Here is a 72089-nt window from a genome sequence, read left to right on the forward strand (position 1 = left end):
TGGGGTGCTACATGTCTCCTTTATCTTGAGCCAAAATTGGTTGTTTTAGGTTGATGGTTGATGAAATTTCATTGCCAAAATTGCCCATACACGAGCCTTGTGTTATTGGTGTGTATGGTGGACAAAGACTACCCTTTTGTCAAACTTTGTCCCCTCACGATATCTGTATCACGATACTTAAGAAGAGGATATTACGATACCCCATTCAATTTCGAACTTGGGTGTATTCTTGGAGGTTGTATATCGCAATACCCAAATTGGATATCGTGATACCATTGAAGGGTGGTCTTCAATCTTCAAATCTATTGGAGGTATCATGATTCAAAGGTTTGGATATCATAATACCCTTTCCTTTAGTGTTGTTTTCACTCGTTTTCAACCTCCAACACGTCTCTACACCACTCAATCGCACGTTAGGTCCCCTAATGACACTATTGGCTAAACTGGGTCACAAAATGAGTAAAAATGACACATTTGCACTTATTAAATTACAGTTTAATAATTACGAAAAACTATGAAAAATGTGATACTTTGTTTAAGAATAAGCTCCTTAAGTATACCGAGAAAGCCTCATTTTTCATATCACTCCTCTAGTTACCCTTGGCAGAATGGTGGTACAATACCACTTATCACTCAACTATCAAGTGCACACCTTATGAAGTCTTTATGGTCAAGACCCTTCTTTCCGTTTACCATATTTGGCTAGTTTTTTTTTGTTATAGCCATAGTGGATCGCAACCTCCAACATCAAGAGACAACTAGATAGGTCCTTAAGTTTCATTTGAAGATATCTTAGGATAAAATGAAACAAGTAGCGAATAGGAGGAGGTCTAAGAAGGTTTTAGGTGGGAGATATGGTGTATTTGAAGATCCAACTTTACAAACAACACTCAATGAGAAGGACTTGAACCAAAAGTTGTCTCCCAAGTACTTTTGGCCCCTATCTTGTTGAAGCCAAGGTTGGAAAGGTAGCTTACGAACTATCTTAGTTAGAAGGATCTAGAATCCACACCATGTTTCATGTGTCTCAACTTAAAAAACACACACACACACACACACACACACACATTGGATAGGTTCCCTACAATTCTGAGTTTCCATTTGTAGTAATAGATGGAGCTATTCTTAAGGTGCCAGTTCGAGTGCTTCAAAGGCATATGGTAAGAAAACGGCACCAGGCTACCATAGAGGTGTTGGTAGAATGGGCAAACACCTTCCTTGAATATTCCATATGGGAAAGCTTGCAAGACCTTTAAAAAAGGTATTTAGAATTTGATCTTTAAGGACAATGATCGTGTTCGAGAGAGGAATAATTGTTATTGGAAGCAGCAATAATGGTCCAATTATTTAAATTTTTGTTACTTTCTGTTTAAAATGTAATTGGAAAATACAATGTTTTACTATAGTAAACATTAATGAAAATGGTACATTAAGTGTGGGTCAAGGTAGCGCTCAAAACGGTTTGTTTTAGTTGGAAACTATTTAATGAAATGAAGAGTATTGTTGAAGCAGTTATTTTTCAACTGCTTGGTTGTCACACGAGTAGTTTCCTTTCCCCTTTTAGCAACAGTCATGGCCAAAGGAAGTTCGTTATGGGATGATAGCCATAATTTGAGTCTCTCTCTTTTTGTCTCTTTCTCTCTACTTCTCTCTTCTTTCTCCCTTTTCTTCTGTACTTTTTCTCATGAACTTCTTCTTCCATATCATACAACAATGGAATCTGATTTATGTGGCTTATCTCCTTAAAAAAATCTCTTTTGCTACTAGTTGTTAGTTTATCGTCCATATAAAAAAAGGAAAATAATAACTAAAATTAATTTTTAATTATGTTTAAATAAATTTATCTTTATTTATTTATAAGTCCTTTAATAGTTGTTTATTTTATTAAATGATGATGTAACTTGCTATGATTAATTAATGGTACATAATATGTATGCATTGGCAGTGCATCAAATATTAACCCAAGAATAAACTTTTCATATCTTTCATGACAATTAGAATGGCCCAAGTTTGAATATTTTGTTAGCTTGTGTTTCATTTAAGATATTTAAGTAGTGGTGAAATGATAATATTGGTGGTTAAAAGAAAATGGAAACTTGGGGTGTAATACCCAAAGGAGCTTAAAAATCATCTTAATCTATCTCGAAGAGTTAAAAACTATGTTGGGTTTTATAATTTTAGATGGCAGTTAGTTGGTTTCTGAGGGCAGTTGTTTCACTTCAAGAGTGCAGGAAACCGTGTATTGTTTGTTCTTTTTTCACCCTTTTATTATTGTCTATTTTCCTTGGCTATAATTAATTCTATTTTTTTATCTATTATCTTTCAGCTTGATTGAGGTAACTTGGAGGGCTAAAGTGTTTTTTTTCAGACCCTTGTCCATTACACTATTTATAGTCCCTAGTTAGATTTCAACACTTTATCAACTTGATTCTTTTCCTATGATTTGGCAATGACTTGTTGTGTGAAAACTTCTTATATCCAAAGAAACATAATATTTTCATGTTTGTTCTATTTTTGTTTGTTGTCTACAAGCCTCTATTTTGCTGTCTTAGTTATATTCATTACTAGTTACCAGAAAAAGAAAAAGAGTGAGCACTTATAAAGTTGGAAGAGCGTGACTTTGCTGGATGTTTATTCAACTCAACCAATTTCATTAAACCTTGCCCAAAAGATAGGGAAAAAAGAAAATCACTAAACCTACCATTTTTTGCAAACAATGGGAGTAAACATGACAAATTAAGAAAGACTTGACTTCTCATTTCGAAGATGGCAACAAAAAAGATAAGCACACCGGAGACAAGACAAATAATACCTTAAAAATTCTAACATATGAAATTCAAAATGACTTGGGGGTTTGAACTAGTTATAGGGTTTGGTCTTTGGAACAAGGGACTAGCCGAATGGAAAAGTGTTTTGGAATAATTACAGAAAGGTTCTTAAGTTTTAGTCAAAAGTAAAAAAAAATTTACCATGTGTCGTCATTCAATTGCATAATGTACTACGTTAGCATTCCGTTAGTGTATAATGAAAGATTTTAATGGGAATGACTAGCTTGATCAATTATTTGATTTAAAATGATTGAATTGAGAAAAAAGAGTGACCAAAATAAAACAAACCCTATTTTAGAGTGACCTCGGTTTAAGTTTAATATTTATTGAAATGAAATTGTAAAGTAAAACCAAGTTAATTTAAATGATATTCAAATTTGTTAATATTAAATATATGAAATCTAAATTTTAAATACTTTTAAACAATTAATATATTTTATTTGTAAAATTTAATTTGAATATATAAATAATATTTTAAATATTAAATTGCATATAAATACAACTCATATAAATTTAAAAAGATTTCATCAGTGATGAGATATGTAATACCCAGTTTTGGGCGAGTTTTGAATTTGGAGAGTAACCAAAAGTAACCTGAGTGGCATAGTGCTATTCTGATATATAGATCGGTCGTATAGTAGATATTGGATTGCTAAGCTAGGATTGTTCTCAAATGTATTAAGTTATAAAGAATAAGAGATTTGGTAAGAGTGTTGAGGATTTCTGCCAAATGTATTGTATGTCCAGTTTATTTCGTTGTTGTGCTAGTAACGTTCTAACGAAGTAGTTAGAAAGGAGCAAAGGGATGAACCAAGAATATAAAAATAGCTTATTTCTATTTATAGATGTAAACCATTTATAAAAGGTAGCTTTGAAGGTGTGTGACACATGGTAGGTTCCAATAAGAGCTTGAGTTCTATATATAGACATTTAGGTCTAAAAATAGGGAGTCTTCTTCCTTCTTCAAGAAGTATTTCTTTCTAGATCTAAAGGAACCCAAAGTATTTCTTTCTCTCTCTTGAGCTAAAGTTGAAAATTTGGATCTTTACTAGTGATTACGCTATGTTGAGGTGAGGTTTATGACTTTGCATATTGTGTTGTGAAGAGTAAATCTGTTAGATTTGGTATATCAATAAGATAAAGGATAAAAAGACTCTACTTGGGGATTTTTAGTGTTAAAAATGATGGGAAAAGGAGTATCTGAATAGACCTTGATGGGCTTCATTGTTTTGTAGCAAGAGTTGCCGCTGATTGCACAATAGAAGTCTGGATTTGAAGCTTTGAACTGCAGTAGGAGAGAATCAAGTGAGTTCCTATGCTGGCTCATGTTTATATGAAGATAGCACTTGTAAATATGTAAGAGAGTGGTTGATAGATAATGCTATGATACTGGAGGTTACAATATGCTATGTATGTGACCCTCTGTATGGTTATTGATGTATGTATATGATTGTGATAATGTTTGTTGAGGATGATATGCATATTTGGTATAGATTTATGGAGTTCAGGTAAGTCGGTGTGAAGTATGGTTGGCTCTATATGTCTGGTTTATGTATATGGGTCTTACTTGTATGCTATTTGAAATATTCTGATGAGAGTGGGTCTAAAGAGGTCCATCAGGACTAAAAACACAATCTCTTATATGAATATGTGAAAGAGAGTCCATGGGCATGGCACCATATCATGTAAGACAATAGTTGTGTTATGGCATCATATAGAAAGAACTTAAGGAAGGTGATTACCCAAAGGGTTCTGTGCGTGTCCCAATACGATGATGGGTAAACCTCACAAAGTGTGAATCTAAGCGAACCCATATAGTAAAACACGTTATGAAAAAAGTAGCCTTCGTGGTGAAATATGAAAGGAATGCCTTTATTACAAACTTCATAAGGACCGCCTTTGTGGCATATTTTGCATGGAAAGCCTTTGCGATGATCTATGAAAAAAGGAGCCATTGTGGCAACCATTTGAAGGAAACGCCTTTGTGGCGGACCCTAAGAGAAGGAAATGGTATCCATGGCGAAATTTGAAGGAACGATAGTTGTAATGAACTTAAAAGGAAAAGCCACTATTGCATATCATGTTACACCTTCGATGATATATTCTAATAAGCTTCCTTTGTGGCGAGCTTCGTACGAAATGTTTTGGCATATCCTGCATGTTCTTAAGACAAGAACAGAGAAAATGGAATGCGCCAGAACATGTGGTGACTTCCAAGTATGGGTTAAGTCAAATTAAAGAACAAACCTGAGTAAAGGCTACATCTGATCGTTTGATGAAGGGCATCTATCAGTTAACAGTAAGAAGAAAGGGCAGTGAAAGAAAGATAAGGTAAAGAAAGCAAATTTAAACTTGGTTTTACAAAGAGCATTGAGTAAAAGAATCATGATTAAGATTAGTATGAAAGGAAGAAGTTCTAAAAGGATGAAGCCACTAATGAAACAATGTTAAGGAAAATTGACCATGGTATAATAGACAAAAGGAATTATTATATTTCGTTAATAGTAAATTGTTCTTGGTGACAAGCAGCTAAAGATTTTAAGAAAATGATCTGATGGTGATGCGAGCGCGCCCAACGGTTCAGCTAGTTCGAGTAAAGATCATCTGACGCTACCACAAGGCCCTATCACCCAAGCTTAAGCTAAGGCTTTCAAAGATTCTATTTCAGCTCTTGTTGCTCGAATTTGGGATGAAACTCAGCCCAGCTGCAGTGAAGAAGCTTATATTAACTCTTCTAGTTCACCTTGCAACTTGCTACTACTTCAGATTCAGCTCATGTCCAGCTCCCCAGCTCGAGTCCAGCTTACGAGTCCGAACCTAGCTCAGATTTAGCTCACGAGCTTACCCCCAGCTCATCACTAGCTCATACACCTATATCTCGTTTCAGCTCAATTGAGCTCCTTTTTATTTTTCCAGCTTTGCATTTTTAATTAATTAAATAAATTGCACGTTACTTTTAGCTCAACAAATATTAAAGTATTTAATTTGTCCAAAAATCAGAACATGAAATTAATGTGTTATGCTACAGCAATTTAAAGTGTCTAAATTAGGACGAAATTATTTCTTGTTATTTAGTGCAGCCGAATTTAATGTGTCTTAGTTCCAACATGTTTTTAATTTGTCCTAGCTTATTACATGATTTAAATGTGTCTTTGAGCTACTGGAATTAATGTGTCTAAGTTGAATTAATGAGCTGAATTAATTTAGGTGTAGGTACATTGTAGGGTTGACATTAAAGCTAGACAACTGCTGTTTCTCTTCTCCAAGAGGCATGATGGTTCGGTTATTGCAACAGCCACCTCAACCTGCTGTTTGTTCTTTTCAAAGTGTTTGATCAGCTCTCCAAAACAATTTGAATGTTTTCACATTTGCTGAACATTCCTTTCACACCTATAGGCTATTCGGTTTAGTGTGTTCATACAAGGGAGGCTGCTCACATTCGGTTTCACACTTAAAGGTCTATTGAGGTGCTCCAAGTTGCCTTTAATAAGCTCAACACTTTTCAGCTAACCAAGGCTGTCCAATTAATGAAGTACACCCCCTTGGCTGAATTCAAGCTTGCCCATTTAACTCATTTTAGCTCCTCTATAATTGTTCAGCTACTAGAAGCTTCAAAAGGCTATCCATTGACTTTTTCCATGGCTGAGAAGTTTCAAGGAATTTTCCTAAATATATTCTGGAATTTTCTAACTTAATTAGGTTTAAAACAAAGGCTGTTCAGCTAGCTTAAGTTAGCTATTCGGCTAGCCTTCTAAATGCTATAAATAGCTAGTTCATTTCTTTGTTTAAAGACTTTTGACTCTTTGTTAATGTTAATGCTACCAAAATTGTGAGGCAACTTTTTCTCCATTTCATTCAAAGATTCGATTGCCTTTCCTAGCGATCTAGCTGCGTCAACCGTTTCCTTTGTCGAACCTGAACTTATCACTACCCGTAGTGTGGCGTTCGAACAATACCGAGGTTCCTATCTTGTTAGATAGTGGGTCGAGGTTTCCTTCACCAAGCTTAAACCGAACTCAAAGGGCCTATAAACAACGGGTCGATACCATATCGGTATTGGTTCTTGTTTGCACTTTTTGTTCAATTCATATTTCTTTTAAACCCATTTCTTCTTTACCAAATCGAACCTAAACCGACCAATTTGTTCATATCCCTTCGTTCATACCATTTCATTCCTACCAATTCGTTCGTACCCCTCTTTCTTCTTCGGCCATTCCTTCAACTCAATTAAACCTAACGTAACTTCTTGTCGATGATCGGGCAATCACTAATACGACTCGACTCACCCGAGGCGGATCGTATCATCTGGTGATGGACTATTCGCCCAATTATGGGAATCAATGACTAAGGTATAAATGATTATTTCTCACTAAGTTCTCATGAACTTACATGGATTGTGTTTTCTATTTCAGGTTGAATGTGAGGTTGTGCCTGGGGGAAACGATCTTAGGACTATGTCCAAGGAGCAGCGTATCAAATTGTTATACATATAGAGCAAGCTTTGATGGCGTGATCGAGTCAATTTGGAACATAAAAACCCTTGAATCGGGACAACTACGTTAGACCAAGACATCATTTTAGTAATACTTGTAATCAAATTCCCTAATATTATAACTGAAATTATTCAATGTTTATACTTACGTATTATACTATGAAGTCTTGTAATTAAGTAGTTCAAATCAATTGTAATTTGTCTAAGTAGAGTTAAGTTACATCTATATTAGAGTGGTAACACCCAAGGTTCAGATCTGGTTCATCGGATCGGATTTGAGGTGTTACAAGATAATTTATTCAAATGTAAAATACCGTTCTTTCCTTGTGTCTTTACGATTATTATTACAATGATGCCGTGTTGTCATGTTTGAATTATTTTGGTTTTAACATATATTCAAATAAGATTATCATGAAAATATATAAAAAAAATATTATAATAAATTACTGCTAATATTATGATATACGAAATATAAATTTTAAATACTTTTATGTAAATAATATAAATTTTTTAAATATTTTTTATATTATATATGTCTGTTTTACGGTTCATTTTTTATATTCGTAGTTGCCCCATTCAACAATGTTATCTCTAAAGTTTGAACCTAGGTTCATCCTTTAGGGATGCAATGTCACTTACCATTACACCCAACCAATTATTAGTATTTTTTGTAAAATTTAATTTGAATATAAATTATATTTACATATTATTATTATAAATGAAGGACAAATTTAAAAAAAAATGATTTGACTTGAAACGTGGTTTTGGAACACAATACTTAACAAACCTTGATAGCTACAATTTAGATTATAAAAATTAAAATAAAAAAATTTAATTAGGTATTTTTCTACTTTGTGTTTTTCCAATGCAAGCCAAAAAGGATTAAACAGATTTGGTCAAAGTGAAAGCAAAAAATATTCAAGTTAAAAGCATGCCACAAGTCTCGATATTCTTCGTAAATTAAAAAGTATAAAGACTAAATTTTTAAAAATAAAAGTATAAAAGTTAAATTTTAAATTTATGAAAAATATAAAAACTTATGAAATATTTTAACTAAATAAATAAACAGAGCAAAGTCTTTGATTACTACAAAATTATTTTTATCTTGTTTTTTTATTCTTCTTTTGTCTCTTTCTTCTTATTTTTTAGTTCCATTGGATCTTCTTACCTTTTTTTTTCTTTCCTACCATCATTGATCCTTATACTTCACTTGCCCCTCTTTAATTCTTAGTGTTATAGACTTATAGTTATTTTCTATTCTTATGTACTCTAATATTTTTCTTGTCAATCTTCTAGTGCGAAAACAAGTTGTTGTAAGTTTCAAGAATAATAAAACAAGTCAAGAGAAGAAGTTAAATTACTAGCAACGCATGAATGATTTATTGCATTTTCAAACAAATTCTTATTTACTCTTGGTGTATAAATGCAGACAATAACTTAACTAATGCAATGTGTTAGAAAATTCAATTATCTAATAAAAAATTAATTATATTACCACAAAAAGTTTGATTATATTTATTTGATTTTGAGAGATTTTATTAGGTGTGATGTGTTGTCAATATATATTGCGACAAAGAATAAAATGCATACCATTTTCAAAATGCCCCAACTTTATTATACCGATACATCCTGTTATATCACAATACAAATATTATCTTGAAATTTGCATTTCTACATGCGATAAATAGGCTTGGCACAGAGATTATTCTTTCTTGGAAACGTGGAACTAAATTTCTCAGTCATGCCCAATTCATTTGGTGACTAAACGTTCACAATGACCCTTGACCTTTTCGGTATGTAACAACCATCAATAACTATGTCCTCCATTGACTCACGAGGAATTAGCATAGGTGCAACAAGATAAAGCCTTAAAGTTTCTTTCACAACCATGTCTAGGTACTCCAATTTTGGTAAATCATTTTCCTCCACCATTCTCATTCTGATAATTCTTTCTAACTCTTTTTGGAGTTTTGACATTACCCTTGGATGCTTAATGAGCGCTAATAAAGCCCATTCCAATAGAGCAGTTGAGGTGTCCAAGGAAGCCACAATCATATCTACTGTTATGGCTTTGATGCAATTTCGGTCCATTATATCACCGTTAGGATTTATTTGCTCTGTAAGCATCGTACTGATGAAATCATCCTGTTTTTGTTGTTGATGGTCATTAATGATCGTCTTGAGGGCTTTGTCAAGTTTTTCACCAAGAATCCTTGTATGGGCTTTGAGTCCCTACATGGTTGACAATAATTAACATCATTCATTCAGTAGTTGTTCATAATGTGTATGGTTAATTTGTTTTGATATAGTATATTAAAATACACAGAAACACAATACCTGTAGGTCAAAAGCACCCAAAAAAGGCACAAAATCTACAAGATTGAAAACTCCTACCATGTAAAGAAGCTCTTCAATAAGCTCTTTAAGGTTAAATTCCTTATACTTCTTCACAGGCCCTAAAATCTTATTAAGAATAATTTCTGCATTAAGATTCCCCACCTTCTTACTAATGTTAACCACTTCCTTTTCTGCTGCTGCTTCCTTCAAAGATTCAATGAAATATGTTAGCACATTTTTCCTCGATGATGCAAATGATTCAATTTTCGATGTAGTAAAAAGTTGTTGATTACAAAACTTCCTCAAACTGAAAAATATGGTCCATATTCTGTGAATGCTATGCCCATTTTACCATTGTAAATTGATTGTAGCACTTGAAATTTTGGTCTACTTGCGAAAACAATGTCATGTGTCTTAAGAAATATCTCGGCGACTTAAGGGGATGAAACAACAATAGCTGGGACAGAGCCTAGCCTTATAGACATTATAGCACCATGTTTTTTGGCCAACTGGGATTGGTGTGGAAGCATGCCTAACATATGGAGGTTCCCAATGATTGGCAAGGGTTGGGGACCAGGAAGGGCTTTCCCTTTTCCTTTTCCATGTTTCGAGATGTAAAATAGAATGTAAAATTAGCAAAAAATTGCAAGAATTGTAAGAAGATTTTCGCTAAAGGATCCATTCTTGGTAATCAATTAACCTAATGGATATGTCTCTCCTATTTATCCCCCTTTCTATTTATAGATTTATATATTTACACTATTTGGCAATTGGTTGATAGTTGATTGTTGATTGCAGTGGCCGGGTTGACCAACTAGTTCTATTAACTAATTTGACCAACTGGTTCTATTAACTATTTATTTAAAAGTGTTTGGTAAAACTTAGTTGATAGCTGAAAGTTGATATGGGTAAAATGACAAATAAGGGCATGACACATTTTATTGTTAAGCCTTTATTTGTTTATAATACTTTAGTCTTTATTGAGTGAAATTATTGAAATAAAACACTATTACTAAGGAATTAAAACATCCATTATGAAAATTAATTAGTGAATATTTTTGAAAAATTAAATAAACAAATTTCTTAAGTTCCTTATTTGCAAATATTAACCATGTGAAAATTGATAAATCTTAATAGTGTATCAATATAATTATAAACTATATTTTTAGTGATAATTATGTCATGTTCCTAGTCTGTAAATTAGTGATAATTATATCACACTCTAAATAAATTTGTCAAGTAGCATATTTCAATTAATATAAAATTGCATAAGAAATCATTTTACATAAATAAATTGAAAATAAATTAAGAGCATGTGGCAAAGGAAGTAATTTTTTAGTAAACATGATCAGATATGTCATTCTACTCATTTCATTCCCAATCAACTGTGAAAAAAGCTACCCATCCCTGTGTTTTTTGTTTTCGAGGTTTTAATTTAACAAGTTCTTATAAACTTCCATTCACTAAGCACTGCAAATTAGAGGGTTTGACTACCCAATCCTCTATTTGTGCCCAAATTAGCTAAAAAAGTTTTAAAACTCTATTTACCAAACACCTTCATCGACTATAACATATTATTTTATTCTTTTCTATATGTTTTAATATAAATGGATACAAAATGACACAGCTCTCTCGCCACCATATTTGATTTTTTATCATATTTGGGCCCATTTATAATTTATAAAATTTTAAATTAGTAATAGTAAAATTACACTTTAGCCCCCAATGATAAAAAATTTGATTTAATTTTTTAAAAATTATAAAAATATAAATTATTAAAATGATAAAATTGTATTTTTACTATTGTAAAATAATACAATTAAATTCTCCCCTAAAAAAATTGTTCATTTGCCCTACTTAAGGCATACCCCTAACCAAATAAAATAATTTAAGACTATTTATTTTTAGGTTATACTTTCCTCTCAACACACCCAATGGTTTTTTAACATATCAATGTTTTTGGCGATATTAGTAAAGAAATTGAAAAAAGTTCTGATAAAGATAATAAAAAAAAAAACCCCAAAGTAGAATCTCTTTATATGACCCATAATCAATGACCCATGTATATATTTATTAAAATTATTCAGGTCATGCAAGAAGAGTTGCATTAATAAGAAAGAAATGAAGTATGGGAACTGGTTCCTTGACCATCTGGTTGCAACATTATTAACACCAAATGAGTTTTCAAATATAAGACAAATGATTAGGGAAACATCACAAGGAATAAATCCAAATTTGTTTCTTAGGGATACACTCAAGTAGAGGGCATTGGTTTTGAAGAAGCATTTACCCCAGTAGCAAGGCCTAGGCAATTCTATTGTTACTTGCAGTGGTTGCACATTTTAGCATCAAATTATTTCAAATGTTAAGAGAGTTTTCTTGAATGATTTCTTGAAGGAAAAGGTATATGTTGCACAACCAAAGGGGTAAGAAGATCTTTCACATCCAGAACTGACAATAATTTAAATTATTACGATCTAATAAAAAAATAAAAAGAAAATTGAGAAACGAAACAACTAGTTAAAATGGAAAATCATGGTTTTTGAGAACCCACTTGGAATGGATTATATGTGTGGCTGATTGAACCAATTGGAATCAGTTCATTCAACATCTTGATTTTTATATATGTGGTTTTTTGAATATCCACTTGTAACAATTGGCAAAAGTAAAGGTCATAGGTTTTGAATACTGTGGTTCAAGACTCACCGTACGTAATTATATGTATCGGTCAACTAGTTTTACATTCTGTTGTTGTCATGTGTGTATTTCTTCCGATTAGTTAATTTTATTCTAGATTATTTCAATTCTTAGTCCATATGTACCATAATAGTTTGATTCTATTTTGTGGTTACTCAAATATGTAATTACAATTGTATATTAATTGTACTATACTTGTAAAGTTTTTTTAAAAAAAATCAATATATTGATTAATGAAAGATTGAATGTTCAATCAAATCCAACTCAATTTTAACTGCAATATAAAAGAAAGACCATAAGAGGTCTAATGTCATAATATGTGTCAAGTTCTTTTATTCATTTATAATTATTACAAGATAATGGTTAAATTTCAATTTTGATCTCTCTGCTTATATATGTGACTTAATTTTTACATTTTAATTTCATTTAATCTAATATTCTACTTTTACAATGAAATTAATTTAGTTTAAATAATTAATTATTAAAATTATTTCGATTAAAATGTTAGACATAATTAATTTTTAAAATATAATATTTTTCACACCTACACACAAAAACTAGAAATGATTATTTTTAAGAAAATAAATTAACATCAATATTTAAATTAAAATAATAAATTAAATAATCACTTAAATTAATTAATAATATTACGAAAATAGAAGAATCAAATTATATTAAATTGCGAAGGTTAATAGGCTTTGTTCGTGTGATCACCTTCTAAAAGCTTGGGACATCACTAGAACCTTTTCTTCTATTTCATTTTCTTTTATTAATAGAACTACTAATCTTGTTACGCATCATTTCGCCAAATGAGCGGATAATTGCGATGATATGATTTATTTTGATTTTGATTATCCTTTACTTATTAGTGGTTTTTTTAATAAGGGTGCTATTTATGATTAATGAAAAACATTTTTACTTTTTTTATTCACGTATTCTCACTTGTAAAATAAATCATATATTTAAACATAATAAAATGATAATAATTATAAAATGATTTAAAATATTTTATATCTAATGAGAACATTTTTCATTTAATTTACTAAAAAATTAATATTTTTAAAAGGATTTTTTGAATTAAACTTTTTAATTAATGAAACAATATTTTCAATTATTATAACTATTTAATAAATATACATTAAATTTTTTTTTTGGCAAATAGCTTAAGCAAGTACTGAAAGACCCCGTGGAAGAACCTGCAAAAAGATAAAAGAGAAGGAAGCATCTTGCTTAACAGCTGTTTTTCTAAACCGTCGGATAGCAATAATTTCCTTGATTATATTCCTAATTATATTAAAATTTTAAAATAAAAACTCTTAAATTTAGTCACTAAAGGCCAAGTGCTTATGAAAGGGAAGCCCAAATTTCCATTTTGGAGGGTTGACTAAATATGTCGTATAAGTAAAACGAGTAAAACTAATAAATGAAAATCGTATGTATTTAAATTAAATGCCAAAGATAGGGGGATAACACTGTAGTTCTTAAAGTTTGACCACACTTTTGTATTGTAAATATATAACTACTTAAATGTTTCTATCTTTTGCTCCGAATCGCGTCCGGATTAATGGTCAACACTGTTTAAGTAGACAAGTTTGAGGCTATTTTACTAAATTTGCCCAAAACAATTAAATAATTACAAGAATATTCAAATTTAATAACATTTACTGAAATGACTCGGAAGGAACAGTATCTAAGGATTATGCTATCCCCTAATCGGTACCCATGTCCATGTTCCTAATCTCCAAAAAACCATATGATGATTGGAACTGCGATTAAAAAATATTTTTTTTGTGCTGAGAGTACAATGACTAATACACATCTATATTTTTTTCATCTGTAGTTTCTAAATTACATGTTATATTGGTATAAAAAATAATTTATTTTAGGGTGCTGTGTACCAGGTGACTCAATTTTTTACGGTGCCCTGACTCCCCTGGCTGGCACCACTTTTTAGTAAAAGAACTATCTTTTGGGGTGTCATTACTCCCATGGCCGGCACACCTTTATTCACCATGAATGAACACCTTCAACAGTTTATCAAAATCTTCAAAGAATTAAGCCTTTTAGCCGAGAAACAAGAGGAATATGCTGGTCAATCAGAAGAAAGCACTGCAATCAACGATAGCTTTCATCTTTATTACCAAACAAGCTTATTATTCTTCATCTGGTCATTGCTATAACTTGTGGCTGCCTTTTGCTTTTTCCATGTCATCGTCTTTAATGTATTTTTGGTTTTGCTTAGTACACTTGCGGGTTCCTACCGGGTTGGGTATTAGCTGGACTTGAATTTAATGGAGCAGGAGATTGTAAGTAAATACGTGAACTCGAGAGATGCATGAAGTAATAACGCACTGTGATGATGATATTATGAGGTTTCTTTCAAGTTTCTGCATAGCAAGGTCTGCATGATGGGGTCTTCATGAAGAAAGAATAATGCCCATTATATTCTTTTGTTTCTTGGCTAAAAAGCTTAATTCTTTGAAGATTTTGGTAAGCTGTTTAAGGTGTTAGGATGCCCTCCATGAGAGTGACAGTATCTTAAAAAAATTCAAAAATTTTGAAAATCGATGTCGATCACTTGGTACACGGCATCTGAAAAAATATATATATTTTATACCAATAGGACATGTATTTTAAAAAATATGGATGATAAAAAGTACATATGGGTATTGACTATTACACTGTCGGTACCGAAACAATATTTTTTTTTAATCACAGCTCCAGTCATCAAGTGATTTTTTTGGGGATTGAGGACATGAGTGCTGATCATGAGGTGGCCATATCCCAACTGTTCTTTTCATGTCATTCTAGTAAATGTTTTTAAATTTAAGTTATTTTTATAATTATTTAATTGTTTTGAGTTAGTTTGGTAAAATAGCTCAAGTTTAAAATAGGGTTGAGTAAAATTTAATTCAATTATAAAAAATAAAAAAAATTGAATTTTAAGTTAATCGAATTGAATTATTTGAGTCACCTTGATAAAATAATTTGAGTTTCGAGTCTAGTTGAACTTTATAATTTGAATAACTAGAATAATTCAAATAACAGGTTGGTGTAAATAATTTTTTGATTTTTGTCAATTTTGAAAATGAGTAAATTGATTTATCTGTTAACAAAAATTACAAAAAAAATTTAAAATAATTTGAAAAAATTAAAAATAATTTTTAAAATTTAAAATATTTATAAAAATCAAAATTTTATATTTTTAAAAAAATTATAAAATTTTTCAAAAAATTCTAAAGAATATATAAAGAAAGTTAAAAATTTAAAAATTTTCTAAAATAATAATTTGGAGATCTAAATAAATAAATAAATAAATTATTCAAGTTTATCATAGTAAAGTATCTTTTTCTTTTTTTTTTTTTACTTTAAAAATGTTTTCAAATATATATGGTTTCAAATTTATGTGCTTTAACATTGAAATAGTTATATCGTAACAATATTTTAGTTTGACATGTTTATTTTTATTTTTTTAATTTAACTTGAACAATTTCACTTAATTCAACTTGATTCGAATTTCATTTCACTCGACTCAATTAGAATAAAAAAAATTTAAATCGAGTTAAGATGATAAAATAGGGCTCGTCAACTCGATTAACGCAAAATTTTTTCACTCGATTCGGTCGAACATTCACTTCTAGTTTAAAATTAGGGAAGGATTTTGGGTAATATTATAATTTTGTATTTAATTTGTAATTTTATTATTTGTTATTAATGATTTTGATACCTGAATGAATCAAAGATTTTACGTAATTTTCAAACGACATTATTTTTTTAAAAAAATACCATGGAATAAAGGTTAATTTATATAAATATGTTGAAAAAATTCATTTGAGAAACTAGAATGAATTTCTAGAAAATTACAGATTTACGTTGTTTTTTGAAAGAGAAAGGAAAACGCGCTCTGCAGGACACGTTTTTATTCTCTCCTGAAAACGTGTTTTACAGGGTGCATTTTCACTGATGTGACAGTGAAAACGTGCCTTGTAGGATGTGTTTTCACTTAGCTAAAAGTTAATTTTTTTTTCTTATGGTTGGAAATTAAAAGCTTGTAGATTATTTTTATCTGTGTTTGAGATTGACACGGTTATAGTTTTAAGGAATGCTTGAATTTACAATGCTGCCATGGAGCTGAGTGACCTACAAATTTCATCCATCATGTAAGTATGGAGCCATCACTCAGGAAGTCGAATTGCATTGCAACTTAAAGTACAGATTGACAGTGATTATACAGTCTGGGGTTGAACTATAACTAGGGCTTCAAGCTTACAAATGTTATGTTGTTAAAGGATGGAGCATAAATAGGGCCCCAATTGGAAGTGGTTATCCGAGCACGACAATTAGTTTTTCTCATCAGAGAAGGATACTTTATAAAACCAAAACAGAAGTAAGAGGAAGAAAAATGCAATGGCATTACAGTATAACCAAGTAATGCATCTTATCCATCACCACCGAAGGTGGTGACCCCTTTATTATAATCGCTGACATAATTGGGGTGTAACATGTTTTACTAGCAGGGTCACTACCTTTGGTGGACATGGACAATATGAATTACTTGATTATATTGGAAGGCCTTCCGTTTTTCTTCTTCGCACTTCCATGTGGGTTTTATAAAGCATGTTCCTTTGACGAGGAGAAACTGGTTGTCATGCCCGTATAACCACCATTAACTAGGGCTCTGGTTATGCTCCATCTTTTGACAGCATAACCTTTGTAACCTCGATGCTCTAGCTACACTTCAACTTGAAATAGTATAAATCTTGCCAACTTGGACCTGGAGTTGCAAAGTGATATCGATTTTTCGCGTGATGGCATCATACTCACATGACAACTGTAATTTGTAGGTTATCGAGCTCCATCACATCATCGTGAACCCAAACACAACTTAAAATTATGGCTATGTCTCCCTCAAAGTGAGAGAGAAATAAATCTTTAAACCTGAAAATATCAACATGCAATAAAAAAGAAAAACCAATTTATGATACTGAATTAGGAAGACGGGAACATGCATTTATATAAGGGATGAGGTGGGATAAAAAGGAATTTTTTTATCTTGGGAATCCTGAGTTGTTGGGGCTTAGAGGAAGAAGTAATCGAGTTGGTTGGGAGGCTAAAATGACTAGAGAGAAAACGCTCACTGTAGGAGGCGTTTCCATTTGACATGTTAAATGAAAATGCTTCTTGCAAGATGCGCTTTCCTACCAGATGTTAATGGGAAACACATTTTGTAGGAAGTGTTTTCACTCCATATCAACCTCCCGCCAACTCGGTTGCTTCTACCTTTGAGCTCTTGCGACCCAGGATTCCCAGGATAAAAAAAATGCCCTTTTCCCGCTCCATACCTATGCGGGGGAGCGTTTTCTCCCCCCAGGCCGCAAAAGAGCTCTATAGAAAGAACTCAATACAAGCCTTTGATTTTACATATCGACCTTCGAAGCAGATTTTTGATTTGAAGGATACTTGGCACTAGGAGTAATCGACATTGTCATGAAAACTTGAATTTTGCTCTTACATTATTCTTGAAGCAAAAGTAATTCATTAATTTACGTTTAAGTTTAGGGCTTAAGGTGATGATTACTATATTTTTACCATTTTCTAAGTTTTAAACATGTTGAATAGCTATGTAACACCCCTTACCTGTACCCGAGACTGAGACAAGGTACGGGGCATTACAGAACATAAACAAGGTATTTACGAAAAATACGGGTCATAAAATTTCATTCCAAATTAAAATCGACCAAAAAAAATCATTTTGTCCTTATCATGGACCTATGAGGTCCAAAACATACATTAGAAGTAACCTGGAACTAAACCGAGAACTTAAGGAAATTCTAAGAAAGTTTCTAGGTTTAAGCCTCACACGTCCGTGGAGGCAATGCACACGCCCGTGGAGGCAATGCACACGTCCGTGTGCTTTGGGACAAGCCCGTATCCTTTATCTGTGTGGAATTTTTAAAATTTATTTTTCATTTTGAACCTACAGGGGTTTTCACACAGCCGAGCACACACCCATGTCCTTGGCCTGTGTCCCTCACACGGCCTAGACATGCTCGTGGCATCGCCCGTGTCCAAAAACCTGCACATTCTGTTTATGACATCATCATTCATTTAGGGGCACACGGCTAAGGCACACGCCCGTTCGCTAGGCCGTGTCCTCCACACGGCTGAGACACACGGCCATGTCTCTGTCCGTGTGTTTACTACGATACATACTGACTTAGAAATTTTCAGTGCAGGGGACACATGACCATTCAACACGCCTATGGGGCAGACTGTGTGTCATACACGGCCTAGACACATGCCCGTGTGTCTACCCGTGTGGACCTTTTTGGATGCTATTTTCCAAGCCAGTGGTCACCCTCAATCACTTATACATTCAAACACACTTTATAACATGCAACATGACATATTTGTGTACTCAAACATTCCACACCATGGCACTCTCACATATTCATAATGTCATTTTATTGCACACTCATTTGCTACACCATTTAGAGGCATTCCACACCAATTTCATGCATTATTAAACTTGTTACCATAAATTCAATTTGTGTATTCATGCACATAGTCATTTTAAGATATTAGGTCATCCCTTATCCTTTAGCACTAGATTTATACTTTTCCATACATTCATCGATCAACCACACATCACATCATTTTCATGCATTCACTAAGCAATAACATGTCCTAACATCAAAACACTAGCACATGCATGCATGGGTAATTAGATTACAACCCAAATGATCAAGTATGAGCCATATCACATGGCCATTACAAAATGAATCATCATTATCATAGGCCTTCAAAATTTGGCCAAATAGCACGACACATATCACAAAATGACCAAGTTTCCTATACATGCCATACTTAAAATAATAATTTCACTATACCCAATAGTCTTTTGATAGTGTGATTGAGTACTCCGACAGCTTCCGATCCCCGAACTAGCTTGGCAAAACTACAAAGGATGGAAAAAGATAGGGGAGTAAGCATTAAAGCTTAATAAGTCCACATGCAAATAATATGCAATAGTGGGAAACAATCAACATGCAAAAACATGATAATATATACATAAAGATTATTCTTTCATTCAAACCTCTTTGCTTACTCATCATATGCACATATATATACTTGCTCATCGTAAACCAATCTTTATTAAGGCATTACTCATGGGTTTAATATACATACCTGTACTCATCGTAAGTATCCATAACTATACCTCTTTCACATGTCCTTCTCGGGACTCTCATTACATTCTTTACAATACCCATTGAACATTCGGAATACTGTTGGATATACAGAAACCTTGCACATAAGTGCCTTATATACAAACGTAGCCGAAGCTACCACATAACATGTAACACATCCATAATGAACTTGGACCTCTCAACTAGTTCGGATGTTACATGAATCGCATCCACCATGAACTCAGACCTCTCAACGAGCTTGGATGCTTCATCCATAATGAACTCAGACCTCTCAACGAGCTCAGATGCCACATATCTCACGAACCTGGACCACTCAACGAGTTCAGACTCCTTAGTTCCTAGTGACATGTCACTTATATCCTCAACTATTACTAAGGTTCAAACGAGATTTTTTTCTCACTTGCATATAGTATCTCCATCGTACTTGCTCGTAATGTCGTAAATCACAACCATAATAACATTCATGCTTTCATAACAATCAATAAGCATATAATTCAAAATTACAATAAAGCATTTATCACATTATATTAAAGCATTTAAAACATACTACCATATCACATTATTTGCATATGTACTTACCTCGGTACAAAACGGTGGTAATTGAGCCTAGTCGTCGTATACTTTATTCTTTCCTCGATCAAGTCCCGATTCACATTTTTCTTGATCTATAATGCCCAATTTAACTTATTTATTATTAAAATTATTCAAACGGGTCCATAAATTATACTTTTGCAAATTTACATTTTGACCCCTAAACTTTTACATATTTATGATTTAGCCCCTAAGCTCGTAAAATGAAATGTATGCATTTTCTTGATTGCCCAAGCTTAGCTGAACCTTTACTATGCTCATATCAGCTCATATTTTCTTTTATTTCATATTATTACTACTCACTTTTACACTTTTACAAACAAGTCCATTATTTAGGTGTTTTCACTAAAAATTACCTAATAAAAGATGTTCACCATGCATCAAACATTCATATTCCTCCATAAATCATCAAAATAAAAACATGTCATGCATGGGTCAATTTTCATACATGAACCCTAGCTCAAAATATAGCTAGAAACGAGTAGGTCATGTTATTGGGACTTCAAAAATACAAAGAACACTAAAAACGTGGCTAGAGAACACTTGCTATTGAGCTTGGAAATGTTGAACAAAACCCTAGCTATGGTGTTTTGTGATTTTCGGCAGCCAAGGAGGAAAATGGACACATTTTTTGTTTGATTTTCCCTTTTTATTCTTTTAATTACCTAATAACCAAAATGATCTTAGGGTTTCTTTTTCCAATTTTTTCTATGCATGTCCATTTTTGTCCAAAATTTTAGAAATTGGTCAAACTGTGAATTAGGACATTCTACTTCATAATCTAAAGCAATTTCATGCTAAAAGCTTCTAGAATGCAAGTTTTTCACTTTATTCAATTTGGTCACTAAAATGCAATTGAACATTTTATTCTTAGAATTTCTTCATGAAACTTTCACGCAAGCATGCATTCATAACATAAACCTCATAAGAATCATATAATAATTATTTCTATCTTGAATTTGTGGTCTTGAAACCACTGTTCTGAATAAGCCCTAATTTAGGATGTTACAGGCTTAGTTGAATATAAGAAGACAAGTCAGAGCTCTTATCCATTACAACAGTCAAATTTGTGAGACTGAAATTGGCTTTGTTTTGTATCAACACATTTTAAAGATCTGACATTCAATAGAACTTTGATGTTAAAAGAGCTTCGGACAAGGATTAGGCTTAAAGTGGTGATCCGAAGAAGAATTTTGAGCCTCAAATGTAGATACATTTCGTCATTGGAACCCGCTAGATATGTCATTTTTGAGATCAATAAGAATAACAATCTGAAGCAGGTGATCGAATCTCATTGCTTTAGTGGGAATGCTATACTAGAGTTGTATACCGACTTTATCGATAAGGATAAAGGTGGCCCGAGCTTGGTTACATCATATCCACCAAATCTCAAGTTCGATCAAGAAGCTGAAAATCCCACCACATGGTTCTGAGGTCGATTCACATCATTGTTGCAAAGTGCAACCAAGACTTGCCAGGATCTTCATCAATGACAAGGTATTCATTAGTTTTGCCCCTTGATTACAGGGGTGGGGGGGTAGTTGATCTACCGTAATTAAGTGTAGCAGATTAAACTAATTTTTGCACTTTAGGAGCTCAAAATTAAGTTTTAATTATATTTTCTTGAGTTTCTTTTAAGTTAATAAAATGTACAAATTGAGTCTTTTATTGACCTTAGGGGCTGAATGAGGCCTAAGGGTGAGCTGATGAACTTTATAAGTGTGCAAGAGACCATTAGAAGATGTAATAAACTAATACTAGTCACTATGTCGCCACACAGAGTGTTTAATTTCGCAACAGAGGGTGTAAAATGGAGAAATCACGAGACTGCCTTTTATGTCACGAAATAGAATAGTGGTGTCGTGACATACCCCTGAAGATGCCCAGGAGGAGTACACTGACTGATATGTCGCCAAACAGGTCCTGGTGTGTCGTGACATCGACTCTGGACAGAATTAAACATGAGCCAAAAGCATTTTAGTCTGCATAATCAAACTTAAAGCTTGGGAATGTCAGTTAACCTAGGTTTTAGGAAAACGCCACCTGAAATCTATAATTAGGTTCCTTTATCACATGTAAAAGAAACCAATTACTTAGCATAAAATTTCACTCTTAATTTCAGTTTAGTTTTTCTTCTTCTTAGTTTTAGGTTCAATTTTTTGAGTTTGTTTTTACTTGATCTCCAGAGATTTAATTTATGGAGACCGTCAAACCCTGTGGATTCGTCTTCATCTGTAATACAAATAGGTGTTTTCTTAAACTCTACACTCAAATTCATTCATCATGTTCTCTCTTTACATTAATCCCATATTGTTTATGAAAGCCATGAGAAACTAATCCTTCTATGGGGGATTAGTAAGTAAAAGTATGATGTATTAAATGTTTTGTAGGGTTATTGAACGTATCAGTTGTTTGGGAAAGGAATAACTTAAAACCCTAGACTCGACAATCCTAGGAAGTCATTAAGGTGGGAATTAACCTAAAATTGGTATGACCTATCTGTAAACACGTTCACCCCAAACTGCTTAGACTGTAAGGTCGAAAGATGAGTAGTTCTTGTTGACTCGTTATTCAAGTGGAAAATCAAAAGATCCTACTAGGATAGTGGCTAGTTGATTAAGAAAGAACCCGAAGCAAAAATTGATGAGAATTATTGAAGTAAGCTAATCACCTATAATCAGATTTGATTTGTTCTATCTTTTGATCTTGTGAATTTTATTTCTTTATGTTATTTTCTTTTATTATTATAAAAACCATAAAAGCTCCTTTTATTTTACCTTCATACTATAACTTAGTTAAAGTACTAATTAGATCTTTTTGTGTTTAGGTTAGAATTGATCTAGTATTTGCCTCCCTTGGGTACGATCCTTAGAGTACTCACCTACTCTGTTGTAACTATATTACAACTAGACATGTATACTTGCGGAAACTGCCTCACATATCTATATCTTTTATTGTAGTATTCACACTCTAGACGTTAGTACGTCTAGAGGTGGTCAAGTTGTTGGCGCCGTTGTCGGGGAGGCAACGTCACTAGTTTGATTTTAACTTTTGCACTCTAAAAAGAATAATTAGGAAATCTTTAGGTGATAGATACGATTTTATTTTTTTTATTATTAAATTTCTATTTTTGGGTTTAGTGCATTACTTGTAGTAGGGGAACACCCATAGTAATAGCCATAAACCCAAAAAGAACAATTTGGAGAAATCGCTGACAGCAACAACAATAATAACAGATGCAAGATCCACCACCACATGTTGCAGGTAACGTACCACGTGAGAATATGCTGTTTGGCGACACTAACGATAACATTTTTGGAGATTCACCAACACCATAACTACCCAGGAATGAACACATGGCTTGTAATGAGTGAACCTTAAAAGACTACGCATTACCAAGTTTGGACATGGTTCAGGAGAGCATAACATGGCCGATTATCATAGCTAATAATTTTAAGATCAAGTGTAACACCTTTAACCCATTTTCATCATTGGATTGGGGTCATGGAGTATTACGATAATATTCTAAACATTTAAAAGTTCATACCATAATTATTCAATCATGATTACAATTATTCAATCACATTTCATTCATAAGCTAATATATATATACAGACTTTAAAACAAGTCTCTGAGGCCCTAAGAATAGATTGGAAACATTTTGGGGTCAAATCGCAACAAAATGAGAAAGTTGGGAAAAATCTAAAAGTCTTAAAAACAAGGGACACAAGGTCGTGTGGCCAGGCTGTGTGTCACAACCCAGGCTGTATGGACATTTGAAGTCTAGACATATGGCCGTGTCCCAGCCCGTGTGTCCGTTCGTGTGAGAATCAATGTTGGGTCACACGGCCGTCTTGCTAGCCATGTCTCAGACTGTGTAACTAATTGTTTTAAGATACATGGATGTGTCGCAGATCGTGTGTCAGACCGTGTGAAACCTACACCTAAAGACAATAAGACACACATCGTATGGATAAATCGTGTGAGTCACAAATTGCTTCAAAAACAAGGTAAATTTTTCACCTAACTTGTTAACCAAACCATGTCTAAAACCATACCAAATTCATGACCAAAAATACTTTCACACAAGTCCAAACATACCAAATACCTACAATTTAAGTGCCTAACCAATGTGCCCTCATTGACACCACAATTCAATAATCATTCAATTAGGACAAATCTTACTCTTTTATACATCTAATCCATACAATTCATGAACCAAAACTCAACTCAATAAGTTATGCCATAAATTTCTCAAAAGCCAATTTCATTAAAACTTATAACATTCAACATATACGCAAGCAGTTTCAGCCATTGCAAAACATGTTCCAAACACATATCTACCATATCTATATATGTATACTTACCTATAATCACATGTTTAAAAGACTCAACTTCTATGACATATTACACCCATTCATAATTATACACAAAAGGTCTAAGACCCTAAAATATCATCCTAGGTACATGCCAAATTATAAAGAGAGCATCACCGATATTGAGTCCGAGATTTGATTGTTGGATGCTGAGTCATCAATCACAAAAATAGTACCTAACCTGCATATAAGGGAACAATCTTATATTAAGTAATCTCATCATCCTAAGAGCCTCAGATAAATCTGATGATCCATATTTTCATAATCCATAGCATATTTAGTTATATTTATAGAATTTACCACTCAATTCATCTAGGTATTTCATACATCTTCTGTAATTTTCATACACCAACCTTCTATGGTGAATTACTTTTACCTTGTCAATTTAAGTCGTTCAATGAATGGCACCCCATGCCTTAACAGTTAAACCGTATTTAACTTTGCACCTAGCACTAGTCAGATAAACCGAAAGGTATAAAGAGTGTGCCTAGCACTAGTCAAATAAGCTGACAGAAGTTGCGCCTACTGCTAGTCGGATAACTAACGATAGTTGTGTCTAGTTGTAGCAGTCTGATTTCGACCCTAGTAGGAATAGTGGTTTCAAGACCATGAACCCGAGTCTGAAAAATATTTTAATATTAATTTTTTGTGTTCGTGATATGTGAATTCATATCTGTGAAATTTCTGTGATTTAATTTGTCTGTTTCTGTGTTTAATACGAAAAAGGACTTAATCGCGTAAAGTATAAAAGTTGAGTGCTAAATGTTAAAGCACCTATTTGGCTTGGCTTTTAAAATAAGGGTCTTTGCATGTCAAATATACCATTGATATAGTAAGTGGACAATGTTGGACATAGGTTAGGTGAATGGATAATTTTATAACAAAGGGCAAAATGGGAAAAATGATTATTTAAGTTATAATAATAAAACGAAAACATGAAAGTGGCCATACTTCCACCTTGTTCAGCCAAAAATTAAGAGAAGAAGAAGCCATAGAAGCTTTAAGGTATTCGGCCATTGCATGGGTGAATAGGTTAGTCCATTTTGTTCAGTTTTTGATAATTTCTACGTTTCTGTGATCGTTGCTTCGTGTTCTTCAAAACCCGTGTGTAAATTTCTATTTTTTTTTGAAGATTATGAAATGTGCCATTGATGATTATATGAGCTTTGTGATGTTTTATATGGATTATGGAAGATATATGTGAGAATATTAAGCTTTGTCTTTGAATTTTTATGAAATAGAGTTAATTGAGCTAAGTTGTGAAAATGAGGTTTTGAAGGACTAAATTATGAATTAAATATGTTATTTGGCCTTGTATAGAAGCCATGTATATTCGGCCAAACTATAGTCTTGGTAAATTTTGCATAATTGTGATTTTGTGAAAAATGGACTAAATTGTCAAAGTGTGAAAATGTAAAGGCTATAATGTAAAGTGCCCTAAATATGTGTTCATGGATTATTTTGAATGAAATGAATTATTTAATGGTTGAATTTGAATTGGATAGATCAAGAACAAAGAAAATCGGATTTAGATCGAGGGAAGTCTAAAGTAGTTGAATAGTTGACTCGATTCGTCCGAAATCTGTACGAGGTAAGTCAAATTACAATTACTTGTTAATTGAATAAATTCTATGTATATAAATTGTAATCTGTATTGGACGGCCTTGAGAGCCTGATGAATAGATTTTGAGTAAACTTTGATAATATGCTAGTATTTGAAAAGTCCTGTATGCCTTTAAAAGAACGTTAGTATTGATCTGAATTATCATGTAAGACTGTGTCTGGGACACAAGCATCGAATTGAAATTTACGTGTAAGACCATGTTCGGGACATCGGCATCGTATTTGATTTCTTATAAGACCCTGTCTGGGACAGAGGCATCGATACTGAATTACATGTAAGACCACGTCCGAGACGTTGGAATTATACCTGTTTATGAGTATCTGTATCGTTTCTAAACCGTCTGATGACAAAGTATGAGATATGGAAAGAAATATATGAAATGTATAATTTATACAGGTACGTTTGTATCGTACTTAATTTCTGAATATGAAAGACTCTATTTCTGTGAAATAGCAAATGCAAAGTAGGTTCGAGATCATGGAAATGAATATGATATGAATACAAATAAACGAGCATAGTTAAGCTTATGAACTACTTTGAGAAATGGCTATGAATTCTTATTGTTGTTTTGTACTATATATGCTTTAGTAATTAGATCCATTGAATTTGGCTTACTAAGCTCTTTGTAGCTTACTTTGTGTAATTTCTGTCTGTTTTACAGTTATCGTAGCTACTGAAGGCTTGGGGATAGTCGAGGATTGTCACCATACTATCGAGCTCAATTTGGTACTTTTGAAAGTTTAAATATTGTTAAGTATGGCATGTATAGGCTAGAATGTCTAAGTTTGTAATCTTTATATGTATATAAGTTATGCCATATAAATTGGCTAGCAAATGATAAGTTTGTGCATAGTTGTGGTGTATTTTTTTTTTGTAAGGTGCCATGTTCTAATATGAATTGGTCATCTTTAAGTATGAAATTGGTAGAAAATTGTTGTATGAATGTTTTATATTGTTGCTTGTAGGATTGGACCTAAAAAAGGTTGGCAAATTGGCTTAAACCAAGCCTGCATTGTGCCACATGGTTAGGGAACACGGGCGCGCCTTGTGGCCGTGTGAAAAAGTCAATAGCTAGCTAAATTTTACACGATCATGGCACACGGCCGTGTTAAAAAGTCAGTATAGGACCTATTTTTGGCATGGTTGGACCACATGGGCGTGTCTTTTACCCGTGTGAGTCACATGGCCTAGTCACACGGGCGTGTGAGTTTATCAGTTTTGAAAAGTTTGTTCAAGCTCTGAAAATTTTGAATAGGTTCGGTTTAGTCCAGATCCCTCCCTAAGGTATGTTGTTGCTTTCGTAGACCATTTTAATGGATAAGTTATTGGTGAATGCTTATGTACTAAGGTATTATGATATATGTGATTTGGTAATGTTCTAGTATGCTCTATCTGTCTGGTGATGCCCCTTACTTATTCCGGCAATGGTTACATGATAGGGGTGTTACACTAGTACTAGTCAAATAAATTGACAGAAATTGCACCCAGTGTTAGTCAAATGAACCGACAATATCAATTACTTATTCGCAAGTCCATAAAATCACATTTCATAATCTCAATATCACATTTCATAACTCAATATCACATTCACTTCAATTATCTATTAATCATTCATTAATTTATTCCATAATACCACATTTTATCTATTATGATTTTGTCAATATCCATTCAATAGAGCTTAACCAAACACAAATAAAAACATAGTTAAATAGTAATTAACAATTAACTAATTAAATTAAGTAAATAACGTTCGAGTTCCAAAACTATGAACTTACCTAGCATGTAAACACGAGATTTTATTTAACTCCATACATTAATCAACATTATTCAACCTCAATCTCATCATTCAGCAATATATCTTCATATATAACATTTCCATACTATCACTTTAAATTCTAATCATTTATTGATTCATTTCATAATGTCACATTTCATGTATATAATTCACAATTTTTCATTTCATAATTTAATCATTTGCATATATATATAAAAATATAATTAAGATATCAAAGTAATAATTAAGTATTTAAATTAAATAAATAGAGTTTGAGTTCAAAGACTACAAACTTACTGACTAAATTGTAGAAATAACAAAAGTTTAGGGACTATTCTGCTATCTTCCTTTTTCCTTGATTATCAGTTTGTTCTTAATCTATAATATAATTTATTTCAATTATTAATCTCAATTTCATATACCATTCAATTCAATACATTTAGCTACTTATTTACAGTTTTACACATTTGCCCCAAAACATTTACATCCTATACAATTTAATACATCATATAAAACAAGTTAATTCCATAATCAACACATAACCCAATATTTCCGAATACTTAACCCTTAATATATAGCCTATATATATCTTTAATTTATAATAAAATTATTTCAATTTACAATTTACTCAATTAAATCCTTAATTTTTAAATGTATTAAAAATTTACTCTATAAAAAAACACAAATTTAACATCAAGCACCCAAACATAACTCTTTCAAATAAAAGACTTCAAAATATCTCAATGACATATATATATATATATATATATTATACTTTGACAATTTCACATAAATAAACAATTTAACCCCATATTTTCAAAATTTTCCATAATAATCCTCAATATTTTCAAAATTTTCCTTAATAATCCTCAATGTACAATTTCATGAATTGACTTTACAAATCATTTCACTTCACTTCTAACTTTAAAAATCTACCAAAATAATATCAAGAACTTAGATTTTTCTTCCATAGTAACTTCTATTAATATAAAAAGTTCTAAAATTTTCAACATGAGTAATTTAACTCATGATCTTGAGGTTCCAAAAACACAAAATTCATGTAAGGAGGACCAAAAACTACTAACCAAAATCAGCTTCAAAGCATGAAAGTAAATGGCAGGATGCTTTTCCCCTTTCTTTCTCAAATTCGGCATGAAAGGGTTAAAGGAAAAGAAAGAATGATCTCCTTTCTATTTCTCACTATACTACTTTTATTTATTTATTATTATTTCATTCTTATTTTAATTTAACAAAATCTATTAACTTAAAATTTTTAATTACATAATAAACTTAAACATAAATCATGACCGGTCACTTACTACCCACTTAAATATATTGGTCTATTTATTATACAAGTCCCTAAATTTCCTATATTATAATTCCATAGTAATTTGTATTTTATTTTATATATATATTATAACATAATTTGTTAACTCAAGTATTATAATATACTATATCTATATAGTACGTATAATACTAACCATAACTATCGACCAACAAAAACATATATATAATGGCATATTTATTTAATAAGTCCTTTAATCTAGTTCTACCTTGTAATTTGATATTAATTCTTACTTTTATCATTTACTTGATTTAGTCCTTGTACTTAAATTAAACACTTAATACTTAAAATTATCTAACTATTATTCAATTCCCTCATTAGGCAACTCTAAAAATATTTAATTAAAATATTTATAAACTCGATTCACTGAAAAGGGGTCCCGAAAGTGCATTTCCCGATACCCTTGATTTCATGTAATTACATCAAGCCAAAAATGAATCAGATCAGAATAATTTGCAATTGAGGGGCACAATGACAGATGATCCAAATTAACACTTAAAACGGTTTCTCTAACTTTGTGATACTTTTAAGTACAACGAGTCACTGATGACGCTATCCATCTTCGGTTGTTTCCCTTTTATTTAATTGATAACGCCTTTTCTTGGTTAGACTCGCAAGCACCAGGGTCTATCACGACATGAGATGAACTTGATTGAAAGTTCTTACAAAAGTTTTTCCCTATTAGTATAGCAGTTCAACTAAGAAGAGAGATTGTTGTCTTTAGACAGATGAAAGGAGAAAGCTTTCATGAGGCGTCGGAACGTTTCAAAATGTTGATTCAGAAATGTTCGCACCATGAATTCCCTGAGTGGATGTGGTTGTATGTATTTTACAATGGGTTGGATACGAATGCAAGATTAGGACTAGATGGAGCAGCAAGAGGAGCACTTATGAAAAAGGACGTAAGAGGATGCATACAAAATAATTGAAAATATGATATTAAAATCCTGTTAGTGGCCTATTGAATGATTCACGTATGGTTATAAATCCGCTATGGTAAAAGTGATCTCAGAAGATTATAGGTATCAACAATTAGTGTATAGACTTAACCGTATTGAATCAACTAATAAACTATCATCGTATTGAATCAACTAATAGACTATCTATGTGTGGAAAAGACGAACCACTTTTCCACTACACCAATAATCCTACTGAGGACGTAAACTACTGACACTCCCCCTCCGACGTACTAATGTCCAGAGTGTGAATACTGCAATAAATATAGAATTACGAGGTGATTTTATACGGGTCTAGTTGTAATATAGTTTTACAATGGAGTGGGTGAGTACTCCGAGGATGGTACCCAAAAATGTGAGTACTAAATGTTAGAATTAAGTGAACCGAATTCTTATTTAAATAAAATACGATGGAAAATAAAATAAAAGTAAAATCCATATAGAACTAGACTTCTTTTATTTTATTTTAGAATAAGGTTTTTTAAACCTTATTAAACTCCATCTATTTTATATTTATTAGGATAAGGTGTTTCAATCCTACTAGAATATGGCTTTACAAGCTTATAAATAGACATATTCTATTCCTATTGTATTGATTCAAATTTTTTGACATATGAATTTTCTTCTCCTCTGCCATTGGTTTGTTCCCGAAAGGGTTTCCACGTAAAATTTGTGTTCTTTATTTTATTTATTTATTTTATTTTATTTTTCACAAATTGGTATCAGAGCTTCCGGGTTGTTCATCTCAATCACAGTAATGGCATCTTTGAAGTATGAAATTTCGCTGTTGGATCGCAACACCAGATTTGCATTGTGGCAGATTAAGATGCAAGCAGTTCTTGCGCAGATGGATCTGGAGGATTCCCTGCTAGGGATAGACTTCGACATTAACAGATGAAGAGAAGAAGCGTAAGGATCGAAAGGCGTTAACACAATTACATCTGCATTTGTCAAACGAAATTTTGCAAGATGTGATGAAAGAGAAGACTGCTGCTGCATTATGGAAGAGGCTAGAACAAATATGTATGTCGAAAAATCTTACAAGCAAGTTGCATATGAAGCAGCGTCTTTATGCTCATCGTTTGGAGGAATGTGCGTTTGTACACGAAAGCTTAACAGTGTTTAAATAAATTCTCTCAAACTTGGAGGCCATAGAGGTTCAGTATGAGAAGGAAGATCTAAGGTTGATTCTACTTTGTTCGTTGCCCCCGTCATATTCAACCTTTAGAGACATGATTTTATATAGCCGCGAGTCTCTCACAGTTGATGAGGTTTATGATCCTTTAACCTCGTATGATAATATAAAACATCTTGTGCTTAAACCCAACTCTCAAGGAGAGGGTCTCATTGTTCGTGGGAGACAAGATCGGAATGCTGATGATGATCGTGGTAGGACACAGGAACAGAATCCTCATGGTAAATATAATGGTAGATCGAAGTCTTCAAATAGAGGTAAAACTTGTAACTTCTGCAAGAAGAAAGGGCACATTAAATCTGAGTGTTATAAGCTACAATATAAGATTAAAAGGGAGGCTGCGAATCAAAAGGGAAAACAACCAGAAAATTTTGTTGAAGCTGATGTTGTAGAAGACTACAGCGATGGTGAACTTCTAGTCGCTTCTGTCAATGATTCTAAAGTAAGTAAGGAGTGGATACTTGATTCAGGCTGCACCTTCCACATGAGTCCCAATTGGGATTGGATTACAACTTACGAAACAATGTCTGAAGGTGTTGTTTTGATGGGAAATAATACTTCGTGTAAAATCGCAGGTGTTGGAACAATTAAAGTTACGATGTTTGATGGAGTTGTCAGAACACTTAGTGACGTACGACATGTTCCAGAATTGAAAAGAAATTTAATTTCGTCGAGTACTCTTGATTCAAAAGGGTATAGATATACAGCTGAAAGTGGGGTTTTAAAGATTTCCAAAGGGTCCCTTGTTGTGATGAAAGGGCAGAGAAAAATTGCCAAGTTATATGTTTTGTAGGGTTCTACTGTTACTGGTGATACAACTGTCACTTCCTCTTCCTTGTCAGATGATGATATTACTAAAATTTGGCATATGCGCCTAGGGCATATGAGTGAGAATGGCATGGCAGAATTGAGAAAAAGAGGACTTCTTGATGGGCAAGGAATTTGTAAATTGAATTTCTGTGAGCACTGAATTTTTGGGAAGCAAAAGAGAGTTCGATTCACTAGAGGAATCCATAACACGAAGGGAACGTTGGAGTATATTCATTCTGATCTGTGGGGGCCATCCAGAGTGCCTTCGAGAGGTGGAGTTAATTATATGCTAACCTTTATTGATGAATTTTCCAGAAAAGTTTGGGCGTCTTCCTGAAGCAGAAAAGCAATGTGTTTTCTGCATTTAAGTCTTGGAAAATTATGATTGAAAAACAGACGGGAAAATAGATAAAATACCTCTATACAGACAATGGCTTAGAGTTCTGTACTGATGAGTTTAATAGATTGTGCAAGTCAGAAGGGATCATGATACACTTGACAGTTCATCATACTCCACAGCAAAACGGCATTGCAGAACGAATGAACAAAATGATCATGGAGAAGGTTCGATGTATGTTGTCAAATGCAAACTTACCAAAGTCATTTTGGGCAGAACCAGCCTCTACTGCATGTTTTTTGATCAACCGATCTCCATCCGTTGCCATTGAGAAAAAGACTCCACAAGAGGTATGGTCTGGTCATCCTGCTAATTATTCTGATTTAAAGATTTTTGGGTGTCCTGCGTATGCTTATGTTGATAATGGAAAATTGGAACCGAGATCCATTAAATGCGTTTTTCTTGGTTATAAAGCTAGTGTAAAAGGGTATAAGTTATGGTGTCCTGAAAATAGAAAAGTTGTGATTAGCAGAGATGTTGTTTTTGATTAAATTGCTATGCTACCTAACTTATCTCTTAAAGACTCTTCCAATAAAGAAAACCAAAAGCAAGTGGAGCATCAGATTAATACAGAGTCAACTCCTCAAGCCATAACAAAAATTGAGAATAGAGTTGCTTCTTCACCACAATACTCTATCGCCAAAAACAGAACTAGAAGAGAAATTAAACCTCTAAAGAAGTATGCCAAAGCTGATTTAGTTGCTTATGCTTTAAATGTGGCTAAAGATATAGATGCGAATTAAGAGCCGTTTAATTATTCTGAGGTGGTTAGCTGTGAAGACTCAGAAAAGTGGATGTTTGCTATGCAAGAAGAGATGGAATCACTCCACAAAAATAGAACATGGGACCTTGTGAAACTTCCTAAAGGTAAAAAGGTTGTTCGTTGTAAATGGGTGTTTAAAAAGAAAGAAGGGACTCCAGGAGTTGAAGAACCCAAATATAAAGCAAGGCTTGTTGCAAAGGGTTATAGTCAAATTCCAGGAGTGGACTTCACAGATGTGTTCTCTCCAGTTGCTAAGCATAGTTTGATTCGAGCTTTGCTTAGTATTGTGGCCATGCATGATTTGGAGCTTGAGCAATTACATGCAAAAACTTCATTTCTGCATGGAGAACTTGAGGAGGATATTTACATGCAACAACTAGAGGGTTGAAAAAAGAGGGCTATGTTTGCTTGCTAAGAAAGTCCCATTATGGTTTGAAACAGTCATCGAGACAGTGGTACAAGAGGTTTGATTCCTTTATGACTTCTCATGATTTCAAAAGAAGTAGTTTAGACATATGTGTTTACTTTAAGAAAAATAGTGATGGTTCTTTTGTGTATCTATTTCTTTATGTTGATGACATGTTGATAGCAGCAAAAGATAAAGGAGAGATAAGAAAGGTCAAAGCCCAACTAGATGAAGAATTTGATATGAAAGATTTAGGACCAGCAAAGAAGATACTTGGTATGGAGATTCTCAGAGATAGAAAAACAAGTAAATTATACCTAAGTCAGAAGGGGTATATTGAGAAAGTTCTTTGTATGTTCAATATGCAGAGTGCTAAGCCTGTTAGTACTCCTTTAGCAGCCCATTTCAGACTTTCATCAGCTTTGTCTCCACAATCAGATGATGAGATTGAGTACATGTCACATGTTCCATACTCTAGTGCAGTGGGATCTCTCATGTATGCTATGGTTTGCTCACGTCCAGATTTATCATATGCAGTCAGTGCAGTTAGTAGATACATGGAAAATCCTGGTAAAGAACATTGGAAAGTAGTTCAGTGGATTTTAAGATACTTACGAGGCACTACTGATGTTTGCTTACAGTTTGGAAGAACTAAAGATGGAGTCATAGGGTATGTTGATGCTGATTTTGCTGGAGACCTTGATAGAAGAAGATCTCTCACTGGTTACGTCTTTACAATCGGAAGTTGTGCAATTAGTTGGAAAGCCACTTTGCAAACTACAGTCGCTTTGTCTACCACTGAAGCTGAGTACATGGCGATTACTGAGGCTTGTAAAGAAGCTATTTGGTTGAAGGGACTATTTAGTGAACTCAATGAAGACCTTCAAATCAGTACAGTATTTTGTGACAGTTAGAGTGCCATATTCCTTACAAAAGATCAAATGTTTCATGAGAGAACAAAACATATATATGTTTGGTATCATTTTGTTCGTGATATTATTGCTCGTGGTGATATTGTTGTGAGCAAAATTAGTACTCATGAAAATACTGCAGATATGATGACTAAGTCACTTCCTATAACCAAATTTGAGCATTGCTTAGACTTGGTTGGTGTTCACTTCCTATAACCAAGTTTGAGCATTGCTTAGACTTGGTTGGTGTTCATTGTTGAACTTAAACCCTTAAGGGGTTTTATGGAAGAGGTGGAGAACTTGTTCGCGATGAAGAACTTGTTCATTGAGAATTTGTGTCAAGGTGGAGATTGTTAGAGTTAAGTGACCCGAATTCTTATTTAAATAAAACACGATGGAAAATAAAATAAAAGTAAAATCCATATAGAACTAAACTTCTTTTATTTTATTTTAGAATAAGGTTTTTTAAACCTTATTAAACTCCATCTATTTTATATTTATTAGGATAAGGTGTTTCAATCCTACTAGAATATGGCTTTACATGCCTATAAATAGACATAGTCTATTCCTCTTGTATTGATTCAAATTTTTCGACATAATAAATTTTCTTCTCCTCTGCCCGTGGTTTGTTCCCGAAAGGGTTTCCACGTAAAATTTGTGTGTTCTTTATTATTTATTATTTTATTTTATTTTATTTTTCACACTAAATCAATATTATCTTAAACACTTAAAAATCTAATTAATACTTTTAGACCAGTTATAGTACGATAGTAAAATAAGAGATATTTTTTAGGGTTTTTAAATTAATAAAATAAAATGACATAAAAGAATTAAAATTGCAAGAGATTGAGAGAAATAAAGTGAATCAAATCTGGAGATGGGTGATTAGCTCGCTTCAGCAATCTCAATCAACTTTTGTCTCAGGTTCTTCATCAACCAACTAGTCCCTACCCTAGCAGGATCTTCCAATCTTCCCCTAACATAATGAGTCTACAAGAACTACTTATCTTTCAACCTCACAGTTCATATTGGTTTGGGGTCAAGGTGTTCACGAATCGACAATATCAATTTTGGGTTAATTCCCACCCTGATGAGTTCGTAGGGTTGTTAGGCCTAGGTTTGTTTCATGTTCTTCCTTTCTCAAATAATTGATCTATTGAATAACCCTACACAATAGTTAAAAGATCATGCTTCCATTTTCTAACTCCCCATAGAAGGATTAGTTCCTCATGGATTTCATAAACAACATGGAGTAGATGGAAAAATTAATTTTAATGAATATTAGAGAGTTTAAGAAAATCTTGATCGATATTGATAATGAATACGGATCCAGAAGAGTTTATCTCCTTTACAACTCAGATTTCTTGAAAGAAAATAAAGAACAAAATAAATGAAACTCTGAAAACCTAAGAAAAAAAATTAAATCTAAAGAGAGAATCTTAGCTAATTGAATGGGTGCCTATAATGTGTGCCAAAGGGGCCTATTTATAGCCTTTAAGTAGCCGTCATCAGTAACCTTAGGTTAGCTGATGTTCCCAAGCTTTAATTTTGATTGTGCAGACCAAAACGCCCCGATACATGTTTTATTCTCATCGCAGAGTTGATGTCGTGACACACCAGGACTTGTGTTGTGACATAGCAACCAATGTATTCCTCTACAGCTACCTTTAGGGGTATGTCGTGATACCCTCAGCCTGTGTTGTGACATTGAAGGCAGTTTCTTACTTTTTTCATTCTGCTCTCTATGTTGTGACATAACTTTCAGGATTGGCCCAAATGCCTTCTAATGGTCTCCTGTATACTCACGAAGCCCATTAACTCTCTCTTAGGCCTTATTCGGCCCTTACGGTCAATAAAAGACGTGACTTGCACATTTTGTTGAATGTAAGGAAAACTAAAGAAACTTGATTAAAACATATCAAAAATGTTTATATTCAAGATCCTTAAATGTAAAACCTAGTTTAATCTGCTACATTGAATTATGAAAGATCCAATACTTCGAAAAAAGGGTTGAAATTCTTATTTGAATACCTACAATCCTGGCTGGAGAGATTACTCGAATCTGAGATGGGAAGGAAACCAATAAGGAAGTAGTAGTTCGAATCAAGCTAAAAGTACTAACTATCAACTTCCTTATTTGCAAAATCCTCAAGATGGGGTCAACCCAAGTGACCATACTGCATATGGTCAATGTCTAGATAGAATCGAAGGAGAGTTGTAGTCAATGAGAGCAGATGTAAAATAGGTGCAGTCTGAGTGCGCTAACTCAGCCAGAACATTGACTAAACTTGAATATCAAATGAGCCAATTGATGAGCATAGTGGGTGACATCAAAAGAGAAATTGGCACCAGTATTCCAAGAAATATAGGAGTTCATCCTCGAAGGAAAGGTAAGGAGCACGTGAAAGCAATAGCGCTCTAAGCGGACAAAGTACCGAGTAGCCTAGAAAACCTTATTCTGAAGGTAAATATGGAGAATATTAATGATCCTCTAGAGAAATCCTTAGAGGCTAAAGATGAACCAAAATAAAATAAGGTAATTGCATTGGTAGTGGAGCCAGAATAATAAATAACTAAAGATGCTGCTTGTAACAGCCCGTTTTTGGTCAAATTGGAACAGTGGTTTTGAAACCACAAATTCGAGGATGAAAAATTATTTTAATATTATTGTAAGTGTTTCCAGCATGATAGCATGTATGTGTGAAAGTTTCGTGAAGTAATTTTATTGTTTGAATGTTTAATTTAGTAAAAAGGACTAAATCGCGTAAAGTGTTAAAGTGTTATTCTATTAGTCAAAGGTATCAAATGCCTATGAAATTGAATAGTGGAAGTCCTTATGTGGTAAATATACCATTTTAATTATGAGTGGACAATTATGGGCATTTATTAAGTGAATTTTTATGCTTTAAACTAAGGTTAATTTAGTAATTTATGAAATAATGATATATTAAACAAAATCAAAATAGGTCTTCATCTTTTAATTCATTTCTCCACCAAATTTAGAACAAAACCCTAGCCATTGTTGAGTTTGAAATTTCAACAGCTTCACTTTGCTATTAAGGTATGATTTTTAACTCCATTTTTAATGATTTCTATGTTTTTGTGATCGTTGTAACTCGTACTAGCTAGCCCATGGGCTATTTTGCAAAATTGTTAAAGATTTTGAATGATGCCATTGATGAATACATGTGTATTTTGAAGTTTCTTGATAGATTATGAATGCTTGTTGTTAGATATACAAGTTTTGTTAAGTGATTTTTAGTGAAAATACAAAATAGGGATTAAATTGTGATGTGAAATAAATGAGAAAATAGTACCTTAACCTATTTACTAATTAGAAAAGTAGAATTTGGATTTGGATCGGGGAAAAATAAAAGTTATTGACTAAACTACTTATTTTGTCGTTTCCACATTCGAGGTAAGTTCGTATATGATAAATTTCAATACAAATGTATTTCATATGCTTTGATATTGCATAAATTACGAATATGAGACTGTGGATATGAACGATAGTAATTCGACGATGATTCGACATTCGAAATCTCAGTTGAACATTAGGAATAGTTTAGATGCTAGTGACATGTCATTAGGGGATACATTGAGTTGGCTTCGGGCCATGATATAACACTTCGGCTGCGAGATATTCGATTTGGCTTCGGGCCATGCATATCGGCTAATTTGGCTGGCCATGATATCAGTACTTTAGAGATAAGTTACCTTGATTTGGCTACGGGCCATGGTATAGACTTGAGTATCTGACTTTTATTTTGAATGGTTCAACGTGTAAAAGATAAATGAAAATGTGTATGAGATTAGTATGAGATGGTACAGGTATGTGAATAAATCATACTAGTTTTGTATCGGAGAAATTGTGAAGAAAGTATATAGTTTTGTGATTTTGAAATTGAAAGGTTTGTTAGTTGATTTGAATTCTTATGTCTATAATCAATTGTTGAAATATGTGTATATGATTATATCATATTTATGTCATACAAGCTTACTAAGATTTATAGCTTACATCGTTTATTTTTCTATGTTTTATAGTGAATTCAAAGTTAGCTTAGATTCGGGGATTATCAGAGATATCGTCACACTATCCATCTATCTTGGTACCTATGAACTTTGGTATTTTAAGTATATGACATGTATAGGTATTTTGAGTCATTTTGATTATGGGTTGATAATGATTTTGGTTATTTGTAATGGCTTGTAAATGTATATGTTTTGGTTTGTAAATATAGCTATAAGAGTTGGCTTAATTTGGTAGATTTGGTTATGTACATATATGTGCATATATGGTTGATATTTGAGTTCATGGATGGATATGTGAATGGATTATATTATGAGGCTTGTGGTTATTGATATAGTATATGTTAAATGGTTGATATTAGATATCTTTGTGAATTGGTGCAAAATGATGAATATTTGGTAAAGGCTTAGTTAGTTGATTTGTATATGTGATTCGGTATGTTTTGATTTAGTAAAAAATAAGTTATAAGCATGTTGGTTGTTAGTATTGGAAATAGTATGATTAACCTTGAGTGTGGCTAAATTAGATGTTCATTCATGCTTTGAATTGGTGCCATTTGGGTTGTGTAGGTACATGCAAATTTGGGTGGCAAACTGGCTTGGTAAATAGCCTATTTTTGTCTACACGGGTAGAGACACGGGCATGTGTCTTAGTCATGTGTGACACACGCTTATGTTACACGGCCGTGCGTCCCTTGGTGTGGCTTTAGAAATTAAGTCAGTATGTTCCATACAGCCTCACACATGAGCGTGTGACTTGGCCGTGTGGCATAAGTCAGTATACCCTACAGGTTTGGCACGGCCTAGCACACGACGTGGAACATGGGTGTGTATGGCCATTTTTAGGGCACACGGGCTTATATGTTGGCTGTGTGACCCAAGTCAGAGAGTTACATAGGGTTGGACATGGGCTGGGACACGACCATGTGCTCCCATTTTCAATGTCTACACGGCCTGTAACAAGGGCGTGTTTGGTGGCCGTGTGAGACACACGGTCTGGCCACACGGGCCTGTGTCCCCTATTTTGAGAAAAATTTCCAAGTTTCATGAAAGTTTCTTAAGTTATAGATTTTGTCTCGAACCACTCCCAAGCATGTTTAGGGCCTCGTAGGCTCATATTAGGGACAAATTGATTAAGATTGAATGATGATTGTATGTATTGATTTAATGCATATGAAAAGTATGTATAAATGTATCGTAAGTCCAGTAATACTTTGTAACCTTATTTTGGCATTGAATACGAGTGAGGGGTGTTACATTTTTTGTTATCAGAGTTACGGTTTAGTCGATTCTAGGACTAACGTAGCGTGTGTGAGAGTCTAGCTATACATGCCATATATAAACTGTGATAGTGTGATGAGTCCTGACATTTTAAAATGTGTTTTCATATAGTAAATTGATCCCAATCTAGCTATAGCTGATGAGGTTGAGAGTAATGCGACAGCTCCTGCTCAAGGGATAGTGCTATCTGATTCTAAACCCGTGTCGAGTAGCCAGGGAGGAGAGGCTAAAAAAGCCTTCTTCCAAATGATGAACGAGTGGTTCACATAATATATCTGAACGAACTCGGTTGCTCAACAACCTCCACCCCCTCCTAATCCCCAACTGGTTCCCGTAGCTCCTCAAGAGTCGAGCTTTTAAGATTGAATAAGCTTCCAGTTGATAAGATCTGTAAACACAGGGCTAAAGAGTTCAGAGCTAATGTTGATGATGATTCTAAGAGAGCCGAGTCTTGGCTTGAAAATACGATTCAAGTGTTTGATGAGCATTCTTGCACACCTGTTGAATGTTTAAAATGTGTTATATCACTTCGGAGAGACACTGCGTATCAATGGTGGAATACATTAGTACCAGTGGTGCCGAGAGAGAGTCACTTAGGAGTTCTTTCAGAACGAGTTTCGAAAGAAATACATCAGTTAACGGTTTCTGGATCAAAAGCATAAAGAGTTTTTAGAACTGAAACAAGGCCACATGACTGTACTTGAATATGAAAGAGAATTTGTACGGTTTAGCAAGTACACTCGGGAGTATGTTTCTACCAAAAAGATTATGTACAAGTGGTTTGTTAATGGGTTGAACGAAGATATTAAACTTCTGGTCAGGATATTAGATTTAAAAGAATTCGTTGTGTTAGTTGACCAGGCTTGCAAAGTCGAAGACTTTAGCAGAGAAAAGAAGAAAGCTGATTTAGAGGCTAGAGATTCGAGAAAACGACCAATGAATAAATCTTATCATCCTTCATTAAAGAAACCCGAGATTCGTATAGTCAATCAAATGCATTAGTGTGATACCAGAATAAAGATCATGGACATCAACATGTGAATCCTAAAGCTCAAGCTACTTTCATCTCGAGTGTTGGCAGTGTGAGAAATAACAAGCCCGAGTGTCAACAGTGTGGGAGGAAACATTTTGGAGACTGATGGAATAAGAGTAGTAAAGCTTGTTTTAAATGTGACTCGCCAGATCACTTTATTCGAGATTGCCCAGAGTTGTCCGAATAGATAAATTTTAGAACGCAAGACAGAGCAGCATGACTATGAGAGGGAGACCACCGAGAAATGTGGGAAATGTATCTAATGGGAAAGGAGTGACAAAGGACTCAGCTGCGAGATCCGAAGCTAGAGCACTAGCTAGAGCACTAGCTAGAGCACCAGCTAGAGCTTGCGCTATTTGCGTTCGCGAAGAAGCGCCATCCCCATATGTTATTACGATACATTCTCTCTTTACGAAACTAATGTGATTGCTTTAATTGATCCTGGATCGACACATTCGTATGTTTGTGAGAATTTAGTGTCTAGTAAGAAATTTCTTGTTGAGTCTACAGAATTTGTAATTAAAGTATCGAACCACTTAGGCAAGTATGTTCTTGTTGACAAAGTATGCAAGAACTATCCTTTAATGTCTCAGAGTCATTATTTTTCGGCTGACTTGATTCTTTTACCATTTGATGAGTTCGATGTGATTCTGGGTATGGACTGATTGACTCTACATGATGTTGTTGTAAATTGTAAAATAAAGACTATCAAATTGAGATGTCAGAATAATGAAATCATTTGAATTGAATCTGATGAATCGAGTGGATTGCCTACAGTAATTTCATTGATGTTAGCTTAGAGATATGTGAGAAAAGGTTGTAAGCATACTTAGCATATGTTTTGGATACCAAAGTGTTTGAAAAGAAGATTGAATCGGTGCTTGTAGTTTGTGAATATCTGGATGTATTTCCAGAAGAATTGCCTGGGTTGCCACCAGTTAGAGAGGTTGAGTTTGCTATTGAGCTAGTATTGAAAACTTCACCGATATATATAGCTCCGTACAGAATGGCTCCGATAGATTTGAAAGAGTTGAAAGCTCAGTTGCAAGAGTTAATAGATAGAGGTTTTGCAGGATCGAGTTTTTCACCCTGGGGTGTGCCAGTATTGTTTGTAAAGAAGAAAGACGGAAAAATGAGAATGTGTATTGACTATTTTTAGCTCAACAAGGTTACGATAAAGAATAAATATCCATTTCCGGGAATAGACAATTTACTCGTTCAGTTGAAAGGTGCAACAGAGTTTTCAAAGATTGATTTGAGATCTGGCTATTATTAGTTGCGAGTTAAAGACTCAGACGTGCCAAAACTGTGTTTAGAACGAGGTACGAACACTATGAATTCCTTGTTATGCCTTTTGGACTAACTAATGCTCCTGCCGATTTTATGGATTTGATGAATCGGATCTTTAGACCATATTTAGACAGATTTTTGTTGTGTTCATCGATATGACATTCTGATCTATTCTCAAGATGAGTCTAAGCATGCCGAGCACTTGAGGATTGTGTTGCAAATATTGAGAGATAAGCAAATGTATGGTAAATTCAATAAGTGTGAGTTTTGGCTTCAGAAAGTTGGATTTTTAGGACATATTGTCTCGGCGGATGGCATTCGAGTTGATTCGAGCAAGATTTTTGCAGTTATTGACTGGAGACCACCTAGAAATGTATCTGAGGTCAGAAGCTTTTTGGGATTAGCTGGTTACTATCGACGTTTCGTTAAAGGGTTCTCGATGATTGCTACACCGATGACCAGCCTACTATAGAAAGATGTAAAGTTTGAATGAACCAAGAAATGTCAATAGAGTTTCGGTCAATTGAAAGCATTCTTAACTGAGGCACCAGTGTTGGTTCAACCTCAGCCTGGTAAAGAATTTGTGATTTATAGTGACGTGCCATTGAACAGTTTGGGTTGCGTGTTGATGCAAGATGGAAAAGTGATAGCTTATGCTTCCAGACACTTGAAGCCGCATGAAAAAAACTATCCGACGCACAATTTATAATTGGCTGCTATGTTTTTCGCATTGAAAATTTGGCTTCATCATTTGTACGGTGAAAAATGTCACATCTTTATAGATCATAAAAGCTTAAAGTATATAATGACTCAAAAGGATTTGAATTTCCGACAATGGAGATGGCTTGAGCAACAAAAAGATTATGAGTTAGTAATCGATTATCATCTGGGGAAATCGAATGTAGTCGCAGACGCTTTGAGTAGAAAATCGTTGTTTGCTTTGAGAGCAATGAATACATAGTTGTCATTGTCTGATGATGGTTCGATTTTAGCTGAGTTAAAAGCTAAACCAGTATTTCTTCAACAAATTTGCGAAGCTCAGAAGTGTGATACTGAGTTACAAGCTAAAAGAATGCAATGTGAGTTAAATAGTGATTTAGAGTAGGATCCGATGATTGTTTGATGTTCCGATATAGAATTTGTGTACTAAGAAATCCAGAGTTGATTTAGAAAATTTTACACGAGGCACATAGTAGTAGTTTATCTGTTCACCTGGGAGTACCAAAATGTACAATGATTTGAAGAAGTTGTATTGGTGGTCGGGTATGAAACGAGACATTTCTGAATTTGTATCGAAGTGTTTAATTTGTCAGCAAGTGAAAGCCAAGCATCAAGTGCCTTTGGGTTTACTTCAGCCTATGATGATACTGGAGTGGAAATGGGATAGAGTGACTATGGATTTCGTATCGGGATTACCCCTATCTCCGAAGTAGAAAGATACAATTTGGGTTGTCGTTGATCGATTGTTAAAATATGCACATTTTATTTCGGTATGTACTGACTATTCACTTGATAAATTAGCTGAATCATACATTATTGAGATCATTAGATTGCACGTGGTGCCAGTTTCTATTATTTCAAATAGCGATCCGAGGTTTACGTCACGGTTTTGGAAGAAATTGAAAGAAACTTTGGGTACAAAATTGAATTTTAGTACAGCTTTTCATCTGCAAATTGACGGATAGTCTGAACGAGTAATACAGATCCTCGAAGATATGCTCAAATATTGTGTTTTAAAGCTCGAAGGCAACTGGGAGAAATATTTGCCACTAGTTGAATTTTCATATAATAACAGCTTTCAATCGAGTATAAAGATGGCTCAATATGAAGCAATGTATGGGCGCAAATGCCGAACTCTATTGTCCTAGATCGAGCTTAGCGAGAAATAGATTCACGAGGTTGATTTGGCTAGAGAAACTGAAGAGAAAATGAAAGTAATTTATGACTATTTAAAACAGCATCAGATCATCAAAAGTCGTACGCAGATTTGAAACGAAAAGACATTGAATTCCAGATCAGTGACAAAAGTGTTCTTGATGGTATCTCTGTAACACCCTTGGCCTGTAACCGTTGCCGGAATAGGTTAAGAGGCATTACCGAACTTGTAACTCAGATTAGAACAATCATATATCAAATATCATCTCATTTCAAATAATATAAGTCATTCTTATTCAATATGAACTTAAATCAAGCATACAAAGCCTAAATCATGCATTGGAACCAAATCAGAAACATATGGAAGTTTCAGAAACTTAAAAAAATTTTAACTTTTCAAGTACCACACGCCTGTGTGTACAGGCCGTGTGCCTCACACGGCATTAGACATGTCCGTGTGCCTAAGCCTTGGAAAAATAAGGCATACATATTGACTTGCTCACACGGCCACAAGACACGCCCGTGTGCCTTGACCATGGTCGAGACTAACTTGGGCCACATGGCTAGCCACACGCCCATGTGCCTTGGCTGTGCTCGAGTCTGACTTACAATTGTAGGGTACCCTAGGGGACACATGACCGTGCAACATAGCCGTGTGTCGAACACGACTGAGACACATGCCCGTATCTCTACCCGTGTAGACAAAAATAGGCCATTTGAACAGCCAACTTGCCACCCCAATTGGGTCAAACCTACAAGCAATAAAACAAACATATTTGCACAACATTTTGTAACTAATTCACAATCAAAACATACATTATTCATGACTTAATATTATCAACAATTCCAATATCAATTCATCAATCAATTCATAACAAAACTTAAACTAAAATCATACCTAAACATATGTTCGATACATCATTCAATCTTATGTTCAGACTTACCAAAACTACTTAACATTTACCATTTCATTTGGCCAACCAAAGACATACCACAATTGTGGATTAACATCACATATCATATTCCATTATCAAACTATAAGTTCAAACACAAACTAGCCATGTCACATGGAGAAAACATAATTTAAACACCTCTAGCCTATACATGCCATACTACAATATATTTACATTTTCAAAGGTACCAAAATAAGGTTCGATAGTGTGGTGACGATCCTCAACGATCCCCGAGCTTACAGTAGCTTTGATATCTATAAAACAATGCAAACATACATAGAGTAAGCTTTCAAATGCTTAGTAAGCCATATATACAAATAAACTTATCATTCAAAGCATATAAACATCATCAAATTACTTATACTTTGAAGCCAAATACCAACACAAACCTCATATTCATTTACTTGAATCATAGCTCATCATTTGCACATATACTTACCTTTCATTTTCAAATATAGTGCACAATTCGAACGTACCTGAATCGGATACATATTCACTTATTCATTCATTTTCTCTGAATGCCCGTTGAATCGTTCGGAAACATAATGATACTTGGATAGCTCAGAGAACATATACAATGCCAACGTCCCAGATGTGGTCTTACATGTAATCAAACATCGATGCCACTGTCCCAGATAGGGTCTTACATGAAATTAGATACGATGCTGATGTCCCAGACATGGTCTTACGCGTAAAGTGGAAGTTGATGCCAACGTCCCAGACGTGGTCTTACACAATAACATATATCAGAATCCTATGTCATGACATATGTATCCTAACTATTCATAAGGTTCGTATGGGGCTTTTCGAACGTCGAAACTTTGTCGATACTTTCTCGGATGACATATATATATAGTTCGAATATTCATTCATCACAATTCAATATCAAATGAATAATAATAATTCAATTCAAACTATTTTATTTGTATATCGACTTACCTTGTATAGATTTGGATTGATGGAATCGGTTACTCGAAAACTTTTGACTTTGCCTGATCTAATTTCGTTTTCTTTAATTCTTGATCTATATAAATTCAAATTTAACTTATTAAATCATAAATTCATTCAAAACAATTCATAAACACATATTTAGGGCAATTTGCAAACTAGCCCTCACATTTTCACATTTTAACACTTTAGTCTCTAATTCACAAAATCACAAAACACACATAATTTGCTTGTACACAAGCTTAGCCGAATTTCTATAAGGTTCATATAAGTCCATGTAGTTCATTTATTTCACATTTTATTCCCTCAATTTACAAATTTCATAATTTAGCCCATTTTACTCAAAATCATCAAAAATCCAAAGACAAAACATATAAACCCAACATCAAACTTTCATATTTCATCATATAACAACATAAAGCTCATGAATTCATCCATGGATAATTTCAAAATCATCATCAAAATCAGAAATTGAGGCAGAGGCTTGATAGTATACGAAGCAATGATTACAAAAACGTAGAAATTATCAAAAATTGAAGCAAAAACATACCTAAATCAAAGCTTGCAAGTACCAAACCCTATCAAAGCTTTTCTCTTTTCTTTTATTTTGATTTTTGGCAGTGAAGAACACCAAATGACTTATTTTCATGCTTTTTGTTTTATTTTAATTACTTTAATAAACATTTTACCATTTTATCCATGAATTATAACATGAACAAATCATGCATATCAAGGTCATATATGTCCATTAACCATGTAAATGGTATAATAACCACATAAGGACCTCACAATCATAAAGCCAAATCAAGTAAGCACTTTAACAAGTAGCAAGCAACTTTCACATTTTACGCGATTAGGTCCTTTTTCAAAATTAAGCACACAACATTCAAATTTCCATACAAGACCTTCACACATGTTCATTCACATATCATAAACACGAAAAATAATATTTAAATATTTTTCTGACTCACATATGTGGTCCCGAAACCACTGTTCTAACTAGGGTCTAAACTGAACTGTTATAATTCTCCCCTCTGTAAGGATTTTCGTCCTCGAAAATTTTACCGTTGAACAGATTTGGATATTGCTGTCTAATAGCATCTTTAGGCTCCCATGTGGCCTCTTCAATACCGTGTTGATGCCACATCACTTTTATTAATGGAATTTTCTTATTTCGTAGCTTTTTAACCTCTCGAGCTAAGATACAGATCGACTTTTCTTCGTAAGTCATATCAGATTGAATTTCAATCACAGACAGAGGAACCACATGCCAAAGATCATATCTGTATCGTCAAAGCATCGATACGTGAAACACATCAGGAATCTTTCAAAAACACTTAGGACTTTTATACAACCCAATGAACTTAGGACTCAATTTGCACTTTCTACCGAACCGAAGCACTTTCTTCCATGGAGATACTTTCAAAAACACTTTGTCGCCGATTTCAAATTCAATGTATTTTTTTTCCAAATCCGCATAAGATTTCTGACGATCAGAAGCTGCTTTCAAACTATCTCGGATCATTTTTACTTTCTGTTCGGTTTCTTTTATCAAATCAATTCCGTGAATCTTATTTTCGCTGAGCTTGGTCCAATACAAAGGTGTACGACATTTGCGACCATATAAAGCTTCGTACGGTGCCATTTTAATGCTCGATTGAAAATTGTTAATATAAGCGAATTCAATCAAAGGCAAATATTGTTCCCACATACCTTCAAACTCGAGAATGCAACTTCTCAATATATCCTCGAGTATCTAAATAATCCGCTCGGATTGACCATCCTTTTGTGGGTAAAAAGCAGTACTGAAGTGCAATTTAGTACCCAGAGCATCTTGCAATTTCTTCCAGAATCGTGATGTGAATCTCAGATCTCTGTCTGATACGATAGATAATGACATACTATGCAATCTCACAATATCGTAAATGTATAACTAGGCTAATGTATCAAGTGAGTAATCAGATCGTACCAGAATAAAATGAGCTGATTTTGTCAAACGATCAACTATAACCCAGATAACATCTTTCTTTCTCGAAGACAGGGGAAAACTCGAAACAAAGTCCATTGTCACTCAATCCCATTTCCACTCTAGAACTATAATTGGTTGTAACAAACCAGATGGCACCTGATGTTTAACTTTAACTTGCTGGCAGATCAAACATTTAGAAACAAAGTGAGAGATATCTCTTTTCATTCTAGACCACCAATAATGCTGTTTCAGATAATTATACATTTTCGTACTACTCGGATGCACAGATAACTGACTGTTATGAGCTTCGCTCAAATCATCTGAATTAATTTTGGATTTCTCAGAACACAAATTCTATCTCAGAATCTCAGATAATCATCTTTATCAATTTTGAATTCTGAATTAGACTCTAAGTCACACTGAGCTCATTTAGCTAAAATCTCATTATCAATCTTCTGAGCTTTGATAATCTGTTGTAAGAACAAAGATCTTGCTTTCAATTTAGCTAAAACTGAACCATCACCGGACAAAACCAAATGAGCATTCATTGCAAGCAAAGCAAATAATGATTTTGGACTCAAAGCATCAGCAATAACATTTGCTTTACCCGGATGATAATCAATCACAGGGTCATAGTCTTTTAGCAATTCAAGCCATCTTCTTTGTCGCAGATTCAAATCTTTCTGAGTCATTAAATATTTCAAACTTTTATGATCAGAATATACGTGACATTTCTCACCAATAAGATAGTGGTATCAAATCTTTAGAGCAAACACAATCGCGTCTAACTCAAGATCGTGTGTCAGATAATTCTTTTCGTGCGGCTTCAACTGTGTCGAAGCATAAGCAATGACTTTACCTTCTTGCATCAAAACACATCCCAGACCGATCAACGAAGCATCACTGTAAATCACAAATTCTTTACTCGATTCAGGTTGTACCAATACCGGAGCTTCAGCCAACAAAGTTTTCAACTGATCAAAGCTGTTCTAAAACTTTTCAGACCATTCAAACTTCACATCTTTCTAAAGTAGCTTCGTTAACGGAGTCGCAATCATAGAAAAGCCTTTTACAAGCCTTTTATAGTAACCAACAAGTCCCAAAAAACTACGGACTTCAGAGACATTCCTCGGAGGTTTCCAATCCAGAATAGCTAAAATCTTGCTCGAGTCAACTCAGATACCAGATGCTGGTACAATATGACCCAAAAAACTGACCTCCTACAACCAGAATTCACATTTGCTAAACTTCGCATACAGCTATTTATCTCACTAAGTTTGTAGCACTATTTTTAGATGCTCGATATGTTCAGTCTCTTCACGTGAATAAACCAATATGTCATCAATGAATAAAACAACAAATCAATCTAAATATGGTCTAAAAATTCTGTTCATCAAATCCATAAAGATAGCAGGTGCATTAGTCAATCCGAAAGGCATAACTAAGAATTCATAGTGGCCGTACCTCGTTCGGAAAGTAGTTTTCGGAATGTCTGAATCTTTTACTCTTAACTGATAATAACTCGATCTCAGATCTATCTTCAAAAATACAACAGCTCCTTTCAACTGATCAAAGAAATCATCAATTCGGGGTAGAGGATACTTATTCTTGATAGTCACTTTGTTTATAATCAATACACATTCTCATCGTATCGTCTTTCTTTTTCACAAATAAACCAGAGCACCCTAAGGTGAGAAACTCGGTCTAGCAAACCCTCTATCAGTCAACTCTTGCAATTGAGACTTTAATTCTTTTAATTCGGTCGGAGCCATTCTATACGAAGCTATCGAAATCGAAGCAGTTCTCAGTACCAATTCAATGTCAAATTCAACTTCTCGAATCGGAGGTAATCCCGGAAGTTCTTCAGCAAACACATCAGGGAACTCACATACAATAGGCACTGATTCAACTTTTTTTTCTGACACTTTCGAATCGATTACATAAGAAAGTAGGCTTCACACCCTTTTCTCACAATACTCAGAGCTTTCATTGAAGATATTATAGCAGGTAATCCATTCAAATCACTAGATTCAATTCTGACTATTTCATCATTCTTGCATTTCAAATTAATAATTTTCCATTTGTAGTTCACAACAGCATCATGCAAAGTTAACCAGTCCATACCCAGAATTATATCAAATTCATCAAAAGGTAACAGCAACAGATGGTCGAAAAACAAGTGTCTCGAAACATTAACGGACAATTCTTGCAGACTTTATTAACCAACACACATTTGCCTAAGGGGTTCAAAATTCTAATTACAAATTTAGTATACTCTACAGGCAAAGCCTTACTATTTATTAAGTTCATGCATATATACGAATGTGTTGATCCAGGGTCTATCAAAGCAATCATAGAAGTTTCATAAAGTGTGAAAGTACTCGTAATCACATCTGGAGATGAAGCTTCCTCACGAGCTCGAATAGCATAGGATTTGGCAGGTGCACGAGCCTCAGATCTAACAGCTGTGTCTTTTGTCCCTCTTTGACTGCCACTTACATTTCTTGTATTTCTGGGAGGTCTACCACAAGATGCATTGCCACTTGGTCTTAGATTTTGTACAATTTCTTGCTCAACAGATTCAGGGCAATCGCGGATAAAATGATTTAACGATCCACATCTGAAACAAGCCCAATTATATAGTCTACAATTATCGGGATGTCTTTTACCACAATGCTTGCACTCAAGGCGATCAGATTTAGCATTTCTAACACTGACAATAGATGTAGCTGGAGCTTTGAAGTTCGAAAGTGATCTAGCACAATCTCTATTCGATTGTCCCACATTTGTCTTTGAACGGCTATTATCATCTCTAAACTTCTTTGATGCAAATTGAAATGGTTTGCCTGATGATCTCTGTCACACTTCTCTAGCTTCATTCTTTTCTTTTTCTCGAGATATTCGGCTTTACATGCTCGTTCAACAGGTACAACAAATTCCTTAATCTCAAGAATCCCGACTAACAAATGGATATTCTCATTTAAGCCATCCTTGAATCTTTTGCACATTATTGCTTCCATAGATACACATTCACGAGCATACTGACTCAGTCTTACAAATTCCCGCTCATATTCTGTAACAGACATACAACCTTGTTTGAGCTCGAGAAACTCTTTACGTTTTTGGTCGATGAATCTTTGATTGATGTATTTCTTTCGAAATTTGACTTGGAAGAAATCCTAGGTGACTCGCTCACTCGGAACTACCGATATCAAAGTTTTCCACCAATGGTACGTCGTATCTCTCATAAGTGAAACGACACATTTTATACATTCCTAGGGATTCAAAGACAATTCATCAAACACTCTTATCGTGTTCTCTAACCAAAACTCGGCCTTTTATCATCATCATTTGTTACAGCTCGAAACTTTTTCGCCCCATACATTCTAATCTTATCTACCAGAGGCTTAATTAAACCGAATTCACTGATGGTATAGCAGGAGCTTGCAGAGAATTGACCAGGGGTGGGGGTTGTTGAACAGCCGGATTAGTTCTAATATATTGGCTAAACCAATTGTTCATCATCTGATAGAAGGCTTGTCTAGCCTCACCATCACAGCTACTCGTAGCTAGTCTGGAATCAAATGGCGTTGTCCCTTGTACAGAAGCAGGAGCATTACTTTCGACATCGTCTGCTATGTCTCGTTCAGGATCCATTTGCTATATAAAAGCACATTTCTATGTCAAGATTCATCACACTATCATAGTTCATAAATATGGCATGTACAGCTAAACTCACATACGCTACGGTAGTCCTGGAACCCACTAAACCATAGCTCTAATACTAATAAAATGTAACACCCCTAACCCGTAACCGTTGTTGGAATAGGTTAAGAGGCATTACTAGACTTGTGACTCAGATTAGAACAATCATATATCAAATATCATCTCATTTCGAATAATATAAGTCATTCTTATTCAATATGAACTTAAATCAAGCATACAAAGCCTAAATTATGCATTCAGAACCAAATCAGAAACATATGGAAGTTTCAGAAACTTAGAAAATTTTAACTTTTCAAGTAGCACACGCCTGTGTGAATAGGCTGTGTGCCTCACACAGCATTAGACATGCCCGTGTGTCTAAGCCTTGGCAAAACAGGGCATACATACTGACTTGCTCACACGACCACAAGACACGCCCGTGTGCCTTGATCGTGGTTGAGATTGACTTGGGCCACACGACTAGCCACACGCCCATGTTCCTTGGCCGTGCTCGAGTCTGACTTACAATTGTAGGGTACCCCAGGGGACACATGACCGTGCAATAGAGCCGTGTGTCGCACACGGCTGAGAGACATGCCCGTGTCTCTGCCCATGTGAACAAAAATAGGCCATTTGAATAGCCAACTCTCCACCCCAATTGGGTCAAACCTATAAGCAATAAAACAAACATATCTGCATAGCATTTTATAACCAATTCACAATCAAAACATACATTATTCATGACTTAATATTATCAACAATTCCAATCTTAGTTTATCAATCAATTCGAAACAAAACTTAAACTAAAATCATACCTAAACATATGTTCAATACATCATTCAATCTTATGTTCAAACTTACCAAAACTCCTTAACATTTACCATTTCTTTTGGCCAACCAAAGACATACCACAATTGCGCATTAACATCACATATCATATACCATTATCAAACTATAAGTTCAAACACAAACTAGCCATATCACATGGCTAAATATATATACATCACAAAACATAATTTAAACACTTCTAGCCTATACATGCCATACTTCAATATATTTACATTTTCAAAGGTACCAAAATAAGGTTCTGATACGTGATATTCGCGACAGGTTTTAAAAATTTATAATTAATCGTTCTTGAAACTAACTATTATCATGATGAAGGCAAGTGTACCTATCGAATAGTAGTATAGCTTTAGCAAGACCAGATTGTCGAACCTAAAGGAACCAAGAGTACTAGTAATTACTTCCTTTTTATTATCTAGCCTAAAAATTAAGGGATTTGTTTATCTAAACTAATTAACTAAACTAAGAGTGCACAGAGAGAAATTAGGGAAAAGCTTTTAGGAAAATTTGATTAATTAAGACAATACCCAAGGAAAAATCCACCTAGACTTAACTTGTTATTTGACTCTGAATTAGACGATTTATTCATTTGACTTGATCCGTAGAAATTCATAAGTTATATTATTATCTCTCTCGAGACTAATAACGTCTAACCCTAGGTTGATTAATTGAAATCTCTTTCTAATTAACGCCCTAATGTTGCATTAACTCGATCTATGGATCCTCTTATTAGGTTTCACCCTAATCCGAAAAAATCTTATCACCCTATCTCTAGGCATGCAATCAACTCTACTTAATCATGACAAATTTACTATTAGACAGGGTCTTTTCCTCCTCTGAATAAGACCATTAACTTGAATCAATATCCTGGAATATTAAAACAAGAATTAAGAACACATAATTAAGAACAAGTCAAATGTTTATCATACAATTCAGATAATAACAGCAAGATTTGTCTTAGGTTTCATTCCCCTTAGGCATTTAGGGGGTGTAGCTCATACTTATGAAAGAAAATATCTTAAAAGAATAAAGATAACAAAACATAAAGAAAACCCAAAACCCCTTAATGGAAATTGAAGGGAGATCTTCAGTCTTGACGATGAATCCGGCTTTTGAGATGGATCAATCGGCTTCCTTGAGTAATTCCTTGCCTGCTACTCCATGTGTGTGTTCTAAGTGCCTCCTCAGGTGTTTAAATAGGCTTTAGAATGCCTAAGAGCCCTCAAAAGTGGCCTTTTGTGAATAGGACTATACTTGGGCTCGGCAAGGACACGCCCGTGTGCGATTGCTCTAGCCCGTGGTCAAAGCTGTTGAATAGGCATAGGCGTGTAGTCTACCAGTGTAAGTCGTGCTTCAATCCTGCCAAATAGGCACGCCAGTGTGAGGAAGTCTAGGCCATGTTGATTTCCCATGTGGGTCCATTTATTCAGTTTTCGACCGGTTTCTCACTCTTTTTACTCTCCTATGCTCACCTAAGTATAAAACATGAAATTAAGGAATTAGGAGCATCGTATTCACCAAATATAAGGAGAAGTCATCCATAAATGTGCTAAGCATGGGATAAAAATATGTATAAATTACGGTTTATCAGGTTCAATAGTGTGGTGACGATCCTCAACGATCCCCGAGCTTACAGTAGCTTTGATATCTATAAAACAATGCAAACATACACAGAGTAAGTTTTCGAAAGCTTATTAAGCCATATATACAAATAAACTTATCATTTAAAGCATATAAACATCATCAAATTACTTATACTTTGAAGCCAAATAACAACAGAAACCTCATATTCATTTACTTGAATCATAGCTCATCATTTGCACATATACTTACCTTTCATTTTCAAATATAGTACATAATTCGAATGTCACTAAATCGAATACATATTCTCTTATTCATTCATTTTCTCAGAATGCCCGCTGAACCGTTCGGAAACATAAGGATACTAGGATAGCTCAGAGAACATATACAATGCCAACGTCCCAGACGTGGCCTTGCATGGTATCAAACATTGATGCCATTATCCTAGATAGGGTCTTACACGAAATCAGATACGATGTCGATGTCCCAAACATGGTCTTATATGTAAAATAGAAGTTGATGCCAACATCCTAGACGTGGTCTTACACGATAACACATATCAGAATCCTATGTCATGACATATGTATCCTAACTATTCCTAAGGTTCGGGGCCTTTCGGACGTCAGAACTTTGTCGATACTTTCTCGGATGACATATATATAGTTAGAATATTCATTCATCACAATTCAATATCATATGAATAATAATAATTCAATTCAAACTCGTTTATTTGTATATCGACTCACCTCGTATAGATTCAGATGGATGAAATCGGTTACTTGACAACTTTCGACTTTCCCCAATCTAATTTCGTTTTCATTAATTCTTGATCTATATAAATTCAAATTTAACTTATTCAATCATAAATTCATTCAAAACAATTCGTAAACACATATTTAGGGAAATTTGCAAACTAGCCCTCAAATTTTCACATTTTGACACTTTAGTCCCTAATTCAAAAAATCACAAAACACACATAATTTGCTTATACACAAGCTTAGCCGAATTTCTATAAGGTTCATGTAAGTCCATGTAGTTCATTTATTTCACATTTTGGTCCCTCAATTTACAAATTTCGCAATTTAGCCCATTTTACTCAAAACCATCAAAAATCTAAAGACAAAACATATAAACCCAACATCGAACTTTCATATTTCATCATATAACAACATAAAGCTCATGAATTCATCCATGGATAATTTCAAAATCATCATCAAAATCAGAAATTGAGGCATGGGCTTGATAGTATATGAAGTAATGATTACAAAAACGTAGAAATTATAAAAAACTGAAGCAAAAACATACCTAAATCAAAGCTTGCAAGTGCCGAACCCTAGCAAAGCTTTTCTCTTTCTTTTATTTTGATTTTCGGCAATGAAGAACACCAAATGACTTATTTTCATGCTTTTGTTTTATTTTAATTACTTTAATAAACATTTTACCATTTTATCCACGAATTATAACATGAACAAATCATGCATATCAAGGTCATATATGTCCATTAACCATGTAAATGGTATAATAATGACATAAGGACCTCACAATCATAAAGCCAAATCACATAAGCGCTTTAACAAGTAGCAAGCAACTTTCACATTTTACGCGATTAGGTTCTTTTTCAAAATTAAGCACACACATTCAAATTTCCATACGAGACTTTCACACATGCTCATTAACACAAAAAATAATATTTAAATATTTTTCTAACTTGAATATGTGGTCTCGAAACCACTGTTCCGGCTAGGGTCTAAACCAGAGTATTACAATCTCCGTGGAAGAAAATACTTCGTTTCAGTCACAAAGGAAAATTGAGTCTACGATTCATCGGGCTGTATGATATTATTGAACGAATAAGGCTAGTGGCATATCGGCTAGGTTACCTATTGAGCTAGAGAAAATCCATAATGTGTTTCATGTATCGATGTTATGCCGATATAGAACTGATCCATCACATATGATTTCTTCATCAGAGATTGAAATTCAACCTGACATGACGTACAACAAAGAACCGATCAAAATTCTAGCACGTGAGGTTAAAGAGTTGAGAAATAAACACGTAGCTTTAGTGAAAATTTTGTGGCAATGACACGGTGTTGAAGAGGCTACGTGCGAGCTCGAGGAAGCTATGAGAAAATAGTACCCTAACCTATTTATTGGTAAGATTTTCAGGGACGAAAAACCTTAAGGGGGAGAGTTGTAACAGCCCGTTTTTGGTCAAATTGGAATAGTGGTTTTGAAACCACAAATCCATGGATGAAAAATTATTTCAATATTATTATAAGTATTTCCATCATGATAGCATGTATATGTGAAAGTTTCGTGAAGTAATTTTATCGTTTGAATGTTTAATTCTGTAAAAAGGACTAAATCGCATAAAGTGTAAAAGTGTTGTTCTATTAGTTAAAGGTATCAAATTCCAATGAAATTGAATAGTGGAAGTCCTTATGTGGTAAATATACCATTTTAATTATGAGTGGACAATTATGGGCATTTATTAAGTGAATTTTTATGCTTTAAACTTGGTACTAATATTTGCACATTTTTCATCAGGCTATTATGTTTCCAAAGGCTAATATGTGGATTCAGTTGGTGTGCACGCGAATAGTCCCTATTTTAAATGTTTCTAATGTTAATACCTTTCGAGCAGTTTTACTATATGTAATTTTGCAGAAAACAAATGTGTGTATCGAAAAATAGATCCACCAAAACATGAATAGATGCATCAGTGGCCAAAAGGTGGGAGTTTTCTTTCTTCATTTAATGATGACTTTATGAAAAAAAGACAGGTGTACCGATGATATCTACTGAGCATTCGCTGAAACCTTCCAGAAGTATTATCAAAGACACCTTGTTCCAACAATACATAGAGTTACGAGCAAATCAAATAAAAGAATGGAACAAATGAAAACAAGAAGCGATGACTACGCCAACTTCATCATAGAGGATGACACAAGCTCAACAAGAAGTTGGTGAGAGTAGTCATCCAAAGCTAGATTGGATGATACAATGGATACAAGAGTCGGGACCAATATTTCAAGAATTTGCTAGGCAAAACAGCATCTGGGTCCCCAATTATACACGTTACATATTTGGGCAAACACATCCGGAGCAGGAGGAATAAGTGCCTAAAAGTGAAAAGGAAGGAGAGGATGAGGAGGAACACGAAATGGAGGAGATTGATTTTGAGGAGGAAGAATGAACATTTTTATAATTTTTTTTAAAAGACTTGTATCAATTTTTTGATAATTTTAATTTTAACTTTGTAGGAGTAGGATTAATAGTAGTTTTTTTAGTTACGTTGCATGTTGTTTAAGTTTTCTATGTAAGGACCCAACATGAAGAAGACAAACAATTTGAGCGTATACGAACAAAGGAGGAATCACCCACCATTAGTAGTTGGAACGAACATGATCAATCGAGTAACTTTTTTCCTTATCTTTTATGGGTTCCAGATTGAGGATAATGTGTTAACTAAAATGTGGAGGGTATCATAGAAAATATGTTTTAAATTTTTATGTTTTCTTCAATTTTTCTTTTCTTTTGTGTGCTTGAGCTTGTAGAAATACAAGTGATTGGTTAGGAACATGTACATAGGTTGCTTGTGTTTTGATAACCAGTAATTTATACATATTTTTACCCCAAGCTTGGCATGTTTATGAATGAGTTTTCCTTGGTTTTAGTTAATTTAATGCTCCTAATCCTTTAATTTCAGGTTTTACACTCAAGAGAGCTTAGAATAGCAAAAAGAGCAAGAAACGGGCCAAAAACAGACAAATTGGGCTTTAAAATAGTGCTACACACGACCTAAGCACTTTCACACGGGTAAACCACACGCTCGTGTGAAGCACACGGCAGTCCACATGCCCGTGTGTCATGGCCGTGTCGACATTAATCCAAGTCAGAAGTGCACACGGTTTGAGCACTTGCACACGGGCATGGCACATGGCTGTGTCACTATCGAGCCCAAGTCTAGTTGGGTTTGAAAGCATTCTAAAGCCTATATAAACACCCTATAAGAGGATTAGAGGGGAACGCAGAGTTGAAGGTAGAAAATATTCGAGAACAGCCATTGGAATCACCTCGGAGCCAGGATTTACATCAAGACTGAATATTTCCATCCAATTTCCTAGAAGTTCTTTGGGTTTCTTTATGTTTTGTTGTTTTCCAAACTTTTTGATGTTTTTCATTATTATCATAAACTAAACTCCCTAAATACCTAAGGGAGATGAAACCTAAGACGAATCTTATTATTATTTGAGTTCTATGATAAATACTTGTTCTTATTCTTAATTGTGAGTTTTAATTCTTGCTTTAATATTCCAGGATATTAATTCAAGTTTTTGATGTGCTTATTCAGTGGAGGAAAAGTCCCTGTTTAAGAGTAGATCATTCATAATTAAGCAGAGTTGCATGCAATCCTAGAGATAGGATGACATAAACCTACCGGATTAGAGTCAAATCTAATAAGGGAATCCATAGATTGAGTTAATGTGATAATAGGGGTTTTAATTAGAAAGAGATTTCGATTAATCAACCTAGAGTCAGTTGTTTTTAGTCTCGAAAGGGATAATAACATAAATCAGAGATTTCTACGGAATAAGTCAAGTGAATAAATCGTCTAAGTCAAAGGTAATAAGTGAAGTCTAGGTGGATTCTTTCTTGGGTATTGTCTTCTCAATCGATTTTTCAAAAGTATTTTCCAACTTTCATCTCTGTCGTAATCTTAGTTAATTAGATAATTAGTTTAGTTTACAACATTCTCTTAAATTTTAGGCTAAATAATAAAAAGATAGTAATTATTAGTACTTTTAGTCCTCGTGGATACGATATTTCCGGTCTCACCATAACTATACTACTGTTCGATAGGTGCGGTTGCCTTAAGTCAAATTTTTAGTTAGTTTCATGACCATCAAGTTTTTGGCGCCGTTGCCGGGGACTAAGATATTAGGAACGCTTAATTTTTATTACTTTAGCCATTTTTTATTTTTATTGCAATTTAATTCTATTTTAATTTTGCTTAGATTACTAAATTTTCTTTTATTTACTTCTGGCAGGTTTTTATAGTTTATGACTAGAAGAAACCCGTCAGGACCCATACTTTTTGATAGTGAGATCGAAAGCACAGCTCGTAGAAACTGAAGAGAGATAAGGCGAAGCCTATGATACACAGAGGAAGGGCAAGAAGATGATATTCAAACCACAACCGAGGAGATGGCTGATAATCAAAATAATCGATTACTTCCTGTGGTTACTGCAAACCCAGTAAATCAGGATCCTGCTCCTCGTACTATGTATAATTATGCTAAACCTACATTAACAGGAACTAAATCGAGTATAGTTAGGCCTGCTATTGCTGCAAATAATTTTAAACTGAAACCTAACACAATTCAAATGATACAATAGTTTGTTCAGTTTGATGGTTTGCAAGACGAGGATCCAAGCATCCATTTAGCAAATTTTCTGGAATTCTGCGACACTTTTAAGATCAATGGCATTTCTGAGGATTCCATTCACCTTTGGTTGTTTCCATTCTCATTAAGGAACAAAGCTAAACAGTGGTTAAACTCGTTACCACGAGGGTCAATCACAACTTGGGAACAAATGACCGAAAAATTTTTACTAAAATATTTTCCCCCGACTAAAATGGCTAAACTAAGGAATGATATCTCTGCTTTTGTGCATATGTATTTAGAAACTCTTTATGATACATGGAAGAGATATAAGGATCTATTAAGAAGGTGCCCTCACCATGGGTTACCTCTATGGCTGCAGGTTCAGACGTTTTACAACAGTGTGAACCCCTCAACAAGGTATCTGATTGACGCAGCCGCCGGTGCAACTTTAAACAACAAAACACCTGAAGAGGCTTATGAATTTATTAAAGAGATGTCACTGAAGAACTATCAGTGGCAAGTCATGAGAACGAAGCTGATGAAAGCTGCTAGTGTTTTCAACCTCGACGCGGTTACTATGCTATCTAACCAGGTAGATCTTTTAAAAAAGATTGATGGTTTGTATGGTTCTACTTAGGTACATCCAGTGATGAGGTGTGATTCAGATGGAGAAGTACACCACACAGATTATCCAACCTTCAACCCTAGCACCGAGGAGAAATAAGTTCAATATATGGGTAATAATAATTCTAGACCTCAAAATAACCCATACAGTAACATTTATAATGCAGGTTGGAGGAACCATCCCAATTTCTCATGGGGTGGTCAAGGAAATCAAAGGCCACAACATCCCCCAGGCTTTCAACAACCACCTTACCAGTAGGAAAAGAAGCTGAACCTTAAGGAGATGCTAACGAAATTCATCTCGGTGTCAAAAATTCATTTCCAGAATACTGAAATAGTGCTTAAAAATCAACAAGTGTCAATTCAAGGGCTTGAAACTCAAATAGGACAGCTTGCTTAGTTGATTCCCGAATGACCATAAGGTAGCTTGCTGAGTAATAGTGAAACTAACTCAAGGGAGTAGCTTAATGCGATTACTGTTCGAGATGAAGAAGGGTTAGTTGAACCTGAACCAGAACCGATGCAAGGACTTGTGGTAAGTAAAGGCAAGGATGAGGTGGACTACAGTGAGCAAAAAATCTGTAAGTAAAGAATATAAACCTCGTGTGCCATACCCCAGTGCGACAAGGAAAGACCACATGGACGAACAATTTGGTAAATTCTTTAAATTATTAAAGAAATTACATATTAACTTACTGTTTATCGAAGCTCTTTCACAGATGCCAAACACAGTTAAATTTTTAAAGGAGCTTTTAGCAAATAAGCAGAAGTTGGATGAGGAGTCGCATGTGGAGTTGAATGCAGTTTGCTCAGCCATTCTACAGAATAAGCTACCCAACAAGTTGAAAGATCTAGGGAGTTTCACGATTCCTTGTTTAATTGGTAGTTTAAATGTTAACAATGCTTTGGCTAATTTAGGGGAAAGTATTAATGTCATGTCCCATAAAATGTTTAAACAACTCGGTCTTGGGAAACCCAAACAAACTAGGATGAGCATTCAATTGGTAGATAAAACAATTAGATTTCCTAGGGGTGTTATTGAAGAAGTACTTGTCAAAATTGATAAATTTATATTCCCAGTTGACTTTGTTGTCTTAAACATGGATGAGGATAGTGACAAACCTTTAATTTTAGGAAGACCCTTTTTAGCAACTACTAGAACTATCATAGATGTTGGCACAGGTGAATTGATACTTCGTGTAGGCGATGACATGATTACTCTCCAAGCTTGTGATTCTGCTAAAATATCTAGTAATCGAAATGATTGTTTAAGTTCGATTAACTTAAATAATGTTACAACTCAAACTTCTTTGCAGGAGTCCCCTAGGAAGAATGTGATGGAACCTCATTCTAATCCATGCCATAAAAACAGAGCGACTCACGAAGAATGAAGAATTCAGATCGATGAACTAGATGAATGGCGAACACATGTCAAGGAGAAACCAAAAGCACACGAAAAATCAAAGCGACACCACGATGAGCGTAGGGATGAAACAAAGCAAATTAAAGTGTGGGATAAAGTATTGTTAGATGAAAAGGACCCCCGAATTGCTACTTAGAAACACAAAAATTTATATACTTTTTCATACCCATTTTTACTTAAATTCATGCAAATCCGGTTAAATTCTTTAAATTCATGCAAATCCGGTTAAATTCTTGTCAAAAAATAATTAAATATTATAAAATAATTAAATTGTGTTAAAAATATAAATATGGTGAATTTAGTTAATTTTATAATTAATTTTGATTGATTTTGATTATCTTTGACAGATTCGCGCAAAGGGCGAAAATTGGCTCGGCTGACACAACCAAAAGCACAAAACTGAGAAGAACTTTGAAGTATCGAGGCACATTAATTTCCAGCCTAAGACGGTCCAAAAATGTGTTTTAATTCATAATTTAATTAATTTTAATTTTATTTCCCATTTAATTTGGGTTAAATAAATTATTTTTAATTAATTATGGAGAAAGGGTCCAGTTGAACCGTACTGGTCAAACCACATTGAGTGAACTGAACCAGCCACTAATTGGGCAGCCGAGAACTGTCCATATGCTGACCCAAATCATTATTTTAGCTGATTAAATATGCTTGCAAAAAGGCCCTTGAAGAACTTTCAAAATGCTTTCAAACCCCTCCTTTAATTATGGCTTTATGAATTTGCCCCAAGCCTAAAATAGCAAAGTTGAAACTCTCAACTTTGCCATGTGTGTGGCCAGCCAAGGGAGGTCTCTTAGGCTGATTCTTTTTTCTCTCATTCCCTCTCTCACTTTTGTCTCATTTTTCCATCCCATTTCCCTCTTGTTCAAGTGTCGATTTCTTCTCTTGGGAAAGAGGCTCTCATCAGCCATTTTGGAGCTGCAATTAGGTGTTCATAAGCCACCTTGATAGCTGAGGGCATCGAAGAACAAAGAAAGGAGCAACTAGTCAAGCCACGGAGAAACACCGGATTTGCTTATTATTCCCTATCTCTTTAATTTTTGTTGTTGTTTTGACGAACATGTTTATGAATATTTATGCCATTGAAATGGTTATTTTAATCAATTTAGCTTAAACTTAAGTTTGTGTTGGGTTGATTATATTCTGCCTATTTGAATTGTTAAAATGATGTTTATGTTGTTATAGGCCTCGGTAAGATGCTTGATTAAGTAAAATCATGCCTAAGTTATTCTTGCGTTACGACTGTGAGGTAGCTAATGAATTAATTATTTAAACGGATTGCAATTGTAATTAATTGACACAGTACTTAATTAGTGCATGTTTATTCTTTGAAGGTAGCTAAAGGTTAAATTAGCAATGTATCTAGCGATATTATTGCCTTGCATAACTTGCAAGATTATTGTGATTAAACTGTTTCAAGGTAGGGATGCCTTGTTGCCTCACATAGTCTTTTATATGCTAATTAGATTTAATTAATCATTTGAATTGACATAGGGATATGCAAGAGATTAGTTCAGTTTAATGGGTATGTATGTGCAAAAACATATTTGTTTACTAGAATCTGTTTAGTCGGTTGAATTGATATAGGGATATGTCAAGAGATGAATGGATTTTTGTATGTAAGTTTGTTCATAAGTTAGTAAATTACCGGGTTGCTCTGAATTTATCCGTAACAGTGTAAACATGAGTTTAATAATTCTGAGTTCAAGAACTATAATTAATCCAACACAAGTATGTTACATTGATTAAATCTTATTTGAAATCGTGCATTAGAACTCCTTTGTTTTATTTTAATTATTTACTTAGTTTTTAAATAGTTTTTGACCACCTTTTTAAAACCAAATTATTTTTACCTTACCAAAGTGTTTTACAATTAATTTCATAAATAATTCTTTTTACAGTCCTTGTGGGTATGATAACTCGACATTTACTTGTCACTTTATTACTTGTTGGAATTGTGTACACTTGCACATATTTCTGTCGTTCCAAGTTTTTGGCGCCGTTTTCGGGGACTATTTTTTTTTAAAAAAGCCATTATTTGTGAATTTGAAAGTTTTACATTTTGGTTTATTTTTTTGTTTAATTTTTAACTTAATTAAATTTTCTTTGATAATTTCAGGTGTTTATGAGTATTGACTAGATTATTGACTTACTTCCTGTAGACCTTGAGATAGAACGAACCTTTCGACAGCGAAGAAGATAAGCGAACCAGAAAAGGATTGAAGGAATGAATTTCGAGAATATGAATCAGGGAAACGGAGCAAACCTTGCTCAAAATCCTATCCTTATTATCGACGATAGAGATATGCCAATATCTAACGGTTTTAATCCGGGCATTAGGAGAGCTGAAATCGAGGCACAACCATTCGAGCTAAAGCCAATCATGTTCCAGATGCTTCAGACGGTGGGCCAATTCAGTGGAATGCCTATTGAAGATCCTCATCTTCACCTAAGACTATTTATGGAGGTGAGCGACTCTTTTAAATTAGCTGGAGTTCCCGAAGATGCATTAAGATTCCCGTACTCACTAAAGGACAAAGCTCGAGCCTGGTTGAATTTATTGCCACCAAACTCAATTTCTACATGGCAAGAGTTAGCCGAAAGATTTCTCATGAAGTATTTCTCACCTAGCAAGAATGCTCAGTTAAGGAACGAGATCACTGCCTTCCAACAAATGGATGATGAGTCCTTGTATGAGGCATGGGAACGATATAAAGAACTATTATGGAAATGCCCTCACCATGAAATCCCATATTGCATCCAACTTAAGACATTTTATAATAGTCTCAATGCTCACACGAGGATGGTAGTGGATGCTTCTACTAACGGTGCTCTCCTTTCTAAGTCTTATAATGAGGCTTATGAAATCATTGAGAGGATCGCCAGTAACAATTATCAATGGCCAACCAATCGAGCTGCGTTAGGAAGATGAGTCGCTAGAATACATGAAGTGGACGCTCTCACTTCACTTTTATCTCAGGTATCTTCAATCTCTTCAATGCTTAAGAATCTTACCACTAATGGGTCTAACAATTTTGCAGCCCAACCACCTCACCAATTTGAGAGTATAGCTTGTGTTTATTGTGGGGTAGGGCATTTGTTCGAAGAATGTCCATTGAACCCTGAATCCGTATATTACATGGGTAACTAGGACCAAAATTGAGGAAGGCAAGGGCTGCATCCAATTTCTATAACCCATCATGGTGAAACCACTTAAATTTTTCCTGGAGTAACCAAGGGGCGAGAACCAGTAACAACTACGCCCAACCTAGACTGACTCAGCCACTTAGTTTCTCCCAAAAATCTCAGAAACCAGCTCAAGCTAAACCATCCAATAGCTTAGAGAATTTATTAAAGGCATACATGGCGAAAAATGATGCCACTCTAAGGAATTTGGAGAATCAAGTGGGCTAGCTTGCTACTGAACTCAGGAACCTACCATAAGGTGCTTTACCAAGTGATACGGAGAATCCAAGAAAACTGGGGAAGGAACATTGGAAAGCGTTAACATTGAGGAGTGGAAAGATAGTAGAGCCTAACACTATCGAAGCTGAAAATGAGCTAGCTGATGCTCAAGACTTAGAGGAAGTTCAACCGAGTGTTGAAATTCTAGTTTCACAAGAACCAGAATCTACAAAACTCAACAAGGTAATTCTAGAACCAACTAATTCTGATCAATTAACAAATTCGTTAGATGCAGAATTGTCGGAGAAAATGAATCAATCAGTTCTAGTAAAGAAACCACCACCACCCTACCCTATAAGACTTCAGAAGCAGAAATAGGAAATTCAATTCAAGAAATTCCTAGACATACTCAAGCAACTTCAGATCAACATCCCGTTGGTTGGAGCACTTGAACAAATGGCAAACTACGTTAAGTTCATGAAAGATATCCTGTCTAAAAAATGAAAACTTGGATAATTTGAGACGGTAGCTCTAACGAAGGAATGCAGCGCATATTTTCAAGACAAATTACCCCCAAAGCTGAAGGATCAACATTGGAGCAACATATTGTTGTAAGACACTATGTGACTTGGGTGCAAGTATAAACTTGATGCCTATGTCAATATTTAGAAAGTTGGGGACAGGTGAAGTTAGACCTACTACAGTTACACTTCAACTAGTAGATCGATCCTTAGCACATCTAGAAGGAAAAATTGAGGATGTATTGGTACGTGTAGATAAATTTATCTTCCTTGTTGGTTTTGTTATCCTAGACTTTGAAGCAGACAAAGAAGTGCCAATTATCCTAGGAAGACCATTCTTAGCAACCAAAAGGACCCTTATTGATGTGCAGAATGGCGAGCTTACGATGCATGTTCAGGATTATCAGGTAACATTTAATGTTTTTAAGTCTATGCAATTTCCTGACACAATTGATGATTGTTCTGCAGTATCTGATTTAGAGGATTTAATAGTGGAAAAGGAGCTCAACTATGTTGAGGATCCGTTGGAACAAATTTTGACATCAGATCCTCCAAATGATGAAGAGGAGGATGAATACTTAGCTTTGTTAGAAGCTAATCAAAAGAGATTTAATTCGCAATCCCGTTTTGAATCTTTGGAGTTAGAGAAGAGGGAGTATGCCTAACCAAAAGCGTCAATCGAGGAACCACCTAAAGTAGAACTCAAGGTATTACCTTCACATTTATAATACATTTATTTAGGTAATGCTTCTACTCTGCCTGTGATTGTGATAAACCGTAATTTGTACATATTTTTATCCCATTTTTAATGCATTTTATGGATGATTTCCTATTAGAATTGGTGAATTCGATGCTCCTAATGCTTTAATTTCATGTTTTATACTTAGGAGAGCATAGGAGAGCGAAAGGAACGAGAAACGGGCCAAAAACGGAGAAAATGGGCCAAAGTACGAAATCAACACGGCCTGGACCTCCTCACACGGGCAGCCCACATGGTCGTGTCAATTTGGCAGGATCAACCACAGGCTGAAGTAATCGAACACGGGCGTGTCATACGGGCGTGTCCCTATCGAGCCCAAGTAGAGTCCAATTCGCAAAAGGCCACTTTTGAGGGCTCATAGGCATTCCAAAGCCTATAAATACACCCTATAAGAGGAAAAAAGGGGACACACAGAATAGGGAGTAAGGAACTACTCCAAGAAAGCTGATTGATTCATCTCAGAAGCCGGATTCATCATCAAGACTGGAGATCTCTCCTCAATTCCCCTTCAGGAGTTTTGTGTTTTCTTTATGTTTTGTATTCTTTATTATTCTGAGATGTTTTCTTATTTAGTTATGAACTAAATCCTGTAAATACCTAAGGGGAATGAAACCTAAGACGAATCTTGTTATTATTTTCTGAATTGTATGATAAATATTTAACTTGTTCTTAATTATGTGTTCTTAATTCTTGTTTTGATATCCCAGGATACTGATTCAAGATAAGCTCTTATTCAGAGGAGGAATAGACCCTGTCTAAGAGTACATTTATCATAATTAAGTGGAGTTGATTGCGCGCCTAGACATAGGGTGACAAGATTTTGCCGGATTAGGGTGAAACCTAATAAGGGGATCCATCGATCGAGTTAATGCAACCCTAGAGTGTTAATTAGAGAAAAGTCTCGGTTATTCAATCTAGGGATTAGACGTTATTAGTCTTGAGTAGGGATAATAACATAACTTAGGGATCTCTATGGAACAAGTTAAATGAATAAATCGTCCAATTTGGAGCCAAAATAACAAGTACAGTCTAGGTGGATTTTTCCTTAGGTATTGTCTTAATTCAATCGATTTTCCCAAAAGCAATTCCTTAATTGTATTCTCTGTGAGTTCTTAGTTTAGATAATTAGTTAGTTAAAAGAAAACCCCATTATTCTTAGGCTAGATAATAAAAAGACAGTCATTACTAGTACTTTTAGTTCCTTTGGGTTCGACAATCCGGTCTTGCTAAAACTATACTACTGTTCGATAGGTACACTTGCCTACATCGCTATAATAGTTAGTTTCAAGAACGATTAATTATAAATATTTAAAACCTATCACGAAATTACGCGATCAAGTTTTTGGCGCCGTTTCCGGGGAACTAAGATATTACGAACGCTCAATTTTTATTACTTTAGCCAATTATTTTTCTTGCAATTTAATTTTATATTATTAATATTATTACTTATTAATTTACTTTTTCCTTCTCTTAGCAGGTTTTTATAGTTTATGACTAGAAGAAACCCATCAGGGCCATTACTTTTTGACGAAGAAATCGATCACAGAGTTTGAAGAAACCAAAGAGAAATAAGGCGAAGCTTAAGATACGCAGAGAACGAGCAAGAGGATGATACTCAACTCCCAACTGAAGAGATGGCTGAAAACCAAGGCAATCAGCTACCTCCTGCAATTGCAGTTAATTAATATCCTGCTCCACGTACTATGTATAATTATGCTAAACCTTCTCTAACAGGAACTAAATCGAGCATAGTTAGACCTGCTGTAGCTGCAAATACTTTTGAACTAAAACCTAACACTATTCAAATGATACAACAATTTGTTCAGTTTGATGGTTTGCAGGATGAAGATCCCAACGCTCACTTAGCAAATTTCTTGGAACTATGCGATACATTTAAAATCAATGGCATTTCTGATGATGCCATACGTCTTCGGTTGTTCCCCTTTTCATTAAGGAACAAGGCTAAACAGTGGTTGAACTCGTTACCACGAGGGTCAATTACTACTTGGGAACAAATGACCAAAAAATTTCTATTAAAATATTTTCCACCGGCTAAAACGGCTAAATTACGTAATGATATCTCTTGTTTTGTGCAGATGGATTTAGAAACACTCTACGATGCATGGGAGAGATACAATGACCTTTTGAGAAGGTGCCCCCACCATGGGTTACCGCTTTGGCTTCAGGTTCAAACATTCCATAACGGCCTGAATCCTTCGACTCGAAAAATAGTTGACGCAGTTGCTGGCAGAACCATCAATAATAAAACACCTGAAGATGCTTATGAGTTCATAGATGAAATTTCACTGAATAACTATCAGTGGCAAGTCATGAGGACAAAGCCAACGCAAACAGCCGGTGTTTATAACGTCGATTCGGTCGCCATGCTCTCTAATCAGGTAGAACTCCTGAATAAGAAAATTGATGGCTTTCTTAGTTCTTCACAAGTTCACCCAGAAATGCAATGCGAAGTAAGTGGAGGTGGAACAAACCATTCGGAATAACAACCTTATGGCCACAACATGGATAACGAGCAATTAAACTACATCGGTAATAATCCTCGACCACAAAACAATCCATATAGTAACACTTATAATGCAGGTTGGAGGAACCACCCAAATTTCTCGTGGGGCGATCAAGGACATCAAAGACCACAACATCCTCCGGGCTACCAACAGCCACCCTACCAACAGGAAAAGAAGTCAAACCTTGAAGAGAAGCTCTCAAAGTTTATATCAGTGTCAGAAACCCATTTTCAGAACACCGAGACAGCACTTAAAAATCAACAAACGTCGATCCAAGGGCTCAAAAGTCAGATAGGCCAGCTTTCCAAACTAATCTTCGAACGACCACAAGGTAGTTTACCAAGTAATACTGAACCTAACACAAGGAAACAGCTCAACGCAATTAATATTCAAGATGATGAAAGAGTCGTTGAGCCTGAACCAGAACCAAGGCAAGAAACTGTGGTAAGCAAAGGTCAATGTGAGGTAGATCAAAATACAAACAAACCAGTGACTTTCGAATATAAACCTCGTATGCCATACCCCAACGCGACAAGGAAAGACCAGTTAGATGAACAATTTGGTAAATTCCTTAAACTCTTAAAAAAATTACATATTAACTTACCGTTTATTGAAGCTCTATCACAGATGCCAAACGCAATGAAATTTTTAAAGGAGCTTTGCATGTGGAGCTGAACGCAGTTTGTTCGGCTATTCTCCAAAATAAACTACCCAAAAAACTAAAAGATCCAGGGAGTTTTACGATTCCTTGCTTAATTGGTAGTTTAGATGTTAATTATGCATTAGCTGATCTAGAGGCTAATATGAACATCATGCCTTACAAAATGTTTAAACAACTAGGTCTTGGGAAACCCAAACAGACTAGGATGAGCATTCAATTAGCAGATAAAACTATAAGATTCCCTAGGGGTATTATTGAAGATGTGCTAGTTAAAATCGATAAATTTATATTTTCCGTTGACTTTATTATTCTAGACATAGAAGAGGATAGCAACACTTCCTTAATTCTAGGAAGGCCCTTTTTAGCAACTGCTAAAACAATCATTGATGTTGGCACAGGTGAACTCACACTCTGGGTGGGAGACGAAACAATCACCCTTCAAGCTCGCAATTCTGGCAACACATCAGGAATTGAAGGTGATCATTTAAACCATTCTACTAAAACTAACAATATTTTGTAACTTACTTTGTAGAAAATGAGTCTGACGGAAGCACATAACTCACTCTCAAGCAATAGTAGAGGACCTACTCACGAGGAACGATGACTACAAATAGAGGAGCTAGATGAATGGCGAACACATAAACCAAGAATACACGATAAACCAAGACTGCACCAAAATGAGCTTGATACCTTTCCAAATCAACTCAAGGTTGGCGATAAAGTCTTATTAGATGCCGTAGATCTTCACATTGTCACTGCTAGAAAGGATGAAGAAATCCCTCTTACAGTACTTAGTATTTTTCCATTCGGTACGATTGAGGTGAGTCATCCCAAATTCGACACTTTTAAGGTAAACAACACCTATTTAAAACTCTATTTTGATAAGATTGATAGCAGGAATGAGGAGTATAAACTCCTTAAACCACCATGACCATTCAATGGAGAGGTAAGTCGAGCTTAGACTATAAATAAGCGCTTCTCGGGAGGCAACCCGAGCACTAACAATATTAATTTCTTTAAATTTTGGTATTTAACACCTAACTTACTAATAGAAATCTTGAATACAGGTTTTTCCACAAAGACACGGCCAAGCACACGGGCGTGCTTAGGCCTGTGTGAAAATAGGGCAAAAGATTTCCCCAACACGGGTTATGATAAAACGCCATGACCGTGCGACATGGCTGTGGTTGAGCCTGAAAAAACAACACGGGCGTGCAACACGCCCGTGTGGAAGAACCATGGACGAACCTGTTAAACCAGCACCGGCATGCGACACGCTCGTGTCTAACACCCGTGGTCGAACCTGTCAAATTAACACGGGTGTGGGGCTTGAACACACGGGCATGGGAGAAGCGAACGAAGTTAGACACGGTCGTGCGACACGGCCGTATGGACCCACATGCCCAAGGAACACGGGCGTGTACTAAACATCAGACGCGCCCAAATTCAAAATTCGCGAATCACACGGGCTGAAATTGGGGAACACGGGTGTGTGCCATGGCCGTGTGGCCCAAAATCTATAAATACCCTGCACTATTCACTTTCTTCCCCATTTAAAAACCCTAACCCTAGCAGCTGCAAGTTCACACGGCCTCCCTGCCACGCCCGTGCGCCGCCTCCAACTTTATTTTTGGCGTCCATTCTCCCCTTTCTAGCGTATGTTTACTCTTCCCCTTTTAATTACTCTCATTTATAATGCTATTTATATTAATAGTCTATATTTCGCATGTCATTTTTATCTTTCTATCACACAAATTTCATTTATGGGACAAGTCATCATCTTTTTCATGTTCAAATTCCTACTTATTACATGATTTATCTACTCCATTTAATTAGTTAGAAATGAATATCCATGGTTAGGATAGTTGAAATAATCATGCCTTTTGTATTGACATTTCTATTCATTCATATAGTAATGTGCATTCCATTCTTTGCCATTTTACTTATATCACCATGCTAGTGCCACAAAAGTATACCATTGAACTTATCTTTTTAGTTAGTTTTAGTAGTTGAGGCTTGAAATTATGATTTTTTAAGATTTGTCTTCGTTTTACTTTGACCACTCATCAAGATGACTTGATGATTCTAATCGCAGGTACCAAGTCATCTTCACGTGGTAAAAAAGCCACCGTACCTGCCTCGAAGAAGAGGAAGGGAGCGTCATCTTCCGCGGGTCGAACCACGAAAATTCGTCACCCTCTCCTGCAGTTCCCCCGAGGGCCCTAGGAAAAGCTTTTCCAAATACTTCGGGCTCGACCCTTAATTACGGGCTGTTGCATCGACTAGGCAGCCGTAGAACAAGTTCAGTTGGCTGATTTAATTCGGGCCCTCCTAACCACCGACCCTTGGGAGCTGTTCTTTGGGATTATCTACCCGACGTATCTCGAGCTCACGATGGAACTATGCTCAACGTTCCATCTCCAGACCGTAATTTCAAATTACGATGATCCCAGCACGGTCCAGTTTCGCCTAGGTGGGTTAGTCCTCCAGCTAAGAGTCCCAGAGTTCGGTGCTGCACTAGGCTTATATACGGAGGAGTTCA

The 72089-nt window shown here is 34.7% G+C and overlaps 1 protein-coding gene and 4 non-coding genes across 5 annotated transcripts; all 5 read right to left on the reverse strand.

The window, feature by feature from the left end:
• Positions 1-9081: 9081 nt before the first annotated feature.
• LOC121206008 (cytochrome P450 CYP736A12-like) lies at positions 9082-51745 on the reverse strand. Its single transcript, XM_041076165.1, has 5 exons — positions 51640-51745; positions 50807-51047; positions 50588-50708; positions 9658-9861; positions 9082-9552 (listed from the first exon to the last, which is right to left on the reverse strand). Exons 1-5 carry the CDS (start codon positions 51743-51745, stop codon positions 9082-9084), a joined length of 1143 nt encoding a protein of 380 aa, XP_040932099.1.
• Positions 29969-30074, reverse strand: LOC121207389 (small nucleolar RNA R71). Its single transcript, XR_005902479.1, has one exon. It is a non-coding gene; the product is annotated as a small nucleolar RNA R71 (small nucleolar RNA).
• An 8124-nt stretch (positions 51746-59869) lies between the features above and the next one.
• Positions 59870-59976, reverse strand: LOC121207325 (small nucleolar RNA R71). Its single transcript, XR_005902416.1, has one exon. It is a non-coding gene; the product is annotated as a small nucleolar RNA R71 (small nucleolar RNA).
• A 4341-nt stretch (positions 59977-64317) lies between these two features.
• Positions 64318-64423, reverse strand: LOC121207315 (small nucleolar RNA R71). Its single transcript, XR_005902406.1, has one exon. It is a non-coding gene; the product is annotated as a small nucleolar RNA R71 (small nucleolar RNA).
• Positions 64424-68424: 4001 nt separating this feature from the next.
• LOC121207487 (small nucleolar RNA R71) lies at positions 68425-68531 on the reverse strand. The gene has a single exon (XR_005902576.1). It is a non-coding gene; the product is annotated as a small nucleolar RNA R71 (small nucleolar RNA).
• Positions 68532-72089: the final 3558 nt, after the last annotated feature.

The sequence above is a fragment of the Gossypium hirsutum genome, chromosome A09 (assembly GCF_007990345.1).
Source record: "Gossypium hirsutum isolate 1008001.06 chromosome A09, Gossypium_hirsutum_v2.1, whole genome shotgun sequence".
NCBI classification, from domain to species: domain Eukaryota; kingdom Viridiplantae; phylum Streptophyta; class Magnoliopsida; order Malvales; family Malvaceae; genus Gossypium; species Gossypium hirsutum.

Excerpts from the sequence above, each read along its gene's own strand:
- LOC121206008 (XM_041076165.1), bottom strand. The coding sequence starts at position 51,745 with ATGGATCCTGAACGAGACATAGCAGACGATGTCGAAAGTAATGCTCCT. Across the intron at positions 51,048-51,639 it reads AGCTACGAGTAGCTGTGATG|TCGGGATTCTTGAGATTAAG; the intron begins GTGAGGCTAGAC and ends TCCATTTGTTAG. Across the intron at positions 50,709-50,806 it reads AAGCTCCAGCTACATCTATT|ATGTGGATCGTTAAATCATT; the intron begins GTCAGTGTTAGA and ends GGCTTGTTTCAG.